The 72,089-nt window shown below is 35.7% G+C and overlaps 1 pseudogene across 1 annotated transcript; it reads right to left on the reverse strand.

Annotated features, from left to right (window-relative positions):
• Positions 1-5,461: 5,461 nt before the first annotated feature.
• LOC308648269 (60 kDa heat shock protein, mitochondrial-like) lies at positions 5,462-39,622 on the reverse strand (annotated as a pseudogene). Its single transcript has 5 exons — positions 39,595-39,622; positions 38,844-38,980; positions 37,765-37,938; positions 7,321-7,649; positions 5,462-6,850 (listed from the first exon to the last, which is right to left on the reverse strand). The product of its transcript is annotated as a 60 kDa heat shock protein, mitochondrial-like (transcript).
• Between the last annotated feature and the right edge of the window lie 32,467 nt (positions 39,623-72,089).

Genomic DNA, 72,089 nt, shown 5'->3' on the forward strand with positions numbered 1-72,089 from the left:
TTTTTATGATTACATGTAATATTTGTAAACAAGGGTTTGGGTTGTTCAGAAGACATTCTGGGATTCTCTTTCTTGAACCCCAGCTCCATGATGAGAATGGATTCTGTATGAAGAAATGTGTTTCACCAGTCTTTTACATTGACACCATCATAAATGTAAGTGATGTCTAACCATGATAAAATGGCATGTCTGCTTTTCTGATTTTCCCATTACTGACACCAAGGCATTTGGAACAGTCCATATTGTATCCACACTGCCATATCCCCTAATGTGTACTTTCACACAGAGCTTCTCAAACTTTATGTTCATAAAAATGTGCATCTCCAAATTCAGCAGATCAAGATGAGATTTGATACACTGTATTTCTCACAAACTCCCATATGATAACTGATACTGCTGGTTGGAGAATAAAATTTAGGATATTAATGTAATTTATTATATTAGAGCCTGAGAAAGCAACATAGTAAGAGCACTGTTCAATTTTCTTTCACCTATTTTTTTTTAACCTAGAACTATTATTTTCTTCCTAGAATCCTATTTGATACCTCTGGGAACTAATGTTCCACAGAACACATTTTATAACACGTTCCACTCAGTCAGTGACTCTCAATACTTTCAGTGGATTAAAGTCATCTGAAGGACTTGTTAAACTAGAGATTTTCTACCCTGCCCTTAAGTTTCTGATCCAGGAGAATGAGGTTAGACCTGAGTAGTCACATTAATAAGATTTCAGGTAATACTAATGCCAGTGTTTGGAGACCACTCCTAGGGAATCATAGCTTTAGTTTCTCTAGGTTCTGCACAAGTGGCAAGTTAGATCAGCAGAAATCTTCACATCTATTCTGTCTTTTTAATATTCTCCACAAAAGCAATTTCTTCAAGGTTATGATATAAGATTATGCTTTTGTTTTTATATGTTAATGTTAAAACAATCCATATGGAGAACCTGGAATACCACTTTATAAATATCTTTTTGAAAAGACTGTCCAATATATAGGTCAGTTTGCTTTCAATAAAAAGAAATGGGAGATATTTTTGGTACTATTTTCATCTACAAAGAACATTTTTCTTTCTCAGTAGAGAAGAAAATTGTATTTATAAGACTATTGTGCTATATATAATCTTTTTTCTCTTCTCTAAGACTCAATCCTTATCCTATGTCCTTTTTAAAAATTAAATTATTTTATAATCCATTTGTTTTATACCACACTTCTCATATTCTTTAAAAAAAAAAACTTTGAACAAAATTTTTATTACACAAAGGTTGTCTCCTAAGTGGATATTTCTCTATTTTGTACACAATTTTTTTTTTTAATTTTCCATAGAAAAGCTGCTTGTGAACTTCTCATCTGGTGATAGAAAGTACTAAAATACTGATTTTAGCAGAATAGTAGTAGAATGATTTGGTGATTTAAATTGAAAGCAGTACATTGGTACATGGCTTTTGCATCCAGTATCAGGAATGTACAAATGTCTTTTTATTAAAAAATACAAAATATATTATCTGTCGGTGCCGCAGTCTGGCTGGGCACAAATCACGAGCCACTCAAGCAGGAACAAATTTATTTCCGAACTCCCCACACGCCACCCATGCGGCCTTCTCCGGGACACACGACACACCACCAGAACTCCCCAGTGGAACTTCACCAACCAACTCGAACTTTTAAGGAATCCCCGTGAGAGCTCCAAAGTAGCAGGCGCCGAGGCAGCAGGGGTGCCCTATTGACACAGCTTAACTTTATTTTTATTTTTATTTTTATTTTATTGTTGGTTGTTCAAAACATTGCATAGTTCTTAATATACCATATTTCACAGATTGATTCAAGTGGGTTATGAACTCCCATTTTTACCCCGTATACAGATTGCTGTGTCACATCAGTTACATTTCCATTGATTTACAAATTGCCTTTCTAGTGACTGATGTATTCTGCTGTCTATCCCATTCTCCACTATCCCCCCTCCCTTCCCCTTCTCTCTCTCCACCCCCTCTACTATAAATCGTTTCTTCCACTTATATAATTTTTCTCCTACCCTCCTTTCCTCTTATATGTAATTGTGTATAACCCTGAGGCTCACCTTCCAATTCCATGCAATTTCCCTTCTCTCTCCCTTTCCCTCCCGCCTATCATCCCTGTTTAATGTTAATCTTCTTCTCAAGCTCTTCGTCTCTACCCTGTCCTTGGTTACTCCCCTTATATCAAAGAAGACATTTGTCATTTGTTTTTTAAGGATTGGCTAGCTTCGCTTAGCATAATCTGCTCTAATGCCATCCATTTCCCTCCAAATTCTATGATTTTGTCATTTCTTATTGCAGAGTAATACTCCATTGTGTATAAATACCACATTTTTTAATCCATTCATCTATTGAAGGGCTTCTAGGTTGGTTCCACAATCTTGCTATGGTGAATTGTGCTGCTATGAACATCGATGTAGCAGTGTCCCTGTAGCATGCTCTTGTTAGGTCTTTAGGGAATAGACCGAGAAGGGGAATAGCTGGGTCAAATGGTGGTTCCATTCCCAGCTTTCCAAGAAATCTCCATACTGCTTTCCAAATTGGCTGCACCATTTTGCAGTCCCACCAACAATGAACAAGTGTACCCATTTCCCCGCATCCTCGCCAGCACTTGTTGTCGTTGGACTTCTTAATGGCTGCCAATCTTACTGGAGTGAGATGGTATCTTAGGGTGGTTTTGATTTGCATTTCTCAGACTGCTAGCGATGTTGAGCATTTTTTCATGTACTTGTTAATTGATTGTATGTCCTCCTCTGAGAAGTGTCTGTTCAGGTCCTTGGCCCATTTGTTGATTGGGTTATTTGTTATCTTATTGTGTAATTTTTTTGAGTTCTTTGTATACTCAGGATATTAGGGCTCTATCTGAAGTGTGTGGAGTAAAGATTTGTTCCCAGGATGTAGGCTCCCTGTTTATCTCTCTTATTGTTTCTTTTGTTGAGAGAAAACTTTTTAGTTTGAGTAAGTCCCATTTGTTGATTCTAGTTGTTAACTCTTGCGCTATGGGTGTCCTATTGAGGAATTTGGAGCCCGACCCCACAGTATGTAGATCATAGCCGACTTTTTCTTCTATCAGACGCCGTGTCTCTGATTTAATATCGAGCTCCTTGATCCATTTTGAGTTAACTTTTGTGCATGGCGAGAGAAAGGGATTCAGTTTCATTTTGATGCAAATGGATTTCCAGTTTTCCGAGCACCATTTGTTGAAGATGCTATCCTTCCTCCATTGCATGCTTTTAGCCCCTTTATCAAATATAAGATAGTTGTAGTTTTGTGGATTGGTTACTGTGTCTTCTATTCTGTACCATTGGTCCACTCGCCTGTTTTGGTACCAGTACCATGCTGTTTTTGTTACTATTGCTCTGTAGTATAGTTTGAAGTCTGGTATCGCTATACCGCCTGATTCACACTTCCTGCTTAGCATTGTTTTTGCTATTCTGGGTCTTTTATTATTCCATATGAATTTCCTGATTGTTTTATCTATTTCTATAAGAAATGCTGTTGGGATTTTGATTGGGATAGCATTGAACTTATAGAGAACTTTTGGTAATATCGCCATTTTGATGATGTTAGTTCTGCCTATCCATGAACAGGGTATATTTTTCCATCTTCTGAGGTCTTCTTCTATATCTCTCTTTAGGGTTCTGTAGTTTTCATTGTATAGGTCTTTCACCTCTTTTGTTAGGTTGATTCACAAGTATTTTATTTTTGGGGGGGATATTGTGAATGGAGTAGTTGTCCTCATTTCCGTTTCAGAGGATTTGTCGCTGATATACAGGAATGCATTTGATTTATGCGTGTTGATTTTATATCCTGCCATTTTGCTGAATTCATTTATTAACTCTAATAGTTTCTTTGTAGACCCTTTTGGGTCTCTTAGGTATAGAATCATATTGTCTGCAAATAGTGATAATTTAAGTTCTTCTTTTCCTATTTTTATGCCTTTAATTTCTTTCGTCTGTCTAATTGCTCTGGCCAGTGTTTCGAGGACTATGTTGAACAGAAGTGGTGAGAGAGGGCATCCCTGTCTTGTACCAGACACAACATATCGGAATCTATGGGACACATTGAAAGCAGTTTTAAGAGGAAAATTCATTGCTTGGAGCACATTCCTTAAAAAAAGAAAAAAACAACAAATAAACGATCTCATATATCATCTCAAAATCCTAGAAAAAGAAGAGCAAAACAACAGCAAAAGAAGTAGAAGGCAAGAAATAATTAAAATCAGAGCTGAAATTAATGAAATCGAAACAAAAGAAACAATTGAAAAAATTGACAAAACCAAAAGTTGGTTCTTTGAAAAAATAAATAAAATCGACAGACCCTTAGCCATGCTAATGAAGAGAAGAAGAGAGAGAACCCAAATTACTAGCATACGGGATGAAAAAGGCAATATCACAACAGACACTTCAGAAATACAGAAGATAATCAGAAATTACTTTGAATCCTTATACTCCAATAAAATAGAAGAGAGTGAAGGCATCGATAAATTTCTTAAGTCATATGATCTGCCCAGATTGAGTCAGGAAGATATAGACAGCCTAAACAGACCAATAACAATAGAGGAAATAGAAGAAACCATCAAAAGACTACCAACTAAGAAAAGCCCAGGACCGGATGGGTATACAGCAGAGTTTTACAAAACCTTTAAAGAGGAACTAACACCAATACTTTTCAAGCTATTTCAGGAAATAGAAAAAGAGGGAGAACTTCCAAAGACATTCTATGAGGCCAACATCACCCTGATACCTAAACCAGACAGAGACACTTAAAGAAAACTACAGACCAATATCTCTAATGAACCTAGATGCAAAAATCCTCAATAAAATTCTGGCGAATCGGATTCAAAATCATATCAAAAAAATTATACACCATGATCAAGTAGGATTCATCCCTGGGATGCAAGGCTGGTTCAATATACGGAAATCAATAAATGTTATTCACCACATCAATAGACTTAAAAATAAGAACCATATGATCATCTCGATAGATGCAGAAAAAGCATTTGACAAAGTACAGTATCCCTTTATGTTCAAAACACTAGAAAAATTAGGGATAACAGGATCATACCTCAACATTGTAAAAGCAATCTATGATAAGCCACAGGCCAACATCATTCTGAATGGAGAAAAATTGAAGGCATTCCCTCTAAGATCTGACACAGCTTAACTTAATTACCATCATCTTAATGGCTCGTGGCTCAACCATTATGCCAGATGCCATTCCGACTTGGCTGTGTCTCTCAACACCAGCATGGACAACAATAGTAGTAAGCCATACATATTGTCAATTGAAACCAGTAACTGATGGTTTTGGTGATTTTATTAAATATCAACCAGCCTTTTCTTCAGTCATTTTATTCAGCTGCCTTCTCTGAAGTTTGTTGGTGAGGAAGTCTGCCTTGGGCTTCCTGTCACAGTGATTAATAATGGTAAAGCACTATTCTGAGAATTAGAACATGCCACCTCCTATACCACCTCCCATTCCACCCATCGTGTCCATCCAGCATCCTTTTCTTCTTTAGGAATTTCTGTGACTGTAACTTCTGCTGTATTTAACAGAGAAGCGATCCAACAACATCCAATAAGGCAGTTTTTACACCACCATTGTTGGGTCAATGATTCCTTTTTCCATCATATTCACAAATCTTCAAACATAACATCATAACTAACTTCTGAGGAATTCTGAACTATTTTTTCTTAACTATTAAAGATCCTTCAACACCTGCATTCTTAGCAATGACCATTGCAGAAATTTTGAGTGTTCTTCTAATAATTTCTATACCAATTTTTTTGATCTTCATTTCCTGGAGTTAGTGAGTCTAAGGCTGGAATGCAATGAAAACAGAACACAACCCCCACCCAGGACAATGCCTTCTTCAATAGCAGATCTTATGGCATTGAGGGCATCTGGAACTCTCTTTTGATTCACTTCAACATCACTTGGCCCACCAACCTTTATCACTGCTACTCCATCTGAAAGTTCTGCCAGTCGTTTATTGAGTTTTTTCTTTTCATATTCACTAGTCATAGTTTCTAACTGCTCCATGATTTCTTGAAAAAGCTTTTCAATTTGACCTTTATCACCTTTTCCTTTCAAAAGTACGGCATCATCTATGGTGATAATGAACTTTCCAACTTTTCCTAAGTCATGAAGCTAAACATCTTCAATATTTAGCATCAAACCCTCTTCATCAAATATTACACCACCAGTAGCAATAGACTTACCTTTAAGTTGGTTCTTCCTGTTATCAAAACCTGGGGTTTTGAAGGCCACAACCTGAAGATCAGCTTTTAGCCTATTCAAACAAAACAAGTGTATTTAGAGCTTCTCCATCAATATCTTCAGCAATTATGACCAAGCCTTTACAGTGAGCACTGGCAATTTCAAGAGCAGATGCAACGGACTGGACACTAGAAATTTTCTTTTCACTCAAAAGAACATAAGCATCCTGGAATTCACAGTTCTAATCTTTTGATGTTTTAAGAAAATATGGAGAAATATAGCCTTGATCAAACTCCATGCCTTCAATAATTTCTAATTATTCTTCATTGAGTGTTTTTCCATCCTTTACTGTGATCACACCTTTCTTCCAACCTTTTTCATAGCATCAGAACTGATGATACTAATTTTGGGGGGTCTTCATTTACATAAATTAGAGAAATGTGAGCAACTTCTTCAGGAGTTGTCACAGGTTTAGACTGCATCTTAAGTTCAGCAATTAGAGCATAAACAGCTAACATCACACCTCTTCTAATTTCCACTGGATTGGCATCTCTACTAATCATCTCAAAGCTTCCATGGCAATAGAGTATGCCAGTACAGTAGGAGAGGTGGTGTCTTGCCAAAGACCCATGCAGACGAGACCAACTGGGTTTAAAAGAGCTGGCTGCAACATTAAGCTAAGAAAGCAGCAAAAAATCACACAACACAGACATGAGATTTTCAAATGGAGGGCAGAAAGGCTCTGCGACATTCAGGGTCAGCTCCCACGTTGGAAAGAGCACTGAAAAGAGAGCAAGTGCACCTGGAATCACTTTATTTTATAGCAGGGACATCATAGGCAGGGATAAAGTTTCAAGGGTGGAGTCTTGGTTTGTGATGGCTTGTGGTCAGCAGATTGATTGACATCTTGGCAAGTCACATCTATCTCAGGTCCTGTGTGGAATCTTAGGCAGAGCTAGAAGGGAAGGCACATCTGCATCACATGATCACTCCCAGACAGGGGGGAGCCCACCATGCTGGACCTATCCCCTCATTTGGCTACTTTGCACAATAGTTCACACACACACAGCCCATGGATGGCTCACAACCATGGTGAGTCTCTTCATTTGTATTGTTGGCAACATCTTGAACAAGTTTAGCTCTAATATTTTTGTATTTATCCTTTAAATCAATTGACTTTGCAATAGTCACACCATTTTTTATTACTTTGAGATGTCCCCAACTCTGTTCAGTAGCAACTGATCTTCCCTTTGGGCCTATTCATAACACCTACAGCATTGGCTAAAAGTTATACACCTTGAAACACTAAGTCTCAGGCATCCACACCACATTGTACATCTTTGGCATAAGCCAGAGTAAGATGAGGAGCCAGTGCCCTGGATACTAGTCTCATCTGGCCAAGGACTGTGGGTAATTGATGAGAGCCATGGACAAGTCAAGATGGCGCCTGGCACTTTGCCAGAAGGAGTGGTTTGAGAAGTAATGCCAGGGAGCCATTAAGATGATGGAGATTCCTTAATGACTGACTGCTGTATCTAAGGATGTTAATTAAGTTAAGCTGTGTATAATTATTAAGATGATGAGGATTCCTTGATGACTGATTGCTGTGACTGGATGATGCTAAATTGAGTTAAGCTGTGTATTCAGTTATGTATAAATGCCTCAACTGTCTTGCAATAAAGCGGCTCCTGCATCTGGCAGGTAATGAAAGCATTTCTGTGTGGCTTTGGCAGGGAGTGCATGCTGCAGGCAGGCCATTGGTGGTAAATGAGGAAGGGCCTCATACTCTTTCTAAAACAATAATTGGGATATAAATAGTACACCACAACTGTCAAACTTACACATGTATTTATTAACTTTATTATTCAAGTAGAACTTCAATCAAAAATCGCATGTAATATGGAATGAGATATGGGACTCCATACCCCATCTTCCAGAACCCTCATATTCTCAGAAAATATTTATATATTGAGTATCCTTTATCTGAAATTTGTGGGAAGAGAAGTGTTTTGGATTTTGGACATTTTTTAGATTTTTGAATAGTTTCATATACATAATAAGATTTGGTAGGAAGAAGATACAATAAATAAAATGCATTTATGTATTCACATAGGCTGAAGGTAATTTTATAATATATACTTCACACACATAGGCTGAAGATAATTTTATATGATATTTTTGTTGTGCTCATGTGTTGACTGCTATCTGTTATATAAGGTCAGGTGAAGCATTTCCCAATTGTGTCAGCACTCATAAGAGTTTCCAATTTGGAACCATTTTAGATTTTGGATTTTCAGATTAGGGATGTTTAAGCAGAGCAAGAAAAAAGAATTGTAGCATAATAGAAAATTATAATGAGTTCTGATTTAAATCAGTTTCTATTTATAGAAAAAAATGTCATTCCATGCTGTTTGAAGTAAAAAAGCATAGATAAGAGTTTCATTTAAAAATTCATTCAGGTAATCAATAAATTCATTTAGATAATCAATAAATTCCAAGGTTGCCTGAATTATGTCTGTCCAAAATTCATGTCAAAGCCCTAACCCCCAATGTGACTGTGTTTAGAGATAGTACTTTAAGGAGCTAGTTAAGGCTAAAAGAAGAATAGGCGTGGAACCCTAACCCAGAAGAGAGAGAATCCTTAAGCAAAGAGAAGGAGACACCAGGAGAATGCACACAGGCTGTAACGAGAAACCACACCAGACACCATCTTTACCAACACCTTGATGTGAAGTTTTCAGCCTCCAGAACTATGGGAAAGTGCTCCTATTTAAGCTTCTTGGGGTCTCTGTGTGTGTGTGTGTGTATCTATCTATCTATCTATCTATCTATCTATCTATCTATCTATCTCCTGGTAAAGCATCCCAAATAGACTAATATATATCAATTCATTTTTGTTTTAGAATAAGTTAATTATGCTCTCTCCCATGATCTTAATCCCAAAAAGTTACTATCATCAAGAAGAGCATGACTACATTATCAGTTCATCTCCCCCAAAGCATCCGGTGCTTGGATTCTTCAGAAATCTTTCCTACTTCTACCAAGAGGTGCAACTTGATCCCCTACCTTTGAATGTTGCCTCTCATTGTGAGCCTGTTAACATAACTATGGGTTAATTTGTAAATTAAATCAAGGTGACTCCATCTCTGCCCAGACACCTGACCCTACTCCCTTCCCTCCCCGCACTGGCAAGAGCCCACTCACCCAAAGGCTGACACCTCCACCCCACCTGCACCCTGACCACAGTGCTCACTGAAGTTAGCCTACTTGCTGAGTATGTACAGGGGCCAACAGTTCCAGGAGCTGGTGGCAATGTGCCTGCTCCTCCTGCCCACTCCTCTTTGCAGTTCTTAAAGTTTTGAAGCTTGCTTTCCACTTGCAGTAGCAAGGGCTAAGCCCCTCTGCCCGCCCAGTGCATAACCCAGGATCTGACTTATAAAAGTTTGGTTGAGAGGAAATCTGCTGTTGTTCTCTCTGCGAAGAGGCAATCTGTCAGATTTCCTGACGATAAATTTGCTTCTGCTTAGCTTCGGTGTGTTTTGAGCGAATTAGTCCTGCGCCACTTTCCTAACACTCATGACATCCTTAGCCAACAAAATCTATGGAAGGGAAATTTTGGGAAGGCAGAGACTATAGCATAAAACTTGCAGCTTCCACTTAGTCCTCTTAGAATACTTTCTCTTGAATTCAAATTTCCAATCTATGAAGCAGCCCAAGCATCCTGACAGAGAAGACCTGGGAGAGAGGAACTGTGTTTTGAGCCAGCAACCACAGCTGAGTCCTCAGCAGACAGCCAGTACCAAGCTGCCACACATCTGCAGAGCCCCTTGGAAGCAAATCCTCCAGTCTTGCAAGCTTTCCTGGAGAAGACCATGTAGAACAGATACTAAATGTCCCCACTGATACCTGATCCAACTGCATATTTATGAGGAAAACAGCAGCTTGCTATTCAGTAATAGATGATCAAAGCATCAACCATAATTACTTAACAAATGAAATATCTGTCCTTCTCCAACAATTTCACACTGTTAAGAATACCATACTCAGAGCAACTCACTACATATAGACACTAGCCCATGACATATGTGATAAAGACAAAGAAGTCTAAAAGGTATTTAAGGAGTTCTAAAAATTACAGAATTTACACCGGTTATGTAATATAATAAAGAAAAGAAAAAATGTAAATTTGAGTGCATAAAAATAGTAATTGAATAAAAATTAAAATGTTTTCAAAAGTAATATTTCCTATCACAATTTTTTTAAATTGGGGATTGAACTCAGAGGCACTCAACTGCTAAGCCACATCCCCAGCCCTTTTTTATATTTTATTTAGAGACTGAGTCTCACTGACTTGCTTATACTGCCTTGCTTAGTTGCTGAGGCTGGGTTTGAGCTCTCGATCCCCCTGCTTCAGTTTCCTGAGCCACTGGGATGATAGGCATGCACCACCTTGCCTGGCCCCCAAATCTTATGGTATACACATAACAGCACCCTATAGGACCTGCTTTAAAATTTTGATGTAACTGAGACCAGTTAATAGTGCAGTATAGGTGTGCACACACACCTGCACATATGCAGATAGCTTTCAGAATCCATGAGAATTGATTCTAGAAATCACTGAATACTCAATTTTCTAATATGAAATGGTATAGTGTTTGCACTTAACTGTGCACATCCTCCTGTATGCTTGAAGTCATCTGTAGATTACTTACAATGCCTAATGCAATCTATTAAGGCTATGTAAATGTTGTTAATAAATTATTTAGAGAATAGTAACAGGGAAAAAGTCTGTACATACTCAGTACATATGTAATTTTTTTCAAATGCTTTTTTATCTGTGGTTGTTTGAAGTCATGGACGTGGAATTTGTCAATATTGAGGTCTCATTACCTAGGTTTCTGGAAGATGGTAAAGTAGGAACACCAGAAATCTGTCGCCCCCACCCTCCCTCCAAGGCAATTGCTTGCACTAGCAGAATTTGTTTAACCATTAAGGAACTTTGAGTCTGCTGAAGGCTTATAACTTCCAGGGGAAGGCTTGAAAAGTAAACCGCACTTAGTGTTAAGTCAATTTCTCTACCCCAGCTCTGTGGTAGGTAGCTGTGCATGAGCTCCTGAAGCAGCTTGCACACATCTTGCAGTAGCCTGGGTGTGCAAAAGGAACCATGTCCTTAAAAAAAAAAAAAAGATTCTCTGTTGTGACCACTGATGGCTGCTTCTGAACACAGATATGCAAGGGGGTGGCAGCCCACCCTGTTCTAAGTACTCCTTTCTCTGCCTGAATGATTCCCAGGAGATGAAAACAGACTGATGCCACATATTGCCTCTCTATTTTCCCTCTTGGGACTCAGACACAAAAAACTAGGACATTAACAAACAAACAAACAAACAAAACTGCATATACTGAGGAATTAGAAAGTCATTGCAAATCAGGAGAAGGCCTGAGCAGACCTTAAGCTCACACCTCAGGCTGAGCCTCAGCACAGAGACAGCTTTCAACAATTAAAGTCAGAAACAAACAAAAAAATAGGAAGCCCCAGGGAAAGAGAATAATCTTATTTCCAGAGTTACCACATTATTACATTCCAATGTCACATTTTCAACTACAACCAAACCAAGATCACAAGGCCAAAAAGCAACAGGGAAGTCAGTTTCCATGCCACAACATCCCCTAAGATCAAGCCTAATTCTGTAAAAGGGCCCAACTCTCTTCAATTCTATGAAGGTTGAGAGAATTGAGGAAGCTACAGAATACAAATGTGAACTGGACAGAGGTTAAGAGCTTCACCCTAGGAAGGAAACTCTGTGACATGAAAATCTAAAGAGAAACAATATGCACCATGTAGAAGCTGCCACAAGATGTGGCTTAGAGAACCGGTAATGGTCATAACACAAAGTACAGATCTTCCGTGTAGGCGAAACAGCCTCATGTTAGAAGAAGCTGCCACCGAGGATGTTCATAGCTAGAGAAGAGATCATTGCCTGGCTTCAAAGGACAGGCTAGCTCTCTTGTTGATGACTATAAATTAATTTCTCCATTCTGAATGGAGAAAAATTGAAGGCATTCCCTTTAAAATCTGGAACAAGACAGGGATGCCCTCTATCACCACTTCTATTCAATATAGTCCTCCAAACACTGGCCAGAGCAATTATACAGACAAAAGAAATTAAAGGCATAAAAATAGGAAAAGAAGAACTTAAATTATCACTATTTGTGGATGACATGATTCTATACCGAGAAGACCCAAAAGGGTCTACAAAGAAACTACTAGAATTAATAAATGAATTCAGCAAAGTGGCAGGATATAAAATCAACACACATAAATCAAAGGCATTCCTGTATATCAGCGACAAAACTTCTGAAATGGAAATGAGGAAAAACACCCCATTCACAATATCCTCAAAAAAAAAAATACTTGGGAATCAACCTAACAAATGAGGTGAAAGACTTATACAATGAAAACTACAAAACCCTAAAGAGAGAAATAGAAGAAGATCTTAGAAGATGGAAAAATATACCCTGTTCATGGATAGGCAGAACTAACATCATCAAAATGGCGATATTACCAAAAGTTCTCTGTAGGTTCAATGCAATGCCAATCAAAATCCCAATGACATTTCTTGTAGAAATAGATAAAGCAATCATGAAATTCATATGGAATAATAAAAGACCCAGAATAGCAAAAGAAACTTTAAGCAGGAAGTGTGAAACAGGGGGTGTAGTGATACGAGATTTCAAATTATACTACAGAGCAATAGTAACAAAAACAGCATGGTACTGGTACCAAAACAGGCGGGTGGATCAATGGTTTAGAATAGAGGACATAGAGACTAATCCACAAAGTTACAACTATCTTATATTTGATAAAGGGGCTAAAAGCATGCAATGGAGGAAGGATAGCATCTTCAACAAATGGTGTTGGGAAAACTGGAAATCCATATGCAACAAAATGAAACTGAATCCCTTTCTCTCGCCATGCACAAAAGTTAACTCAAAATGGATCAAGGACCTTGATATCAAATCAGAGACTCTGCGTCTGATAGAATAAAATGTTGGCTCCGACCTACAGACTGTGGGGTTGGGCTCCAAATTTCTTAATAGGACACCCATAGCACAAGAGTTAATAACAAGAATCAACAAATGGGACTTACTTAAACTAAAAAGTTTTTTCTCAGCAAGAGAAACAATAAGAGAGGTAAATAGGGAGCCTACATCTTGGGAACAAATTTTTACTCCTCACACTTTAGATAGAGCCCTAATATCCAGAGTATACAAAGAACTCAAAAAATTGACTATAAATTAAAACCAATGTTTATTTACTATTCTGAAAATCCTGGGGACCTTAATAATCATACAAATTTATTTTGCCTTTGGACCATAAATGGAACAACTGAGTATGGATGACAGTATATCTGTTTACAACATGATTTACTGGATATTTTAAGTCCACTGTTGAGACTTAGAGCTGGTGGGGGGAGTTTCTTTTCAAACTATTTCTGCTCATTGACATTACCCCTGGTCACCCAAAAGCACTGATAGTGGTACACAACAAGATTGATATCTGTCTACACAACATCCATTCTGCAGTTTGTGTGCCCAGCGATAATTTTGAATTTCAAGTCTTATTGTTTAATACATTTCATAAGGCTATCACTGCTACACATAATTACTCCTGTGATGGATCTGAGCAAAGTATAACTTTCTGGAAAAAAATTCATCATTATAGATGCCACTAAGGATAATCATGAGGGGGCAGGGGAAATAGCTTAGTGATAGAGTGTTTGCCTAGCAAGTGCAAGGCCGTTGGTTCGATCTGTAGCACACAAAAACAAGCAAAATACTCAAAAACAAACAAAAAGGGAAAACTGTACATTAGATAAAAACCATAAAATCTTTGTTGGTGTGGTGGCACGTCCCTGTAATCACAGCAACTCAGGAGGCTGAAGCAGGAGGATTGCAAATTTGAGGCTAGCTTTAACAACTTAGGGAGGCGCTGTCTAAAAATAAAAACTAAACAGGGTCAGAGATATAGACCCTAGGTTCTATCTCCAGTATCAAAAAATCATCATCATTATCATGATTGTCCTGAATCATCCGAGGAGGTTAAAAAAATCAATATTTTAAGGAGTTTGGAAGAAGCTAATTCTAAATGTAATGAATGACTTTTATGGGCTCAAAATTTCAGTGGAGGAAGTACCTACTGTCAGGAGCCGTCCTTGGGTTGCATGTGGCTCACCGTGCATGAATACCTCGTGGATAGAGACATCTGGTGTCTGGAAATGACCAGTGGACGTTTCCTCAATTGCCCAGGAATAATGTGGATCTCTATCCTGCTCTACCTAGGCCCAAAAAGCACCTGAGCTGGGTGTGACTTGCCAAGATGTCAATCAACCTGCTGACTACAAGGCGACCTGTAGCAAGACTCCGCCCCTGAAACTTTATCCTTGCCTTTAATGTACCTCCTTAAATAAACCACCAGAGCCATTTTGTCTTTGTCTAGTTCCAGAACCCATATGGACTAGATCTATCAGGGGCTTCGCTTTCTGTAAACATATTTCTGAGTATTTGTGCTTTGTTATTTACTTGTTATTTTAGATTATAAGCTTTAGGGTGGCTTGGATTATCCTGGGAATGATATATGCTGTTCGTTGACCCCCGTCCCATCCCATAACCTGCAACTGTGGAAATAACAAGAGAACTAGAATTAGAAGGGTAGTCTGAAGATATAAATGTATTGCTACAATTTAATGATAAAAATGTAATAAATGATGAGTTGCTTTTCATGAACAAGAAAAGGGAATTATTTCTTGAAATGATTTCTTCTCCCAGTAATGATGCTATGAACACCTTTATTTCTGAAATGGCAACAAATTTTTTGCAATATTACATAATATTAGTGAAAAAAGTAGTGACAGGGTTTGAGAGGACTGACTCCAATTTTGAAAGAAGTTATACTGTGGGTAAAATATTACAAAATAACATCAAATGCTATAGAAAAATCTTTCATGAATGAAGGGCAGATTCATGTGACAAATTTCATGGTGGTCTTGGTTTAAAAAATTAACCAATCATCCCAGACTTCTTCTTCCTTTTTGTTTGAGGGGGCAATTGGGGTACCAGGGATTAAATTCATGGGTTCTCAATCACTGAGCCACATTCTCAGCCCTATTTTGTATTGTATTTAGAGACAAGGTCTTACTGAGTTGCTTAGTGTTTGCTGAGGCTGGCTTTGAACTTGTGATCCTCCTGCCTCAGCCTCCTAAACTGCTGGGATTACAGGCATGCACAACCTCATCCAGAGTTAACCCAGGCGTCTGCAATGAATAATTAGCAAAAAAGATTGATGCTTGCTGAAGGCTAAATCACTAGTAGGTTTTTAGCAATAAAACATTTTATTTTATTGCTAAAATGTTATTGTAAACTTAATGAATTACACTACAGTATTACTATGAGTTCTATATGTGCTGGAAAAGCAAAAAGTTTTGTGTAAGTTGTTTTATTGTTCTATTTACTTTATTGAGCTGTAATATCTCAGTAGGTATACCTATCTTCCTAGCTTCATGCTTTGCATTAATAAAAGATGCAATTGACAGGGAATTGACAATTTTCAATTCAAATTGACAATTACCCTTTATTAGACTTCCTCACTGGAAATTGTGATAAATAATCCTGTTTTTTTCCTCACAGTTTTCAGTTTAGTTTATATTTGGTTTTATTACAAACCCAATATATCATGCCTCAACATTTACCTTTAGTCAACGGTTAGATATTAGTCAAAGGCATTGGCATTACCTGTATAGAACAAATATTTTGGTTTTGGCTTTCTCCTAGTTTACAAAAAGTAAAATATTCTATTAAAAATAATGCTATCACCTATAATAAAATTCTATGACATATTCTAACAGATAGCTTTGTGTTAGTTTATGTCAAGGGGAAGTTACATGGATTTTGTTAACATGCATTTCTCTTTCTGATTTCTACATAGGCTTTACAATTTGCCTCATGAAAATGTTGCTAGTTGGCATCTGTCAATCGTTCAGAGGTTTTACAATAGGCACTGAGGTACAGCGTGATGAAAAGAATACATTTTTAACCTTAGTCTTTGGGTGCTGGCATAGCGGAAAGGAGACCTTTCATGAAACAGTGAGAGGTGGTTCTTCAGGGAAAACCGTGTGTGGTGATGCCCGCAGAGGGAAGCCATCCATCTGAAACTTGAAAGCAGTTTTACAGTCCCCGTTGCACTACTGATTTCTATCTTAGAGCAGTTATTCAAGAAAAAAGAAAAAGGAAAAAAGAAAGGGAAATAGAGTGATAAGCACAGGGTAGAAAATTGTCAGTATCACAGCAGAAACAGAGGCAGAGAGAAACAGACAGGAATCCTGGGAGGGACTGACAATGACGCTTCAATGTTTATCCAGCTGACTCTAATTAGGCACTTATCTCACTTGTGTAGAATTTAATTTTCTATTTCTTGGGTAATTAACAAAAACAAAAGAACCAACTATTCTTTAAAACCTGCTTAGTGGTCTAGAATACTCAAGGTGTGTTTTACAACTTTTTTTGTTTTGTAGACTATTTCTTGCTTTGTGGACTTCTGTGTTCTCATACTCATTAGGCAAATTTGTGGAAATGAAACTCAGACTATTCCCATTTAAAATGAAAGGAGAAATCACAAAAAATGTGTGTTTTGAGAAATGTAGTTTCCAACTATTAAATCTATAATAATTTATCATACAACTTCATACTGTGCAATCGAAAACTGAATAGGAATGATGTATTTCTAAGTAGTTAAAATATTTCTGTCTTGCTTTCTTGAGAAAATGTACTTTATTTTAATGGAATGTCTACCATAAATTCTAAAACATTACTCAAGTAAAATAGTTTCCAGCAGTTTTGTTCCAAATACATCAAAAATCTTGGTTCCTTTGATAAGTTCTGTGAAGAGGAGAGAAACATAGTGCTTAAAAAGACACCAGACCTGAGGAAAGGCAGAGGTAGAAAGCCCAATTGACATAACTGAAACAATGCTAGTCATACTAGTAGAAAGAAGAAATATGTTTTTGGAAAAGAAAAATAATTGAGATATGTATTTATCTAAGTGAAATGCAAAAGAAAGACCTGGGTGAAAATATTTAAGAAACTATTGGAAACATGCATGTGAAACTTAGAAGATGAAGAAATGCAAGCTTTTCACCCAGAAGAAATGAGTGAAGTTATGGGAGGAGATAAAAAGGGAAGGAAACATAAAAGGAAGAGATAAAGACAAGAATGGAGATAATAAAGAACAGGGAGGGGAAGAGGCTGTTGGTTTATAGGAATATTTCAGAGGAAATGACTTATACAGGGAAATATGCAGGGTATTAGTGAAAAGAGGTTACTAAAGAACAATGCATTTCATGGAGATGTCAGAGACACTGAGATTAAGGGAGAGGTTGGATGATATGAGAATCCCCTTTAATAGGAGAGAACTTGACTGTATTCCAAAGTAACAGAGTCAGTCTCTTTATGTAGACCTGATGAGTCTGTGCAGGTGAACCATTCATAAAGAACAAAGCACACATATTTTAAATAAGTTTTTACATGTATGTACTTCAAATAAAATAGAATGCATTTTATTAAGGAAGTTGGGCCCTAATCCCACATGATGAAGATTAGGCCCTACTTTTTCTTCTATTAGACACAGAGTCTCTGGTTTAATTCCTAGGTCTTTGATCCACTTTGAGTTGAGTTTTGTGCATGGTGAGAGATAGGGGTTTAATTTCATTTTGTTGCATATGGATTCCCAGTTTTCCCAGCACCATTTGTTGAAGATGCTATCTTTTCTCCAATGCAGGTTTTTGGCACCTTTGTCTAATATAAGATAATTGCAATTTGATGGATTAGTCTGTGTGTCCTCTATTCTGCACCATTGGTCTACCAGTCTGTTTTGGTGCCAATACCATGCTGTTTTGGTTACTATTTGCTCTGTAGTATAGTCTAAGGTCTGGTATAGTGATGCCACCTGCTTCACTCTTTCTGCTAAGGATTGCTTTAGCTATTCTGGGTATCTTATTTTTCCAGATGAATTTCATGATTGCTTTTTCTATTTCTTTGAGGAGTGCCATTGGGATTTTTATTTGAATTGCATTAAATCTCTATAGTGCTTTTGGAAGTATGGTCATTTTGATAATATTAATTCTGCCTATCCAAGAGCAAGGTAGATCTAAGGTCTTCTTTGATTTCTTTCTTTAGGGTTCTGTAGTTTTCATTGAATGTATCTTTCACCTCGTTCATTAAGTTGATTCCCAAGTATCTTTTTTTTGAGGTTATTGTAAATAGGGTAGTTTTTCTCATTTCCATTTCTGAGGATTTGTCACTGACATACAGAAATGCCTTTGTTTTATGGGTGTAGATTTTATATCCTCCTACTTTGCTGAATTCATTTACTATTTCCAGAAGTTTTCTGGTGGAGTTTTTTGGGTCTTCTAGGTATAGAATCATATCATCAACAAATAGTGCTAATTTGAGTTCTTCTTTTCCTATGCGTATCCCTTTAATTTCTTTCTTCTGTCTAATTGCTCTGGTCACTGTTCCAAGAAACTATGTTGTATAGAAGTGGTAAAAGAAGGCACCCTTGTCTTGTTCCAGTTTTTAGAGGGGATGTCTTTAATTTTTCTCCATTTAGAATGATGTTGGCCTGAGGCTTAGTTTAAATGGCCTTTATGATGTTGAGATATGTTCCTGTTACCCATAGTTTTTCTAATGTTTTGAACGTGAAGCAGTGCTGTATTTTGTCAAATGCTTTTTCTGTGTCTACTGAGATGATAATATGATTCTTATCTTTGAGTGTATTGATGTGATGAATTACATTTATTGATTTCCCTAAGTTGAACCAACCTTGCATCCCTGGGATAAATCCTACTTGATCATGGTGCACAATCTTTTTGATGTTTTTGATTCAATTTGCCAAAATTTTATTGAGAATTTTTGCATCTGTGTTCATTAGAGATATTGGTCTGAAGTTTTCTTTCTTTGATGTCTTCGCCTGGTTTTGGGATCAGGGTGATATTGACTTCATAGAATGAGTTTGGAAGTGCTGCCTCTTTTTCTATTTCCTGAAATAAATTGTAGAGTATTGGTATTAGTTCTTCTTTAAAGGTCTTGTAGAACTCAGCTATGTATCCATGCAGTCCTGGGCTTTTCGTGGTAAGCTTTTGATGGTGTCTTCTATTTCATCACTTGATATCGGTCTGTTTAAATTGTGTATATCTTCCTGATTCAATCTGGGAAGATCATATGACTTAAGAAATTTTTTGATGCCCTTAATATCTCCTATTTTATTGGAATATAAGTTTTCAAAACAATTTCTAATCATCCTCTGTATTTCTTTAGTGTCTGTTGTGATATTACCTTTTTCATCATGTATGCTGGTAATTTGAGTTTTCTCTCTCTCCCTCTCTTCGTTAGCGTAGCTAAGGGTCTGTCAATTTTATTTATTTTTTCAAAGAACCAACTTTTTGTTTTGTCAATTTTTTTCAATTGTTTCTTTTGTTTTGATTTCATTGATTTTAGCTATAATTTTAATTATTTCTTGCCTTCTATGGCTTTTGCTGTTGATTTATTCTTCTATGAGATGTCGTATGAAGTCATTTATTTGTTGACTTTTTCTTCTTTTAAAGAATGGACTCCATGCAATAAATTTTCCTCTTAGTAATGCTTTCATAGTGTCCCAGAAAGAGATTTAGATATGTTGTGTCTGTGTTCTTATTTACCTCTAAGATTTTTTTAAATCTCCTCCTTGATGTCTTCTTTAATCCATTGTTCATTCAGTAACATATTTTTTAGTCTCCAGGTGATGGAGAAATTTTTGTTTTTTATTTTGTTATTGATTTCCAATTTCATTTCATTATGATCTGATAAAATGCATGGTAGTATCTCTACTTTTTTGTATTTGCTAAGAGTTGCTTTATGACATATTATATGGTCTATTTTAGAGAAATGTGCTGCTGAGAAAAAAAGTGCATCTGCTTCATGCAGCTTGAAATATTCTATATATGTCCATTAAGTCTAAGTTATTGATTGTATTATTGAGTTCTATAGTTTCTTTATTCAACTTTTGTTTGGAAGATCTATCCTGTGGTGAGAGAGGTATGTTAAAGTCACCCAAGATTATTGTGTTGTGGTCAATTTGACTCTTAAACTTGAGAAGAATTTTTGATGAACATAGCTGCATCATTGTTTGGGGAATATATATTTATGATTATTATGTCTTTTTTGGTGTATGGTTCCCTTGAGCAGTATATAATTTCCATCTTTATTCCTTTTTATTAACTTTGGCTTGAAGTCTACTTTATTTGATACAAGGATGGAAACCCCTGCTTGCTTCTGCAGTCCATGTGAGTTCTTCCCTAATAAGACTCCTGTAGTGCAAGAATTAAAACCAAGAATCAATAAATGGGATGGAATCAAACTAAAAAGTTTCTTCTCAGAAAAAGAAACAATCTGTGAGGTTAACAGAGAGCCTACATCCTGGGAGCAAATTTTTACCCCTCACACATCAGATAGAGCACTAATCTCTAGGATATATAAAGAACTCAAAAAGCTAAGCACCAAAAAACCAAATAACCCAATCAAAAAATGGGTCAAGGACCTGAATATACAACCAATCAAAAATGTATGAAAAAATGTTCATCATCTATAGCAATTAGAGAAATGTAAATCAGAACTACTCTAAGATTTCATCTTACTCCAGTTAGAATGGCAACTATTATGAAGACAAACAACAAAAGTGTTGGCAAGGATATGGGGGAAAAGAGGTACACTCATACATTGCTGGTGGGACTGCAAATTGGTGTAGTCAATATGTAAATCAGTGAAGATTCCTTGGAAATCTGAGAATGGAACCACTATTTGACCCACTGTCCCTCTCCTCAGTTTATACCCACAGGACTTAAAAAAGCATAGTACAGGGACACACATTAATGTTTGGAGCAGCACAATTCACAATAGCTAAACTGTGGAGCCAACTTAGATGCCCTTCAGTGGATGAATGGATAAAAAAAATGTGGCATGTATACACAATGGATTTTACTCAGCAATAAAAAAGAACAAAATCATGGCATTTTCAGGTAAATGGATGGCATTGGAGAAGATGATGCTAAGTGAAGCTAGCCAATACCCCCAAAACAAATGTCAAATGTGTTCTCTGATATAAGGAGGCTTACTCATAGTCGAGTAGGGATGGAGAGCATGAGAGGAATAGATGAATTCTAGACAGGGCCAAGGAGTGGGAGGAAAATGGAGGCGGTAGGAGATTAGCAAGGACAGTGGAATGTGATGGACATTATTATCCAAAGTATATGTATGAAGACACAAATTGGTGTCAACATACTTTGTATACAACCAGAGATATGAAAAGTTGTGTTGTATATATGTAATAAGAATTGTAATGCATTCTGCTGTCATTTATTTTTTAAAAATCAATAAAAAAATAGAGTGAATTTTGGTGGTGTTCACTTACCAAATCAGAAAATTGTGAAGTGCCAAATTGTGTGAAATTCAGTATTCAGCATCCAGATATCTAGAAAAAATGATTGTGAGCTTGAGTAATAAAAACTTGATTTAGATCTCAATGAAAATACTATATGGTTATGTAGAAAAGACAACAGAAGACACATTAAAGGATTTTGAGGCAGGTTTTCAAAAAAAGAAATGAATAAAGGCACAAATGCCAATGGAGGTATGAGACAAGAAAGTTATAAACCTTATCAAAGAATGGTAAGTAAGTGGAGAAGCTGTGAAAATTAATTTGAGGGAGACATGTGCTAAGGAATGTAAAAGACTTTCAAAGTATAACTAAAGGTTTTGCATTTTGTAAATATATAAACTAATTCTTATTAGATAGTCACTAGTATAAGAAAGTATATGACTTGAAACATTACTTGAGAGTTTAAGGAGAGACTGGGGTGTTTATTGGTGAACAAGGAAGGAAAATTCAGGTGGGAAGCCCAGCTAGAAATCAGGGATTGATCAGACCACAGCTGGTGAGAAACTTGTAAGAGGCAGCAGCCATGGGAAGAGAAGGAGGACAACTAACTCTCAGTCTTACAGTCAGAAGATTTAAGCAAACCATTGTACTAGAAGGAAAAATACTAGAAGAAAAATTGATATTTAATGGCAATTAAAAAGTGAATTGTCAATTAAGCACTACGTGCTTACATAGAGCATTTCAACCAACAGCTGTTAAGTATGTGCAAAAGACTGAATAAAATATACTGTTTGCCTCAAATGGAATAGAGAAAATCATCTAGGGGATCATGATTCTGGGAATCAAATTATGTGATAGCTTCTCCATTTAAAGACTAGGAATAATAAAACAATTATAGATACATACTAGGGTTTGTTCTTAGGTATTAATACATTTATTTATTCAGTTATCTACTTATCAGAATTCCAAAGTAAAGATAAGATTAGTGAAAAAAAATAGAAATTTTGCTTTGTAATTAATTAGGATTAGTGAAATATTCATAATGTTTTACGTGGCTACATAAAAATTAAAAAATATAACAAACACTAGCTTTTGTTTTTTTCTTTTATACTTCATTTTATTTTTTTTAGCAACATGTTGTTAAATATTAAAACCCATCAACCAACTAAATTGGTGAACTTGAAGAGAATCTACTTTAAATTTTAGAAAATCTATTTTTCAGATTGGATTTATTCCCTTCCTGTTTATCTTACCAACTATACTACCTTTCATGTAGTCCTTTGTGACTCCTGCCTTCAGTTTTCCATCCAATCTGATCCTTAAATCCAGTTGTACCTCTCCCGTATACAGGGCCCATGAGGTCCTTCTTGAAAATTTTAGAGAGAAAAGTTCTCTCAAGCTCATTCATTTTTTTATGAAACTTGGTTTAATGTCTTCTTTTTTAAAAATTGTTTGTTTAGTTGTTAGAAAAAATGCCCTGCTCTTAAAATTTTTATCTCTTTTACTTTGTGTTTGACACATTATGCAACTATTTTGTTTTGTTTATTTATAAGCTGAACCTATATCTCTTGTACTATACTCCCCTGAAAAGTCAAACGCCACTCAATCTTTTTTGTTGTTGTTTTTAGTACTGGAAATCAAACCCAGGGACCCTAAACCACTCAGCCACATCCCTTCCCTCTCCCACCCTTTTTGTAGTTTATTTAGAAACAGGGTCTTCTTGAGTTATTCAGGGCTTTCTCCCTAAGTTACCGAGGATGGCTTTGAATTCAAGATCCTCCTGCCTCAGCCTTCTGAGCCACTGGGAATACCAGTATGTGCCACCAGGTCCAGCTTCACTCAATATTTAATAATTAGATCAGTATTTGTTTTCTGTACTGTCGGAGTATTTTGGTTTTTCATTTCAAGAAAATTACATCCATGAAATGATTGCAGAAATTGTGGTAAAGTTTATTTCTTTTTGAGACAGATTGAGGGATTTCAGTAAGAAAATGATCCTTGTTTCATTTGCAAAGTGAATTCAGGAAACTTTTAAATTCTTTACAGGAAATAGGAACAAAAGCTTATGAGTAAAACAGACTCAATATGTGTGTCTATAAGAGAGAAAAGTATTCTTCTCCTCCCAAGCAAACATTTTGACTGCTAAGTTTCATTGAAAGCTAATTTTTTTGTGTGAAAATAGTAATAATAGAGAGTTATGATCTCAATAGCATGAAACATTGAAGCTGATTTTAATTAAACTTTTTATGAATATGTTATTGATTATATGTTTGATTATCTATAAATGTTTGTAAAATTATAAGAAAACATAATTAACACATATAATTTAATAATATTTTGGGAATTACAATGAAGTGTCTGTAATTTCAAGAATGGATTTGTGTTATTTTCTTTATATTTTCTCTTTCTGAATATTCTCTTTGTGACTTTTCATGAAACTGCTTAGACTAAGTATGCAGATCATTCCATCAAATTGAGAGAGAAAAGAAGGTTTTACTTTCATTTTAGTCTGAGATATGTTTGTTTCATATACTATAATTGTATATCTATTAAAGTTATTTTACCTCCTAGCATTTATTTTTTCCGATCTAATTTAATAAAAACTATCTTTGCCACATTTGTCCACAATTCTATTTTGTTCAGTTAATTTTAAATAACTTTCAATTAAACTGATTTCAAATTTCCATTTATCACATAATAATAACACATTTTTTTTGTCCTGAAAAGTGGAAAGAAATGTACCTACCTATTTGAGTAGCAAATACAGATCTTCAAGGGAATTTTATAGTGCTTAGTTTCTTATTTATGTGTGATTATGCATTTGATAACAGGGAAAAAGGTTTATTTTCCCATAGATCTAGCTCACTTTGCAATAGAAGTTTCCTCTGTTATGCATACATTGATTAATTTTCCCAAATAGTATATAGTAACCTAAACATATCTTCCCCATATATCACTTGGCACATAGCTGACCCTTCCTGAATGAATGTGGATAAATAAAAGAATGGATAGCAATAAAGCAATGAAAACATCCTGAATATAATCTACTAGAAGAAACATAAAAGCAGCAATGGAGAATTGCAAAGCAACTGATAGGAAATATTGTTAGGATTTAAATAAGAATATTAAAATGATGACAGCTTCCTTCAGAAGGGTGTGCAGCATAAATACTCTAGGTACCTAAGAAACTCAAAATCTAAGAATCACAAATTAGTGGCTAATCATCTGGTATAATACCCTTGTTCTTTAGATGATAAAATAACATTTCTGGAATGTTAAGGGAAAGAACTTAAGGTCATAAAAGTGATGTGTGCCAACCCCGAAATCATGATTCATAACTCCTGTCACCTGACTTAATATTAAATATTAAACCAATAAATTAGTTTATTTTTAAAGTTAGAAAGATGTTTTACATTAAGAAAATACATAATATACATTATCAATATAATCCAAAGGCATCCTAGTTAGTAGCTTCCAACCAACAGTGACAAGAAAGATGCTATCTTAGGTCATTCCATCCCTGGTGAAATTCACTGGTTCTAGCCACATGTGTGAATACAGGAAAGACCAAGGGAAGAACTGCCTATCTCAATATTCAAATTGCCAAAACACATAATCATTAGCTAATGAATGGTTGCATTTTCAATCCACTAAATTCAGGTAATTTATTACAGAGTGAAGCATACCTGATTATTAAAAAATAATTGGTTATTTTGGTTCATAATGCATACATGTTTGCTTATCATTATACACATTTGAGTAATAATGTGCAAGAATTTTGTTACCTGTTTTTTTCCCCCTTGGCATCATAGGAAATGACAACTGTATATATTTTTTGCATGGGTAAAAAGTTTGTCTACATTGTTTCATATTATTGGATCTTTTTTTTAAAATTTGGATCTTAGCTTTTTAAAAATTTTTATTTATTTATTTTATTTATATATGACTGCAGAATGTATTACAATTCTTATCACACATATAAAGCACAATTTTTCATATCACTGGTTGTATACAAAGTATATTCACACCAATTTGTGTCTTCATACATGTACTTTGGATAATAATAGCCATCACATTCCACCATCATTTCTAACCCAATGCCCCCTCCCTTCCCCTCCAACCCCTCTGCCCTATCTAGAGTTCACCTATTCCTTCCATGTTCCCTCTCCCTATCCCACTATGAATTAGCCTCCTTATATAAGAAAAAACATTCAGTATTACATTTTTTGGGATTAGCTAATTTCACTTAGCATTATCTTCTCTAACTCCACCCATTTATTTGCAAATGCCATGATTTTATTCTCTTGCTGAGTAAAATTCCATTGTGTATATATGCCACATTTTTTTATCCATTCATCTATTGAAGGGCATCTAGGTTAGCTCAACAGTTAAGCTACTGTGAATTGTGCTGCTCTAAACATTGATGTGGCTGTGTCCCTGTAATATGCTGTTTTTAAGTCCTTTAGGTACAGACCAAGGAGAGGGATAGCTGGGTCAAATGGTGGTTCCATTCCCTATTTTCCAAGAAATCTCTATACTGCTTTCCATATTGGCTGCACTAATTTGCAGTCCCAACAGCAGTGTATGAGTGTACCTTTTCCCCCAAACCCATGCCTTATTGAATCTTTAAGTTGGTTCTAATTTCAGGATACAAGTACTTGGGGGCATGTTGCTGTGAAAAAAATATTTATACATGTTTTAGTTAGCCTTTTCACTGCTATGACTAAAAATCACAACCAGAATTATTGTAGAGGAGGAAAGTTTATTTGAGGGCTCGTGGTTTCGGAGGTCTCTGTCCATAGACTGCAGGCACCATTTCTTGGGACTAGAGGTGAGGTAGAATATGATGGCAAAAGAGCCTGGCAAAAGGAAGCAGCTCACATAATTATCAGAGAACAGAAATAGAGACTCCATTCTCCAGATACAGAATATATACCCCATAGCCACACTCACAATGAACCACTTCCTCCAGCCACACCACACCTGCCTACAGTTACCACTGAGTTAAACCCATCAGGGATTAATTCACTGATTAGGTTAAGTTTAACCCAATCATTTTTCCTCCAAACCTTCTTGCATTGTCTCATATGTGAGATTTTGGGGGACACCACATTTAAACTATAATAATACGAATATCTAATTACTTCTTTATCATAAATTCCTAAAGTTTTGTTTCTAAGTCAAAATGTTAGGGGCTGGGCTGGGATCGTGGCTCAGCGGTAGAGCACTCGCCTAGCACGAGCGGGACCGGGGTTCGATTCTCAGCACCACATAAAAATAAAGGCATTGTGTTGTGTCCATCTACAAAAAAGATTCTCTCTCTCTCTCTCTCTCTCTCTCTCTCTCTCTCTCTCTCTCTCTCTCTCTCTCTGTCTCTCCTTTCTAAGAAAGAAAGAACACTAATATATTTTTAAAAATGTTAGAGGCTGAGTCTATGGCTCAGTGGTAGAGCGCTTGCCTAGCATGTGTGAGGCACTGGGTTCGGTTCTCAGCACCACATACAAATAAATGAATAAAATAAAGGTCCATAAATCTAAAAATGTTTAAAAAAATGTTAAAATTATTTTAAGGACTTAGACCTTGGTCCATGATGCTTACCTTCCAGGAACATCCCAGTATATATTCTGCAAGTGGTTCATAGAAGTTCCATTTTCACTAAGCTTTCATAAGGAATTTTCACTATCTGTATAAAACAAAGGAATAAAGTATATCTCATTAAAATTTTGTACTGAATTCCTATTGCTGTGCTGACAAACTACCATAAGTTTAGTAGTATATAACAATGTCTATTATCTTATAGTTCTGGAAGTCAGAAGTCCAAAATGGCTCTTAGAGGGATGAAGTCCAGATTTCTGCAGAGATGCATTTCTACTGGATGTGCTGGGGAATAATCTGCCCCTGCTTATTCCTGCTGTTAGTAATTGTCAGCATTACTTGGCTTGTAGCTCTGTCACCCTGATTTCTGTTTCTATGGTCAAATTTCCTTTTCTGACTCTTTTGTCTCCACTTTCTATTTTAAAAGCGCTGTTTTGATTTCATTGTGCCCATCTGATAAGTCCAGGATAATTGCCATATTTTAGGATCCTTAATTGCATCTGTTGAATTCTTGTTGCTACATAACTTAACATATTCACAGGTACTGTTGATTAGGAGATGAACATATTTGTGGGGAGGAGGGTCATTAAGTGGTCTACCACAAAACTTCTCTTTGCATCATATACTTCTTGATTATTGGACTTCTATCTGCTTTAAACATTTTATATTAATTATTTATTTAACAACTTCTTATTTCTTATTATAAGAAATTATTTTATGTGGCTGAAGAAAAGGTATGAAATATCATAACATAAAATATTCAATGTTGAAGGATAAGTAAGGGTTTGAGATATAGCTCAGTGAAAGTGCACTGGTCTAGCATACACAAGGCCCTGGGTTGAGCCTCAGCACCAAAGAAGGAAATGAAAGGAATATGTAAAGTTGAAGTAAGCAAAAGTTAAAAATTAGAGCTACTATGACAACTGGCAAACCAAGAGCTATATTTATGCAAAGCCTCACTGTGCCAAGAGCACAGATACACTAATATTGGCACTTGCAACTAGATCCCACACCGTTTTTAATCCTCACCATCATCAGTGCAAGACCACAGTTGAAAATGTCACCTTAGCTGTTCCTAATGGTTCCATGTATCTCAGTCTTCAGGATGAAGATACGGACACCAATGCTCCTTCACTAGGCTGCAGCTCAATTGTTGCTCTCCTATCCAGCTACTACTGTACTCTGGAAAGAATTTGTCTTTCTCTAGAATAACACCTAGCATCCTCAAACTGCAAAACTCCACTGTGCCAAACAGTGACTGTAGTCCTACTTCACTGTGTTGAAGCAATATTGAGAAGAAAATGCTTGCTCCTGCCATGTGTCACCAATTGTCATCTGGGTCCAGACCAGTATCACTTGCACACCAATTCTCATAAAATTCCTTTAAAAAATAGCTTCTAAGGCTTTTTCATGCCACTTGAGAATGACTTAGAAGGTAAAGTCCAATATGAAGGCTTGATCTACGTCATGTCCCATCATTGTTATGTTTCTTGTTTGCATTTTACCCTTCATATACCCCAGAGGAGTTCATCATTTTTATCTCTGAAGTTTTTAGCAGCCAGAATGAAAAGTAAAACAGTAAGTTATGAGGTTGCCAGGAACCAAAACAAAAACACAAATTTATCTCTTAGGAAAAACACCATTACTTTTGGTAATGAGACAAGTGAAATATTTCTTCTGTTGGTTCATAAAGGACAATATTACCATGCAATATAATTGATATGACAAAGGTAAATTTCTTACAACAACTTTGGGTGCTGTATGTACAGATCAGAACAAATACAGCATTTATAAGAGTGAATTTTAAAAGTATCTCAAAAGATGTTTCCCAAAGCATGGTCTGTGGAATATTGGTTTCATATGAAATAATGATAAGTAAATTTGTATGCTTTGGTGTTGCAGTGGAAAGAATAACTTTGAATCCTGCATACTCTTGGAAATTTAAAAAAGCAGATTAGTTTGTCCTATAGAGGAGAATTCTGTGTCATGTAGTTGAGCTCAGCTTGTCTCTGACATTTTATCACCAATATTTTTTTGTGTATTTCTCTATGGCTAATTTTGGGGATATTTATCTTCACATGAACAGAGTTTGAAGAAAATTTGGCTAAGAATTGGGAAGGTAGTACATTTTACAGAAAGTCCTCCATAAATATTCTCACAAAGTTTTGAAATTTCTTGCATGGAAGCAAGCTCAAGGTTATGTTCTGGCAAATTCCTTGAATGCAGTTGTCTGCAAACAGGATTGGCTTTCCCTAGGATAACAGGACACTCAGTACAATACCACCAAATTCAGAGGAGAGGTCTTAACTTCAAACTGGAAAACACATTTTGTATGAGTGTGAAATTCTTAGAAGAATATATTTTTCTCTAAACTTTGGTATTCACTGTTGCTCTAATTTTACAAATTTACTCATATAGAAGAAAGCCAGAGTTTATTCTGATTTGTGTTTATCAGTAACCTGGTTTTAGTTTCTTCACTTTGCCATCAAATGCTCATGGCTCCTAATTTCCCCAAACCCTTTTTGTGTGTTTTGGGGAAATGGAAAACTATTTTGTGCTATAAGTTTGTATTGTCCACAAAGCAGGATGATTTCCTTTCTGCTTGATGTTTCACTGGCGCTCTGGGCTGTTTTCCCTCAGGATTGCCCATCAGGATGCTTCTGCTGCATTTCATCAACTCTGGCACCTTCTTGTCATCAGGGCCAACTCTATGCACCTTCCTGATGAACTTGAGGAGGAAGTGAGCTTCTTCTGCACAACTCCAGGGAAGTCTCCAACTTCTAGAATGAACGGTTTTTCTTGTGACCATTTTGCTCCATTCCACTTCTTTCCCTCTTGGTATCTCTTACCTCATGATGATGAAGATGATGATGATGATGATGTTTAAATTCAGCCTCTTCTACCCTTTTCCTTATCTTTTTGTTGTTGTTGTTTTATTGTTTTTTTTTTCTTTTTGTTCCTAGAAACTGAGAAATCCTATGATTCTACAAAGGATGCAGATGCTTCTAAATGTTTTATCTTGATTCTTTTTGCAAGTTGTTCTCACGGCTTGAATATTTCATTGAATCTATGATGCCATAAATTAGTCCCAATGTAAGATGCATTGATATTTTTTGTAAAACTAAGAAAAATGTTACTAACAAAACATAAAATTTCCCAACACATTCATTTTTAGCTGAATCCCAATTTTAGCCGTGTTGAAACATATATGCAATGTAATGAAATACAATCCTTCATTCCCCTTCAATGTATTATTGCTGAGGTTTCTCTATTTTTTTTTCATAAAAGCCATACATTATTTGTGGCTTTTATTTATGGTAATGAAAATTTATGGGAGACTGTTGTTTCAGATTAAGCTCCTATATAATTGGACACAAAAGACCAGGCCAAACCTGGATAGAGCCACTTATTCTAGGTGCCTGACACATAATCAAACAGAACTTGGAAACAGGGAAAATTTCTTAAAAGTAGAAGATGAACAGAAGCCAATTAAAGAGACCAGCCAAGGAGGCATGATAATAATGTCCCCTTTACTTTTTATATTAGGAAATTGTTGTGGTTTGGGACTGTTCCCCAGAGGTCCATATGTTAGAGACAGTCACCAGCCTGCAGCACTACTGGAAACTTAAGAAGTAGAGCCTACTGATAGGTCTGGTCACTGTAGAGATACCCTTGAATGGGGTATTGGGACTCAATCCCTTCCTTTTCTTATTTTATTTTATTTTATTTTTTTGGTTTAAGGCCATGAAGTAAAACAGTTTTGCTCTACAATATGCTCCTTGCCATTCTGTGCTACCGCAACAAAAGTCCCAAAGTACAGCAACCGTGGGCCAGGGACTGAAACCTTTAAAATTATGAGCCAAAATAAATATTTCTTCTTTTTAAGTCAATTATCTCAGATATTCTGTTACAGTAACCATAAGCTAACATAGAAAATAGCTTTGAAAGAATTAATCTTTTTCTCGTTTCTTATTTCTGCTTTCATTAGCCTTTTTTGTCTATAAAACTAGCCCTTCATGGATGTGCTTTTCCTTTTAATAGATAGGATGCTGCCCAATGATTAATCAATAATAGTCAATTAGATCATTAAATTCAATTTGTTGAAATTTTATGACACTTATTTTCGAAAAACAAAATTTACTGGACTCTACTTGACAGCAGAAGAACATATAAATCTCCCAGGCCTCTATCACTATACACCTGGGGGCAAGCATTCGATAATGGAGCACTCATACATGCTACCTCTCAATCTTCCCATGTACTCGTCTTTTGAACTGGAACTAAGGTTTTGTGTTTGTTGTATTTTATAGTATACAAGTCTAATGGTGCTCTATCTCAGCTCCTTCGGACATTATTCAAATATCACATTCTCAATAAAATTTCAATGATATCTTTTCCCAAATGTCTCTAAACATTTTTTCTGCTTATTTTTCTCCATAGCAATTCTTGACCTCTATATGTTGTCTGTTTCCTCAAAATAGAATATGTTTCATGTATTTTGTTCTCTGTATTCATTGTTGTATCTCTAGCATATGGAGAAGCCCAGCTGTTCTCCCCAAGCTGCAGAGTAGTGGGCTGCACCTCAGGTGGTAAGCAAGAGCCCACCAATTGTGATGGTATGGGCTTGAATCCTGGTAAGTCAGGGTGTGCTGACCTATCAGCCCGTGACTGCCTGGGTCAGGCCTGGTATGGAAACCTGTTCCATACAGCACACAGCCCTGAAACCCTCAGAATCTACAATCTGGTGACTTCAATCTCCTGGGAAGAGCTGGGATTAACCACAAGTGGAGAGAAAACAGAAAGGGGCCAGACCTGAATGGAAATTCAGACTCAAGGGTTAACTAATAGCACTAGTACTTTTCCAAACCCTGATTACCATAATTTGGACCAATAACATTGACCCAAGCTCTATATAAACCCATAGACTAGCATACTCAGGTGGCAACTTGCTCTCGGGTCTCCTCTTGCCACTGCAAGAGTTCTGTTTCTATTCTTCACACTTGAAAACATCCTACTCCCTTCACTGTCGCCTTTCATTGTCCCATGAATTCATTCTTTGGATTTGTGAGACAAGGACCTGAAAAAGAAGTTAGTGGTGAGCTGCTGGGGTCTGCTGTGACACTGGAGGGTACAGTCTGCCATTTAGGGCTGCAACACAATGCTTGACAGCAGTGGAGAAGAATCCAGCTTTGCTGGCTGCGACCCTTGGAGAGGTAGGTATCCCTGCTGTGATAAGCTGCCAACACTGTAAGGGCTTCCTTCCCAGAGGCCTACAGACAGACTGCACAGGCCCCTGCCAGCACAAATGGAAAACCAGCTTCCCTCACACTCTGTTTTCAATGGAAAAATGTCTACCACCTAGGAGTTGCCCAATAGGTTTTCTTCTCTTTCTTTTTTTTTTTTTTTTAGAGTAAGTGGAAAATAGGTTCAATTATCATTTTCATCATTTTACAAGTGTGAGAACTGAGGCTGAGAATTATAGACAATGAATAACAAGACCGAGATTTCAACACAAGTTAGTTTGATTTTTAAGTTCATGTTCTCAGCTGCCCATCAGCCTTGTCAGAAATAGTGATTTAGGTGATCTCTAATATTTCAGTGTGGAATATCAAACAGATCTTGGGGATATTTCTTCCCTCACTTGTGTAAAATTTAAGATACAGATCAATATTCCTGGTGATAAAGGAACTTTTCCCAGAAAATAACCAAAACAGGTAACTGCGGATTCACTCTCTACCCTATTTCTCAAACCAAGTAAAGAATGCCTCTCAACACTTAAACCATCCATTTCATCAGAAGGGTTTGGAGAAATTAAGTATTTGTGTTACCAGAAAAAAAATGATTATTTTAAATTATAGTTGGGGATAACTGGTGCTTAAATGGCCTCAAGTAATTGAAAGATTAAGTCCAGATAGCCATTATTTCAGGCTCCATGATAGAAGGAAATAAGGATAATTTGGTACCTGCCTGTTACTTTCATATAAGCATCAAGCGATCCATTAATGATAAAATCATCTGCATACTCTGAACTTTTACACATGAATGCCTTTGCCATACTAAGTAATCTTTCTTAACTTCTTATTTAAAAATCATTGTCTGCACTAATTAGAGAAGCTATCATTTAAAAAACTGAGTAATACAGATATTTCCTTAAGGGAAAAGAAAGGCAAAAATAAACATAATCAAAGAAGAGAAAGTAAAAATAAATAAGGGGACCTAGTTTGACATATTGCTGGCTTTTCAATTTAACTTCTAAATTGCTTTCAAAATTTGACTTTTGTGCTGGGAATTTACCTTTGGGAGTTGTAAAAATGATTGTGTTTAGTACTCTGGATAGCACCATTTTAGCAATCTATGTGGGAAATCAAATTGATGTTAGGACTCCAAAGTATAGAAGAACATACATTATTTTCAAAGTATATTTTAAGGATACTTCAAAAGAGTTTTCACTCTCTTAGCTTTGAAAACTTCAATGAAAGAATAATTAAATCTTTAAATAAAGAATGACATACTTTATACTACAACTAAAATAGAATTCCAGAAAAGAGACAAGATTTAATATACTGAAAAATAAGGTGATTTATTTGTCAAACTTGCAGATAATTTTCTAATTTTCCATTCTTAATGAAATGAGTAAATTAAAGAAGGAAGAAGGTAAGCCTCTATCATCTAGCATATCAATTGGTAGGGTTGGCTGGACAGTGAACTCTCTTGGGGCTTATGTTTTCTTAGATCTTGTCATTTTATGGGTGTCATTTTATGGAGCCATTTTATGGCTCAACTAAAAAATTATTCATCTCCATGTGACATTGACTATGATTAATTGCTGGCTTGGTTAGCACCTGATCTTGAAAAAAAACAGTTGGTCTCACTCACATGCCTAGCACCTTGGTGAGAATGACTGTCCCCCTCTCCCTTCCCATGTAGCCACATATATTCCGCAACTGAATACTCAGATTTCTTACATAGAATGTTTTGGGTTTGAACTATGTAGCATTGTAGGCTAGCCGCTTAACTGTAATTTGGATCTTAAATTTATCTCCCAAAGGTCCATATGATAAAGCCTTGGTCATCAGCCTGTGATGAAACCTATAGGAAATAGGGCTTAGTGCAAGTTAAGTCACTGGACTCTCCACGTCTTTCTCTTTTGCTTCACATCTACCCTGAGATGTGCAGCTTTGCTCTACCACAGGCTTCCTATCATGATTTTCTGCCTTGCCACAGGCCCTGAAACAATAGTACAATCCACCCATGGACTGAAATCTATGAAACTTTGAGTCAAAATAAACTTTTCTTTCTTTAAGTTACCTAACTGAGGTATTTTGTCAAGCAATGGAAAGCTGACTAATGTATTACCTACCTTTTTCAAACACTGAGTCTCCTCAGTTGTAAAGTTGATAAGAGTATCCACCAAATTGTTGTAAGTAGCAGTTTGTCACAACTCCTTGCACACAGGTGATCATACCTATGAGTTTTTATTGCTAGGATAAATTTAAAACATAGGGTGATTTTGTTACATATAAAGAAGAGAGAACGTTACCATGGATAGAATGAATGCATTGAGCCAAGCCATTATAATGGAAGTATGGAAACAAAAGTAAGCCTCATTTGAAGAAAAGGTATACGGTTTACTGTACTGCTGGATTTGGATATGGTTTGTGTCCTCTAATGGTTCATGTGCTGAAATTTAATCCCCATTATGAGCTATTAAGAGGGTAAAAACAATATATGGTGTGCATTAGAGGTGGAGTGTTTGAAAAAGTATTACAATTAAATAAAGTTATCAGGGTAGAGCCTCCATGGTTGAAATTCTGAGGCTTTATGAGAAGATGAAGAGAGAGTAGAAGGGAGGAAAGGAGGGAGAGAGAGAGAAGAAGGGTCGTCAGGCCATCAGTCATATACATATACCACCCATATGCATGGTCCCTCTTCTTGCTCTGTGCTGCCCTGCAGCACCTCAGGAATCTGGCAGCAAGAAGGCCAGTAACAGATGTGTTCTGTGAATCTTGAATCTTCAGAATCTCCAGAGCCATGAGCCAAAATAAATTTCTTTTCTTTGTAATGTAACCTAGCCTTAGATATTTTGTTATAGTAATGAAAAAATGGACTAACACAAGTTTTAAAAAAACTATTTGTGAGTTGAGTGAGGATTTAATATAGTAGAACACCTTGAAATTATAGATAGAATATGTATTTTTAGTAATAAAGGCAAATGTTACCTAAAATTAAAAACATATTGTACAACTACATAATCTGAATTCTTATACTTACTAAGGGATGTTTTTCTCTAAATATTGACATCAAAATTGAACTCTTTTAATAATCTAATTTTTCCAAAAGTGTAACCATGTACTATAACAATTGATATTTTATTTATGTGTCAACAAATAAATTCACACATCACTGACTTATGTTTTAAAACAATTACCAGGCCATTAACTTTGGTATTAGTTTTCCAAAATTCCATTTTTTGAGGAGTGGCCTTTATTGAACACAGAGATTGGTTCGTTATCTTGATTTAAAATGGAAATGGTTATTGAAACACTTGGTTTCATGAGTCAATGTGTTGTTCAATATAAACCAAAGGAAATTACTAATATTGACTTTATTTGGAATTTCATATTCCTGAAAGATGGTTGCAATTTAATCAAAATTATTTTTGAACTTTGGGAAATAAATACAGTAGCTTAGCACTGAACTAACAGTTCAAGTCAAATCTTATTATGAATTCTGTGGTATTACTAATTCTTTTCAGCCAATAAAATAAAACACATTTTGTAATTTTGTTCCTTTCAATGGCTATAAAAATACAGTAGTGCCTTATCTGCTTTTGTGGCTTGAAATAATGCAATTTATTTACCTGTTAACTTATGTATTTATTCAAATCTTCATCGGACACCCACTACTTAAGCATTACTCATACTACATTCAGTGTTAATGTAACATTTGGCACAAATTCAGTGTACTAACAATTAACTGTTATTATTAAGTTAAATACTATTTGGTTCAGGCAAATACCCAACATGCAGTAGTTTCATTAAAATAAAATTAATAAATTTGTAATTATTATTATCTTTACTTTGTTATTAAATAATTATAGACTCATAGGAAGTTGCAAAAGAATGAACAAGCAAGTCACAAGTACAACTTCACCTGGTTTTCACAAAGTATAATTTCAGCATAAGGAAATTGACTGTGGTACAACCCATGAATTTTATGAAGATTCCATCATTTCTGGAGGTGGGAATTAATCAGATACATCAGATTAATTAATACATCAGATGTGGATCTTCCCACATGCAGATGTTAGAGTCTCTGTGAAGGCTCAAAAAATAGCATTGTTCTTTCCAGCTTGATTTTAGAACCAATGGAAAAATACAATAAAAAAGTAGCAAACACATCCCAAACACCTTGTTTATTACTTAGGAAAACAAGGTTGGAGAATACAGCTCAGTGTCAACATCAAATGGCTTGCTTAATCAGGAAAAGAAGTAGAATTACCCACCTAGTCATAATAGCAGGCTTCCCTGTTGGATGCGCTCTTTGAAGGGGCAGAGCAGAATCCTTGCCTCCAGGGTCAGCTAGTCTATGGGAGGCCTTGTGTGAAATGAAAATGGATGGTTGCTTGTTTAAAAAGTTGGAAAAATGGCTAGGTGCTGGGGCATATGCCTATAATCCCAGTGGCTCCAGAGGCTGAGGCAGGAGAATAACAAATTCAAATCTAGCCTCCACAATTTAGCGAGGCCCTAAGCAACTCAGTGAGCCTGTCTCTAAATAAAATCCAAAAACAAGGGGTGGGGATGTGGCTCAGTAGTTGAGTGTTGCTGGGTAAAAAGAAAAAGAAAAAAAAAAATGGAAAAATACCATTACAGGTCCTGAGACATATTTTTTCCTTTTTTTGCATGATCTTTTTTTTTCTCAGTTATAGTAATTTTTGTCATTTAATGCCATTCTAGTTAAAAAGTAAAATTTTAAATTATTAACCTAAATTTGACAATTATTTTTATATTATAAATGCAATTATTAGTGAAAAGAGAATTTAATTCAGTCATAAAAACTATCGAAATTGCACAACTCCTACATACATATATAATCTGTTTGTACTACAACTGTGTAAATGATGCCTAAAGCTAATTTAGTGGTTTTATTTTGCTTTTTCATAGGTTCACACTCTACCACGCTCTGCGTTTGGCTTACTGATGAATAAGGAATCATTAAGAGAAACACAATCTTAGGGTTACTTTATTTTCTCCCTTGCTTCTGTATCATCATTTTAGTGCAGTGGTTGCCTAATACAGACAGGTAATATGAACAATAAAGGATATAAAAGGCTTCTTCAGTTTTGCCTTTTTTTTTTTTTTGAATGTCTTCTTTCTGCATTCAAAGGAAGCTCTGGTTGTCAAGGAAAACTGGCCCCTGGAGGTGGTCAGCATCTCTCCTTTTCAGTGCAAGATGTTAACAGGCGTACCTTGATCTCACTTTGAATCACGCTGGACTCTTGTGCATGGAGGGTCCACAGGAGCCTTGTGCTCATGGGGTACTGTGAATAGTATAGGCTGACAGGACAGCAACAATAACGGGAATGCAAACTGTGTTTATCTCCTCCGCTCACATGCTCCATTTTCCCACCAGACTGCATGTTCTGAACACAATTTCAAAGAAAATTATTAAGAAATTCCAAGACAACCACAGCAGTGCATTACATCAAGGTGGCCTCTTCTCAGTGATAGGTTTTGTGTGGCACATTCACAAAACCAGTTCTACTTGCTTCTAAGACAAGGGCAGAGTTCCTATTAGTACTTCATTTGTCCAAACTTTATCAATCAGTGACACCCTCCATGGAGGAAAAAATAGAAAAGTTGGAAAGAGGCCATGTGTTAACCCAACTGAGTTTTCTTCAGAACATATATGTCCATCTATGTCCAGAAGAGAAATGAAATATTTTCCTCATTCCTTTTCTGACTTGAGCATCATCTGGTAGTAGACCCTAGAGTCTGAGTTTGTACAAATCTTTTAGGTGATAAAACTATTAGACTAGCCTTAGTTAAATGTGTTACAAAATTATTATTATTACAATAGCTTTTTAACAATTGCAAAAACATGCCTTAGGAAGACATCCATAATCCTACTTTGGGAAATGGTGTATCATAGAGTCATTACACACATATACCTGGGAAAGGTACTACCTTTCTCCTCTCTATTGTAATTAACATACCCATGCTTCTTTTATAAAAATGTTCCTTTCAACATATTATTTCTTTTTTCTGGGGTGTTTGAATATTCTGTTTTTCATCCAGATGCTGGTTACAAAGTTCTGTTCCTTTTGTGAAGACTGAGCAATTGATTTATAACTTGTACTTACAAATTTACTTATAAGTTCTTTATATTATAGTTCAACAAAAATCTGAAAAAAAGAACAAAAGATGTAGAGAAAAGATTTCATGTGTTGGGATGCGTGGGATGAATTCTTCAAGGAAGGAATGCAGAGCTTGAGGAGAATAGAGGGGCTTGTTGTCCCAAGGGTGCCCTTCAGAGTCCAAAGCCTACCATCTCACTAACACCAGCACACACAGCTTCCTCTGCTCCACCATGAGCTTTGTCTTTTGCTCTTAGCCATGTGATGACTCCTACAGAACTGATAGCTAACTGCTGTTCAGAGGTTTTTGGTAAAAGGGATATTTCCACTGAAAATAGCACAAACACAAAAATGTTGACCCATTTCCCCCCCCCCCCCTCTGCCCTTCAGCTGTGTTTTTAAAGATGTTTGATCCCTCTGAGAGAGTATGATATAGTCTTCAGGCTTTGAGTTATAAGTTAACTGTCTCTGAGCATTTCAGCCTACTGACCTCGAGCTTAAAAAGTTGGTGAAGCAATCTGAAAAGTTACAAAATTGAGAAAGGAGCAAAAAAGAAACATTTGGGGCAGAAATAAAATTACTGACATCATTACTTGCTATATTCAATTTAGATAGTATATATTTTTTAGCACATTTGACAAAGCTTTTTGATGATAAAAACAAAGTCTTGTTAGATTGTCAGGATGAGGGGAATAATCTACGAAAGAGTGACAGATGACACTGTACATGGATGTAATACTTAAACAATGGGTATTTGAAGCTATTTAAAAACCTGTTTTGACCTAAATTATTTCCTTTTGTAATCTTCTTCTAAAAGCTCCTATCTCTCATGATGAAAGACTAAAGCCCATGACAATGTTTAAATTCTACCTTCAAAGTGTATGGTCCTCGTCATTAAATATACTTATGTTTATATAAAGATGGTGGAATTAACTTTCATACTTTTGATTGATTCTTCTGATTGTGTCATGCTGTATTAGTTTATTGAACATTATTTTCACTAATATGATATGCTTACAGTAACATTTTTTTTCATGATAAGGTTTTATTGTCCTTTATGGACTCAGCTAACCTTGTCTGAGTACACATAATCAGATTTCAATGTGCAAGTTTTGATCTTATTTCTAGGACTTACTATTGCTTCCCAATGTAGACATTTTATGATTTTATTAGAAATTTCATTACTTGCTGTGTTTAAATAAATTCATTTGATTTATTCCCAACCTTCCCCAAAACTGTTCACATTTCATTTGTAGAACCTTTTTTCAGTATAAAGAGTAAGTATAATGTATTCATGCTATCAAATTAATTATATGAAAAATCATTTTGTAAATATCTGAGCAGCAAGAATCATTGAATCAGGAATCATAAATAAGGCCTAACATTAGCATCACCTTATAGTTACAGCATTTATTATTCTTTACTTTATATATTGTGCCTCACCACTAGACTTCATATGTGTTTAGAAAGTAATATTCCATAACATGCACATATCTCCTATTGGGCTTGCACATAACCAGATTTTTGTTTGTTTGTTTTTGTTTTGGGCACTGAGGTTTGAACTCAGGGGTACTTAACTACTTAGCCAAATATCCAGCCCCTTTTTATATTTTATTTAGAGACAGGGTCTTACTGAGTTGCTCAGGGCCTTGCTAAGTTGCTGAGCCTGGCTTTGAACTTGTGATCCTCCTGCTAATAGTCTCCTGAGCTGCTGGAAGAACAGACATACACCTTTGTGTCCAGCTGCCAGGTGTTTAAAAATTAAAATTTTATACTTATTTTGCTACATTAGTTATTGGTTACCAAACTAAAGTGTTGAGAACATTGGATATGTGATTTTGTCAGCAAGAAAATAATTTACAAAGATCATTGATGAATGGAAATAAAATAGCAGCCTGGGATGCCAGGGTGGAAGGCCAGAGGTGTGAATAGTATTCACTCAGTGATTGTGAAAATTCAGGTCACATGTGGTTAAGGTCACTAAAAAGTGAAGAGACAGCTGAAGATTTGAGTGGATTATTCTGAGCAGTTAACTACCTAGGCAGTTTAATCCAGATTAGACCAGATAGACAAAAGCAAACCTATGGTAGGTAATATTATCAGTGTTGAAAAATATTTGATATTCTATTTCTGTTTTGGAGAATTGAATTTTGATCCCTAATAATTCAAATAGGATAGAATATAATAGTGAAGCAAAAGTTAGACCTAGTATATCTTGTTAGTACTTTACTGTACAATACAGAATCAGTTCTGTTATCCCATATATTATAATGCTAAATATCATCTAATATGGCAGCCTGACTGTAAATAAACAATTTAAAATACAATATACAGAAATGAAAGTGCCTTAATAGAATGAACTGGAGTTATACCAGCATTAGGTAAATTAAATTAGTTTGATAACATAATAAAAAATGAATTAAATATATGGCAACACTTTATTATGGTCATTTTAAAAGTTAAGTCAAAATTCAAATGGATTAAGTATTATTACTGTTAATTATAGTTTATTAATATTGACTGCATAGGAATCAACAAAAACTCAAAATCTTTTTTATTTTGGTACTGGGGATTGAATTCAGGGGCACTTAACCACTGAGCCACATCCCTATCCCTTTTTTGTATTTTATTTAGAGACAGGTCTCACTGAGTTGCTTAGTGCCTGGCTAAATTGCTAAGGTTGTCTTCGAACTTGCCATCCTGCTGCCTCAGCCTGCTGGCATTACAGGCACATGCCATGGTGCCCTGCCTAAAAACTCAAAACCTCGTGGCAATCTTTAGATAAGCTGTATATGGTATTTCGCAAATTAATGTTCTTGAAATATCTGAACCTTAGGATTTAATGTTAAGGTTAATTCTGCTTCATTAGACATTACTTGGTAAATATAAGGCTCTTGTATCTAGTTAACCATTTTCACATGATTCCTGTTTAATGTTCTTTATTTGAAAATAGGCCAGAATGAATTTTTAATTGAAATCACATATCTAATTAATACTTTGTAAAAGTTCAGCCAAAATAGAAAATAACCTTCATTTTTATGTATACAGAAGACTTTCTTTTTATCATATCTAAGTTTTGTTTTAGCCCTATGTAATTTGGTCCACATTTGTAATGTTATTAACCTACTTGATGCCAAAAGGTCACACATATTAGTGATAATTGGCTTTTATAAATATTGCTCATTATGCAAAGACTTTATTTACAAGTATCATTAGGCCAAAGTGGCTGTATGAAATGAACTCAGGTAATAGGTTTCTCTGCATTCATTATGAGGCAAAATATTTGACAATAGATAAATTAGCAGTTGATCTTGGAGATTAGAGTATGATTTAGAATATGAAAAAAGAAAATGGGATGGTCCCTGATTCTATCTCCAAAAACAGGATTGGTTTGTTAGAATGACAATAGGTCATGAGGCTGAATTCATGAGGCTCAAAATGTACTCTGTTGTACTTTGGAAGTAAGGTCCCCCAAAAGTTCACATGTAAGAAAATGCAAGAAGTTTTGGAGGAGAAACATTAGATTATAGCATTAACCTAATCAGTGAATTAATCCCTGGTGGGATTAATTGGATGGTGATTGGGGTGGAGTGTGGTTGGAGGAAGTGGCTCATTGGAGGCGTGGCTATGGAGTACATATTTTGTTTCTGGAGAGTGGAGTCTCTCTTTGCTCTCTGCTTTCTGATCACCTTGTGAGCTCCTTTCCTCCCCCACACTCTTCCACCAGGATGTTCTGCCTCACCTCCAGCCCCAAGGAATGGAGCCTGCCTTCTCTGGACTAAGACCTCTGAAACCAATCGTGAGCTATCAATAAGCTTTTCCTCCTCTACAATTGTGTTGGTCAGGTCTTTAAGTAACAGCATTGAAAAAGCTGACTAAAACATGCTCCTAATTTATATAAATAGCAGAAACTATATTACGCTCTAGGAGCAGGACAACAGGGAATGAGTTCTTCCTGGAGGACTGGGGAGTTTGGGAAAGTACTTTGTCCCGTTTAGTTCATGACTATAGAGGGGAAAGAACCAAAGCAACTCATAAGCTCTGTTTTCTTTCCTGTGCAAAATGACAATAGTATGACTTGCCTTACAAGAAAGTTCATTTCTCAGTTTAAATTCATGTTTTGTATCTTAGCATACTTTCTGTAGCAGCCTTCTTCCTTACTTCTATGTCACTTCTAGAAATTCCTGTTCCAGGGCTCAAGCTTCAGGAGAGGTCAAAATAGAAAGAAACATAATGTAGGTTAATTTTGGACTTTTGTGGAGATTCTCTAAATGTATTCGAACACTTCTTTAGTTTATGCTCATTTCATGTTGTCAAATAGTGTTCCCAAAGAAGCTCTCCCAGTGACCAGGACAGAAAGGACTTCTAGATGGAGATAATACCAGTGTTGGTGATGAGAATCAACCAGGATCCAGGTAAGTTTGAAAAACCAGGCTCTACCTCAGAGCAAAGCCTGTCCAAGGAAGGGGGATTGATCCTTGTCCTTGGAAAGACCCACAGCACTCCTAGGCACATACTCACTCTGCTGAGTTGTTTATCTACAAATAACAGGAGAGATCTGCAGAGCCAAGTGTCCCTGACTCAGTCAGGCTAGGTGAAGACCCATAGCAACCCCCTAGCAACCACCAATCAGCATGAGACAGGGAAATACCTGGGATGCCAGATGACCCTCCCAGTAGTTTATGGTGGTTGATAACATGTTGGGAAACCATGTAGGTTCAGCACATACTCCCCTCGTGGCTTAAACCAATCAGGTCAAATGAATCCCGCTCTTGTACTAACAAATCACCCTTACCTAACCTGTTCCCACCAGTAAATGTGCTAATCATGTTTTAGAGTTGTTTTATGATTTTCCCACAATATATGATGATTTGATAAGAGATGCTATGATGTATGTGAAGTCCCTGCCTTTCCCAAAGAGTGTATAAAACTGCTGCAAACCCTGGGCTCGGGGCCTCTCAGCATCACCAGTTGCTGTGTTCACGTGGAGAACCAAGCTAGCTCCCAATAAACACATATTTGCTGCTTACATCAATCTTGGTCTCTGGTGGTCTTTTGGGGATTCTGAATTCGAGCATAACAAGTTCCCCTGATATTGAAGATTGAACACCCAGACACAGAGGAAAGAGTAGAAAGCAAGTTTTATTTAAGAAAGAGATGGAACAGAGATAGTAGACTCCTCTGGAGAGGAGCTTGGACCCAGAGCTGGTGCTGAGGAGTGGGAGTGTCCTGCCCCTTTTATAGATCGGATATTTCCTTTGTTCTTATGCTCCCTTCTGTTCCTACTTTGCCTTTGTGAACAAGATGGGCCTAAAGGTGGGGAAGGAGCTTTCCTGGGGTACTGGCTGGAAAGGAGTGACCCAGGAGGCATTCATTAATAACTCTTCCCCCACCCAAGGGATGTAACTTTGGCAATTGGTTGGAGAAGAGGGTAGGACTCTGAAGGTATTAGCATTTTGTTTTCCTTCCTTTCATACCAGCCCCATCTTCCCAATCCTACTTGATCATTCATTACCTACACTGACTGTCCTTTTACTTCCTCTCCACAGCCACCCATGTGCTGTCCAGTCTTCCTCTGATGACCCTATCTCATGTTGGCTCTTATCTCACGACTGTATTTCTCTTACACTGAGTGAGGTTGCATGGTTCAAACTCTTCTTATATGCTCAGCTCTCCTATGAACTCTGTCAAGGACAATTTAGTTCATCAGAGATTTCCAAAAATTCTAAACCTGAACAATGAACAGCTTTATGTCTCAATCTTTCTTGGGTCTATTGATTTTTGGTGCATAATGAATTTGCCTACTTGATATCTACTGCCCACCTCTGCACATTAAGGAGAATGTACTGACAAAAACAAAAGTAATGGGGCATATAACCTTGGATTCTATTCCTGGGGAAGCAGGAATATAATCTGCATAATATAGTAAGTCACGGAAATATTTTTTGAGAACCTAATATGCAGTAAACTCTATTCCAAACACTGGGAAAAAATAGTGAACAAAACACACATTGTCTTTACCAAGGGGATCTCCCTATTTTACGGGAGAGATGGATGAAATATTTAAATAAAATAATGACAAATAATTGTAAGCGTTATGGAGAAAAAAAGAATTTGAACAATTAAAATAGCAATATGGTTATATAGGAAAGATGTTTCAATGACTGAGATAAGTTAAGAAGTCTTTTTGGAGCAGGAATCATAACAAGGATGAAATATATAGATCACATGAAAAGCGAAGATAGGATGGGCAAAGAATTTTTCAATTTACAGTATGCACACAGGCCTTGAAAAAGAAAATAACTTCAGGTGTTTTAATATCTAAAGTAAAATGAGGTTCGAATTTAGTATGGGAAGGTAGAATAGAGGAGAAAGAAACAAAGCAACTCATAAGCACTTGTTGTTTTTTTTTTTGTTTTTTTTTTTGTTTTTTTTTTTTTTTAGTAGGCCAGGGCAATAGACAACAGTAATCAATGTTAAATCTATGCCAGTAGAAATGGAAATATACATTTCTATTGGAGGTTGAAAAGGCCAGAATTAATCATGAATTGATATGAGAAGAGAATAAAAAAATAACCCTGAAATATGTGCTTTGGAAAATTGAGTAAATATTTGTGCCATTGCTTAAACAAAGAAGAGCAAACAATGGGAACAAAATTTGGAAAACAAAATCAAAATTTCCACTTTGGAAATATTAAGTATAAAACATTCATGAAAAGTTCAAATGAATATCCAGTTGGAATTTACATAATGAATTTGGAAATCACAGTTTAATCTCATTTGAAATAAATCCGAAAGACCTCTTTCTTATGGTGTTCAACCACTAATGTCTCTGCTTAATATTGTTTGAACAATCCAATTTTAGCCTGTTTTTCTTGGCTTCCTAGGGGATTTTCCTGGTCTCTACATAAGTTAATGGTCACACAGTAACTAATCACATGTTATCTTCAAACACAACAAAACAGGATGTAATTATCCTTTTACGGTGTGTTTGGAGCACATTTCAAAGTTCACTCAACTATTCTGCTCTTTACTTTCTGTTGAGTTTGCTTGGATTTCCTCTGCACATATGTGCAGCTTTGTGGTCAGCCAGGCAAGTACAGAAAGATTACCATGTCTTTCTATGGCTCTCATATGCAGGATTTCCCTGTTGATTTTTTCTGGCTTTTCCCATTTGCTTCTTGGAGGGAAGCAAATGGGAAAAACATTGTTAGATTTTTCAGCTTCTGTGCTAGATCAAGTATATTGTCTCCACAGGCAAAGCGGCTGGTTTTCAGAGCCAGTTTTACTTTTTTTTTTTTTTTAATTGTGATGCTGTGGATTGAAGCTAGGACCTCACACAAAGCAAACCACACGTTCTGAGTTCTGAGCTGTATCTCTAGCCACTCCACTCTTGGAGAGACTTTATTTTTTTTTTAAATATAAAAAAACTAAGACAGAATATTGTGTTTAGTGTGTTCTTCTATATTTTATCAATGTCTGAGATATTTACTGGGACCATCAAAGAGAGGCTTGATATTGAAGTAGGTTTGAAAAGGAATTTCTGACCAAATATGATATTATGGAAAGAATAGAGACAAAGAGAAAACTCATTATGCTAAAGCAATCTTCAGGTACAAATTGACAGACTTTTGAATTACAATGGTAGCAATGGGAATAAAGGGTATATGTGATATCGTTTGAAAAAGAAGTGTTGAGTGGGTATAATTTTGTTTTTTGGGGTTTTTTTTTTGGGGGGGGGCGTGAAAAAGGTTAAACCATAAACTAAAAAAGGATTCAAGAAAAATTTTGTTTCAGAGACAATCTTTTGAGCATGTTAATGTTGAAATACCAGGAAGGACTCTCAGATGGTAAAGTCTATTAGGCAGTTGAAAACTGGGACACAGGTATTCTGGAAAAGATAAGATCTAGAGGTATAATGTGAAGTGCATTTCATGAGCAAGATAATTTAATTTAAAAGAGGGAATAAATTTTCTATATTTATATTTAATATATATGTAACACATATATACTATATGTATATATTATTTAGTTTTTAAAGTTATATATATTTTTAGTCTCTCCCTCGCCATATTGAGAGAAATGGGGGCGGAGAGAAACTTTATGGTAAGGGCACCAACTTTACAATGCCTTACAAAAGGTCAAGGGGCTGAGGAAATTTCCTGCTTAAGGCTGGAGAGAAGAAAGTGCTTTCACCAGAAGTCAGAAAAATAGTGGTCAATAAACAAAGGAGATGAATTAATTATAGTCTCCTGGAAATAAAATGTTCACAGGGCTTCAAAAGAGAACACATAACTGAGCTCACTTCCACCATACTCTGGGAAACAGGATATCTGAGCAGTTTTGTCACTAGATTGTCACTGGAGCTCTTGTTTATAACTCATATGACCTATATTTACAGTAGACCAGAAAATGGATGTTTTATTCACTAAAAACTTTATCTTATGAGTATTTTAAGTATTTATAACTGGGAAGATATCAAAACCTTATCCACTTCATTTTTCAGAAAACTAAGAAAATGCTGGAATGATATGATAATCGTGTCAATAATCAGCCCACTAAACTAGATCGTAAGTTTCTTGATTTTTTAAACATTAAATAGATCCTGAATACTGACTTTAGGACAGATCAAAACCTAATGCTTTGATGTTGTGTGTTGTTTGTTTCTTATAATATTTCTACAAATTAAAAATTGCATAAGAGGCAGTAGAGCTTCTGTATCAGAGTGATGGCAAATCATTCACAAAGACACTCAACTCTCCACAACACTACAGATAAAATTTGGAGATCATTACCATCACTAATCTTCTCTCCCTATAGCTAAACAGGGGACCAAGTTGCCATTCACAAATTTAACAAGAAGATGATAGAATTATTTGTTATTTTCTGATACGAAGGCTAAAATTAACTACATAATATTTTTGTGTTGCAGAGTGCTAACGGGTTCATTCAAATCAGCAGTTACTTCATTTCTTTCCCCAAAAAAGCCTCATTAAAACAATACACTATGGAGTTAAAACTTTGCAAGTGGTGGTGGGGATTGCATATGGAGGCTTGAGATGCAGAGAGAACTCATAATACAAAACAGTTGAATCTATATCTTGTTTGACTTTCAGATTTAAGGAGGATAATTGGAGATAGATAAATTGAATAAAGATAATAGATAGCTAAAAATACCAAACAAATATTCAAATTGGTTCCATCACTGTATTGAATAAGTGTATAACTTCATGAATACAATTTAAAGACTGAAATATAAAGGGTCTACAAAATTATATTAGGTATTAGCTATATCAATTCCAAATGAATTATATTGCTCAGTTGACATAGGAACCACCTCTATTCCTTCAAATTATCATTTTCTTAGTTTTAAAAATTCTTCAGGATTAGTTATAACAGAGAGGCCAAAGTTTATAATTGTAATTTTACTTTTTACGATGCACCGTCCACATAATGTTACCAATTTTCAATTCGTATTGTTTACTATAGATTAATGTTATATAAATATTGTAATTTAAAAAATACAAAGCAATCTCAATATACAAAACTGCTTAAGTGATTTCAAGTATGGTCTTAGAAAAATGCTAAAAATATTTGTTATTTTGATATAATAATGATGTTAACGAAGTTATAAAGCATTTTGTTACTTTGAGGAAGTACACATTTTGGTCTTCAGATTTTCAATTCAGAGTTTTCAACAAATTGAAATTTAAATGCCCCAAGCAAGAATCAACATTTAGACTCTTTGGAAATCCTTGGCTCCTTTTATCTCTTCTCCCTTCCTGTAACCAAGCTTACTTTGAAGAACATGATCAGTTTAAAACAAACATCCCTGGGCATTGAAGGGCTACTGTGCATATTACTTTTTAAAAAATATATATTTATTTTAATTAGTTATACATGACAGTAGCATGCATTTATGCACTTTGACATATCATATGTAGATGGGATACAATTTCCCATTTTTCTGAGTGTACATGTTGTAGAATCATATTGGTCATGTAGTCACATATGTACATACAGTAACAATGTCTGTTTTGTTCTACTACCCTTTCTATCCCCATATCCCCTCCCCTCCCTTCACTTCCCTCTACCTAATCTCAGGTAGTGCTATTCTTCTAGAGTGCCCCCTGCCTTATTGTGAATTAGCATCCTCATATTAGAGGAAACATTCAGCCTTTGGTTTTTTTTTTGTGAATGGCTTATTTCACTTAGTGTGATATTCTCTAACTCCTCTATTTACTGCCAAATGCCTTAATTTCACTCTTCTTTAAAGCTGAGTAATATTCCATTGAATATAAATATATAGCACATTTTCTTTATCCATTCATCTACTGAAGAACACCTAGGTTGGTTTCATAGTTTAGCTATTATGAATTGAGCTGCTGTAAACATTGCCATGGCTGCATTGATGTAGTATGGTGATTTAAGTCCTTTGGGTATAAACTGAGGAGTGGGATAGCTGGGTCAAATGGTGGTTCCATTCCAAGTTTTCTGAGGAATCTCCATACTGCTTTCATATGGCTTTCCAATTTTCAGTCCCACCAGCAATGTATGAGTGTGTCTTTTTCCCCATATCCTTGCCAACATTTATTGTTGGCTGCATTCTTGATGATTGCCATTATAACCAGAGTGAGATGAAATCTTAGTGTAGTTTTGATTTGCATTTCTCTAATTGCTAGAGATATTGAACACTTTTTCATATATTTATCGATCAATTGTATTTCTTCTGTGAAGTATCTGTTCAGTTCTGTAGCCCATTTATTGATTGGGTTATTTATTTGTTTTTTTGGTGTTATGTTTTTTGATTTCTTTTTATGTTCAAGAGATTAATGCTTTATCACTGATACATATCGTAAAGATTTTCACCCAATCTGTAGGCTCTCTCCTCACATTATTGATTCTTTTGCTAAGAAGATTTTTTTTTCATTTCAATCTATCCCATTATTGATTTTTTTAATTTTATTTTTTAATTCATTGAATAGGTATCAATTTATTTCAACAACTATGCTGAGAAAAATATATATTCATCAGTATTACTTTGTATAATTTCTTTCATTTTTTCTCATGTATATTTCTTTAAACTCTAATACTTATTGAACATTTGTGGAGAGTAGTGACTTGGATCATGGTCTCTGATTGCCTAGTGGCTGTGTTTGTTTCAGGAACTTCCTGTGCAAAGAGGTGCAGGTCTAGATTGCCCAGTGCACTGGCCTGAGGAAACTCTCTGCAAAGGCATGGAGTTATATCAGTCTGGACCTTGAGCTCAGGCACCAGCTCCCAGGGATAGAGAATTCTGAGGATAACAAGATAATTCTAATGTCTCACTAGTGCTGTATCCATCAGATTGCCTCTTGTGCAGAAACTTTCCCACAAATAACCTTTGTTGATAAAACCTATATAATAAATATGCTTAGCTAGCTCTGGGTCACTGTTCCTCCATCAGAGGACATTGTCCCACCTAGTTTCAGCTTTCTCCTATATATGTGTTTGTTTCTCTTCTCAATCCCCCATCACCCCTCTCCAATTTCTGAATTAATAGCTGTGCAGGTTGTGGCAAACAATGTCAGGTTTTCTTTCTTAAATTAAATATAAATAAGTAAATCTTTTTCTTTTTTTTTTTTGCTTCTACCCACAACAGAATTACATAAAACATTACTCCCAAATAGTATTTGGGAAGAAAAATCCAGATAAATTAGAGTTGACTTTAATAACATCACTTTCCTCTATTAACCTATGTAATTAGTAGGCAAAAACAATGTGTGTGTTTGTGTGTGTGTGTGTGTGTGTATGTATATATATATATAGAGAGAGAGAGAGAGAGAAAGAGTGTGAGAGAGGGAGAGTTTCTCCTTCCAAGCATTACCAGTCCATCAACCCTGATTCAGTTGTGTTGTTTTATGTTTTTAATGCTGATGACAGAGTGATGTGTATGTTAGCACATTTTTACAGCTTATATTAATTAGAGAATTTCTTGAATGACATTATAGCAAACAACTCAGTACCCAATGTGTAGATAAGTATTGTGTGACTAATGCTTGCTTGTATTATCAATATTTCATGAAATTAATCTGCATATTGCTTTCTACATTGCCCACTGATACATCTTATTTTGGTCAAGAAGATTCTTTTTCATTTGTTTACCAAGTTATTGCAAGATAACTGAAGCTGAAGAGGAAACAATACAGATGAAAATTGTATTATATACACACAAATTAACATTTAAAAGTGAGGAATTTTTAGAAAGATAGCTCAGAAATCAATGCATTCTGTACTAAATTCTGATAGACATCTTTTGTCCACGGGATGCACGTTCACATTTAGAGCACTCTATTTCATCAGGCATATGATACTAGCATTGCAATGTTCCTACTGGAAAAGGCAGCAGCAGTACTGGATGCTAAGCATTTAAATATATGAATTTGTTTATTCATGAAAATAAACATTACCCAAAAATATTATCCTGTATTCATTTTATAGGTGACGAATTTGATATAAAACAAGTATTAGAAAAAAAATTCAGAGAATACTACTACATATGGCAAAGTTGGAGTTGGATTCATTTCTGAAATCAGTGGCTCTTCCCTCTCCTATCCTATTATGTAAACAGAGTTTATTTAAGAAAACATTTTCTTTAAAGCACTAGGATAGAGTACAGCACTGATAATAAGAAAAATAAATCATATCTACATAATCAATTACATCATTTTCCTTGAATCTTACAACAATCCTGTGTTTAAATAAAGAAACAAGACATCAAAGTTGTGACACATTTATTTTTATGCCACTGGTAAAAAGTGGAGTCAGGACTCAAAATCAGAGGGATTATCCAGATCTATGCTTTCTCATCTATATCAGAGCTACTCTGAGGTCATCCCTCAGGTAGGACTGGTATTACTGCCTCCATACCATATATGTGACAGTTGACATGTAAAGAGGATCAATGAAAGAGGGGTTTGGCCAGGCCAGAATTAGAATTTATTTCTTTGAACTCAAACTATCAAAAGCATAAAAATCTCATTTCAAATAAAATGATGATTCTTTTCTTGAATTATTCTATTTTCTGTGAAGTTCATATATAATTTATGTACCATTTCCATGTGTTCAGATTGATACAATAAATCTAAGATTATTATCCATCTTTCATGAGTAGAAAATAAGATAGTATATATTTCTTAGCTTGTGTGTTTGTGTATTCAAAGTCCTAAATCTCAGCGACTTGCAATAAGAAGTATTTTCTTTTCACATTATAGGTTCATGAGTGTTGCTTATTTAAGGATTCAGTATGAAGAAGCAGCCCTTATTTCGAACATACAATTCTCATTTCAGAAGGGAAAGAGCAAGTCAGCCGTAAAACATAATGATTTTTAAAGCTTCTGTTTGAACATAGCAAATTCCATATCTGCGCACATGCCATTGGTCAAAGCAAATCATATGGTGGAGCCCAATACCAGTGGGGTGGGGATTTATACTTTTTTCACAGTAGGCAACACAACTGTTGGGACTTATTGGAGGGAGGTAAATCATTTAAACAATAATAGATGCACATGGTGTTTAACTCAAATTAATAAGTGATAGAAGTGGACTTTCAATCTTAGGTCTTAAGACTTCACAATCACCTTGCCTTTCAAAAATTGTTTATAGGATAAAATAAAATTATAAAATGTGTGCATTATTTATTCTGGCCTTATACTTCTTAAGAGATGGAATTTTGATCCATTAGCACAAAAGTCATGCTCATGTTTAATTATTATCCCCAATGTTGATTTTTTTAACAATCATTTGCTTTATTTTTTTCTGTTTTGGCATAAATCATTATTTGTACATTTCATATGACATTAAGGAAGATGTTTAGAAAACAATAACTGGTTAATATGACAGCTCTTTTCACAGTTTGCTAATTTAACAAAGGTTCTATTTTTGTCAAAATAGACAACTATGCCTGAGAAAAAATTAAATCAAACTCTGTTTTCTGCATTGTCACGTCAAAAGCCATATGCTAGATTTCCTAATGGAAATGCAAAATATAAAGCTTGAAATGATTAACCACCCATTTCAAAAAGCCAATCTCTTGCTTAATCACTAAGTGACCAAGTATAGAAGTCATGAGTTTAGAAATTGGATATAATGAGTCAGTATAATGATTTTCTTCAGTGTGTCAAGGTCACATTGTGGACATTGTAAAATAAGACTCCACCTTTCAGGTTCTTCCTGTTCATCTCTCTGCAACTGCAGAGAGATATAGCTAGGAGTAATTAATAATATCCCTCTGCTCTCCCTCCTCTGTCAGTCCTGGCACATGACAACTTATTTGCATTTTGAGAATGGTCTAGATGTTGCTAGGCTAGTTCACAAGTTAGAGACAAGGATATTAGAAAGGAAACATTCAGCATAGTGAATTTCCTATTGTGTGGAAAGACTCAGAAACCTTGATTTCATTATTCTTTGTGGACAAAGATGTAATACAGTGTAGGTCAATGGTTAAGAACAGGTATATCAATTTAGTCTTCTTTGGGTTTGAATCTCAGTTCTGATATTTCGTAGCTATGTGACTTTCACACTCTACTCTTTGTGTCCCAGATTCTGCATTTATAAACTGGGGATCATAGTAGGTTTGTATTGATTATTAAATTAGCTTATATTTTTATATTTATAATTATATATGTATATATATAAAACTGTGTTATAATTTAGTACTCTTTAAATAACAATTATTAAGTAATAGCTAACTATAAATTAGAGGGAATTCATATCAGAAGATGACTTATTAACCCACTAATTAATTGCCCTAATTAATTCAAATCACTGTGCAATTTCATGACTTAAAATTATAATATCATTATTTCTCACAATGCTCGTTGAACTTGAGTATAATTCACCTAAGAGATTCTGGCTCAGGGTCTCTTGTGAAACTGCAGTCCAGTGTCAATTTCTGCTACAGTCATCTGAAGGCCATAGCGGAGCTGGCAGATCTGTGTTCAAAGTGGTTTATACCCATGGCTGGGAATTTGGTGCTGTCAGCTGAGTACCCCTTTCTCTCCATCTCGGTCTCTGTATGGTGCTGCTAGAGTCCAGATATTAAAGGAAGTGGTACACAAGACTGGGTGGATGTTGCAATACCTTTTATAATCTCACCTTGGAGCCAGGTATGGTGGCACACTCCTGAAATCCCAGCAGCTGGGAAGGCTGATGCAGGAGAATCATGAATTCAAGTCAGCCTCAGCAAAAGCAAGGCGCTAAGGAACTCAATGAGACCCTATCTCTAAATAAAATACAAAATAGGACTGGGGATGTGGCTCCGTGGTCCAGTGCCCCTGAGTTCAATCCCTGGTACCAAAACAACAACAACAAAAACCTTTTGGAAGCTGTGTGCTGTCACTTTCATTGTATTATATTGGACCAGCTCTGTGTCAATTTAAGAAGAAATTAAACAAAGAAGATATACTAGGAACAGTATTACTAGGAAACTAGGAATTAGTATTAATAGTAATACTAGAACTGAGGATCATAGAGGGCTTTTAGGAGGCTGGCTAATACCATAATCAGCTGTACAAAACAGTAAGGCATTAAATGAAGAAGAAAATTAATGTGTAATGAGAATTATAATTGCATTTGGAAAAGAACCAGGATACTTGTGTGAGAGTGATCACTGTATTGTCTTTTTGAGAGCATTTTTAAAGGTGAACTTTAAAAAAACAATTAGAATTCTGCTTGTTCATTGTACATTTAGAATAAAGAAAATTAGATGGATGAATTGAATATTTGGTTGAATCAGGCATAATACCTTAATACATTCAACTTTGCAGTTGGAGCTCTTGTGACCTACAATGAAATCAGTGAGCCAAAACACCGCCAGGCACTCTGAGACTGTTCCGAGATGGGATTTGTCAATATTTGCTTCTATCATTCCTCTAAAATCTCTTTTTAACAATGAGTAAGTCTTACACGTGAATAGAGTGTCTTGGGAGATACTCTGTCCAGTTAAGCCCACGGGAATACGTTTATTTGACCAATTGCCTGTTAATCCTATAGTCCAATGCTTGGACACCAACCTCAACAAAAATGATGGGAGGCATCTCAATGTTCCCTCCAGAGCTGTTTATACAATAAAGATGATATCTGATCCCCACCTAACTTGTTTCTTGTCTTGCTTCTTATGAGGATTGGTTCCAACCTCAGGCAGGAGGGTGTTAATTACTGGGTTGCTAAAATTCCCTGAAGTGTTCTACTGCCTCTTTATTTCCTGGGGAACTTATCAGTGTTGAAATGGTGGAGAAGAATGAACTATGAAGGAAATACAATTATGTTCTAACAATGTTTTATCATCAAAATGCTTTATTCATGTGTTCTTTGGCCTCATAAATTTTTTTTTTTTTTAAAGAAATTCTAGCACACTTAATATTGCCACCAGGGAGTGAATTCTTTTTTTTTTTTTTTTTTAAAGAGAGAGAGAATTTTTAATATTTAAACTTGGCTTCGTAATCCTTCAATTCCTGTTACAGAACATTACTTATTAGTGGATTTTTAAATTATTTATACTTTACCTATATCTGGAAAAAGATATAGTGTTGTTATTTAAATCTTATGCCAAACAATAAATGCCAAATGGCTCACAAATAACCATTCTTTCTCTTCTGTGTTACCATATAACCCTCTAGTAGTTTCAACATCTTTAACTATGCTTTATTGTGTTACAAATGCAAAGAGATTGGCATTCAGAGAAATTGAGTCCCAATTTCATTCAAACATAACTCAAAATATCCATGACTGCATCTGTATACCTTTTTGAGGCTCAAATAAGATAATATCTGTAAAATGAATTCAAAATTACTATTAAAAACTATGTATATGATTAAATCATTAATATTATAGAGGATATCTGTTATAATTTTAAGATACTGCCTCAAGTTTTAGTGGTTTATGAAGTTACCAAATATTCCATTCTAAAAGATATTAATAGTTGAAGTTACCAAATATTCCATTCTAAAAGATATTAATAGTTGTTACTCAAACAGTACGTTAAGCATATAGGTAGCATAGAAGAAAGAATTTTAATTCTTTCTTGTTTTTTGAATTTTTTAATATTATTTTTTAGTTCTCGGCGGACACAACATCTTTGTTGGTATGTGGTGCTGAGGATCGAACCCGGGCCACACGCATGCCAGGCGAGCGCGCTACCGCTTGAGCCACATCCCCAGCCCAGAATTTTAATTCTTATTTACAAACACAATACCTCTCATCAGACTCTTGAGAAAATAGCATATACTTGTTTTTGATTAAAAATGTTTTGTAAGATATAAGATACTATAACCTACTCTTGTGACTTGCTGATACTAAATAAAACATTTGCTTATGTAAGAAATTCAAAAATTTTAAATGAAAGAAATAATTACATCAAATGGAACCACAGGAATGAAAATACTAAATATGTTCACTACTGATAGCTATACTTATTTGTCATGATATTCTATGCAAGTTAATTGCAGATTCTTGACTCTTTACATCTAGCACTTCTCTTTAATTAGTATTAAGGTATTTTACTCACTTTCTCATAGAATTCTTTCTCTAAATATCTTCTGCCGTACTCTATTTTCATTCTGAAGTAACATACTTAAGGATCAGAGAAAAATATAATATTATGCTCGAATTTGGGACCCCCAAAAGACCACCAGAGACCCAAGATCGATGTAAGCAGCAAAGAGGTGTTTATTGCAAGCTAGCTTGGTCCTCCACGTGCACACACAGCAACTGGTGGTGCTGAGAGGCCCCAAGCCCAGGGTTTGCAGCATTTTTATACATTCTTTGGAGAAGGCAGGGACCTTACTTACATCATAGCATCTCTTTAGCAAATCATCACACACCGCGGGAAAATCAAATAACAACTCTAAAACATGATTAGCACATTCATTGGGGGGAACAAGTTGGGTAGGGGTGATTGGTCAGTACAAAAGGGGTATTCATTTGAACTGATTGGTTTAAGCCAAGAGGGGTGTACGTGCTGAACTACATGATTTCCCAACATGTTATCAACCACCATAAACTACTGGGAGGGTCATCTGGCATCCCAGGTATTTCCCTGTCTCATGCTGATTGGTGGGTGCTAGAGGGCTGCTATGGATCCCCACCTAGCCTGACTGAGTCAGGGACACCTGGTGCAGGGGATCCTGTTATTTGTAGATAAACAACTTAGCAGGGTGGGAATGTGCCTAGGAGTGCTCTGTGGGTTTTTCCAAGGACAAAGGTCATGTCCCTTCCTTGGACAGGCTTTGCTCTGAGGTAGAGGCTGGTTTTTCAATAGTTCAAAGATTTGAATCGGTCTGCTTAATTTTTAAGTCAGTATTTGAAATCTAGACATTGTACATAAAAAAAATCCATATTAGTGGACTCTACCAACAAGTTAAAAGGGAGATGTTATGTTTTGGAAGCTCATGTGTGAGACAGTGCGAGAAGGTTCAGAGGAGAAATGTTTGGGTTTTAAGAGTCTTAACCAAATCAGTGAATTAATCCCCTGATAGGAATTAACTTGAGTGGTAACTGAAGTGGTAGGGTGTGGCTGGAGGAGATAGAAATTAGGGCATGGCTTTGTTGTGTATATTTTTTTCTGGAGATAGGAGTCTCTCTCTGCTTATCGCTTGTGATGTGAGCTGCTTCCCTCTGCCACCCTGCCCACTATGATATTCAGCCTCAGCTGGAGTCTTGAGGATTGAAGCTAGCCTTCTATAGACTAAGACCTCTGAATCCCTGAGGCCTCAAATAAACCTTTCCTCCTGTATAATTGTGCTGGTCTGTTCCTTTAAACACAGCAGTGAAAAAGCTGACTAAAACAGGCAATCTCTTTTCTGCATGACAAAAATTCACTAATGTTGATTTTCCTGCTTTAAATCAGTTCTTTCAAACTCACTATAATAGGCAGCTTCCTCCCCCTCTCCCCATTTCCTATCATCTCCTCCTGTGTGTCTCACCTGAGCATTCTCTACCTGAATCCTGGGACATTTGCATTTTGGAATCGATAACATTTTAAATTCATTGACTCCTTGAAAGTATCTTTCTTTATGACTGTTTACTATCCTTGGAATACCTCTTATTTTGAAGTAGTCTTTTTATTTCAAATGTTAATTGATAAAATTATAACAGAATTCCCTTTGTTCTAAACATTTAAATTTCTTGTTATTGATATATTATGGGTTTCATGACAACACACACACACACACACACACACTCATGGAAAATGAAACAGAAACATCTATTGGCTTTTCATAACTTAGGAGTTTTATGTACTGAGAAATTTCTGGGGTGTATATTTGTTTGGGAAAAGCAAACTGAGATCATGACTATGCAGTGCTTACTATTGTGTATAAAATGATTCAAACTTTCACTGTCTTGAGTTTCCTTTTTTTGGTGGGGGGGTATGGGGAATTGAATTCAGAAGTACTATACCACTGAGCCACATCCCCAGCCCCCCCCCCTTTTTTTTGTATTTTATTTAGAGACAGGGATTTACTGAGTTGCTTAGTGCCTCCTTTTTGCTGAGGCTGGCTTTGAACTTTCCATCCTCCTGCCTGAGCATCCTGAGCCGCTGGGGTTAGAGGTATGTGACATTGTGCCTGGCCGGTTTCCCTTTTCCCTTTTCAAAGTGGCTGTTCTATCTGTGTCTTCTGCTTACCAAAGCTAATTTGCAAAAGAGCTGGCTTTAAAAAAAAAAAAAAAAGGAAAAAATGAAAAAAAGAAAGAAGAAAGAAAAAAAGTGATGCAAGATATCACTGATGAATTAAAGTCAGTTTTGAAGCCACATATCCATTTTCTCACAAAATGGGCTACTTTTTCACGTAGTAGGGCTCTGGTATCTGGGAAGCCTAATAGGTCTTGCTACCCATTAGGAAGACCAGCACTCTAGGTATGCATATGAGAGACGCCACTTAATGTGAATATTACACCCCCACATACCTTTTTCTATTGGGTTTGGTTAAAAGACACAGGTGGGCTTATTTTAAAATTAACTAGAAATTGGTTTGGAATTCCTAAATTTTAGTTTGGAATAGATGACTCTTCCATGTGATGAGCACTTCTGGAATAGAAGTCTCTTTGTGGTGACCATGTGAACATACCAATTCTATCTTAAATTTGTATAGCCTTTTCAAAGCATCATTCTTTATCTGTGCTTCCATCTTCTGCCTCAGCACAATACTTACTACCATGAGATCATAAAGAAGCATTTTGTTTTTCTCAAAAATAGAAGCATGGAATACAAATCTTTTTATAGTTTGAGATGATATATGCTCAGGCAAATGTCAAAAGGGAAAAGAGCTGACTGTACATGATACAGGCAAAGGTTTTATTTTACATATATGAAAGGTAAACACCATAACTAACTATTTCTACTGGCTACTGTTACTTTGTAGGGAGGGGAAAAAAGAAGCTCATTTCCCTGCTAGAAGTAGAACACCATTATGAAAAAATTCTATAAAAAATCATTTTGGAATTAGTGATACTGTGACAAATATATGTTACTATATTTAATGTTTTCTGAGACTATTTCTACTTTCAGATCCTTACTCTGATACCAAATTAGGACCTAGGACAAGCCATTTCAATTAAATGGTTTTGTTAAGTATTATGCATGATAAGGTAGGGGTAGATAAGGTTGTACTTCACTTATTGTTAATAATAATAACAGCAACAACAGCACGTTATGGGCTGGTACCTGTTTTTCTAAATTTTCAAGAAAGACATTATCAAATATTAATAATAATCACTTTCAAAAGAAAATGAAATCAGTTGTTGAAAGGACATTTGTTCCCCTGTATTTATTTAAACACTATTCACAATAGCCAAAAAATTAAAAGAACTTAAGAATACATCAACTGATGAACAGATAAAGAAAATATGATCTATATATACATGGAATACTATTCAGCCATAAAAATAATGAAATCCTGTCATTTGAGATAACATGAACAGAGCTGAAGATCATTATAGTAAGTGAAATAAGTTAGGCACAGAAAGACAAGTACCACATGATCTCTCTCATATAAGGGAATCTAAAAAAGTGGACTTGATAGAAGGTGAGAGTAAAATCATGGTGCAGTGGTACACACCTATAAGCCTCACAATTTAGTGAGAACCTGTCTCAAAATTAAAAAAAAAAAAAGAAAAATGAAAAAGGAGTTGGAATGTAGCTCAGTGATAAAGCATCCCAGGTTCAATCCCCAGTACCTAAAGAAAAAAAGATTGAGAGTAGAATGGTGGTTACTAGAGACTGGGAAGAGTGGAGAGGGATGGGGAAAGGTTGATGGGTACTAAGTTACAGTTAATAGGAGCAAGAACTTCTGTGGATTGACTATAATAATGTACTGCATATTACAGAAAGCTAGAAGAAGGGATTTTGAATGTTTTCAACATAAAACAATGTTAAACATTTGAGGAGGTACATATGTTTATCTTGATTTTAAACTTTACCCAATGTATAGGCATATCAAAGCATCACATGGTATCTCATTAACATGCACAATATTTATGACTTTATGTATCCGTTTAAATTTCATTTAAAAAATTTAAACAACTGCCATTGATTAAATATTCCTCTATCCCCCAAATTCATCCTAATGGGATGGTATTAGATGGTGGTGGTTAGGGGTCATGGAAGCACAGCTTGGGTAAATAGGTTTACTCCTTATAAGTGGCCACAGAGACTGGAGTTCCCTTTTCACCATGTAAGTGCACAGTAAAAGGTGCCACCACCACCTATGAACTAGAAAGTGGGCCCTCACCAGAGCCCAGATTTTCCTTGATCTTGGACTTCCCTGTATCCATAACTGTGACAAATAAATTTCCATCCCTTTACAAGCTACCCAGTCTGTGGTATGCTATTTCATTACAGCAACCTGGCCAGACTAAGACATGTAATTTATCTAACCTATAAAATGAAATATTTGCCCACCAAATCTGACCTATTTAGTAAGGTATTGTCAGAGTGTCATATATTTTTGTAGAACTCTACTTGGAACTATTCTGTTCCTAGTGCATACATGGTACATGTTCATCTGTCCTTTTTTCATCCTCTCTAATATACTCTCAAATTTCTAGATAAAGATTTGATTTAGAGATATATATGATATATTTGGTTTAGAGATATATATGATTTGATTTAATCCAGCCTAGCCAGTCCACAGGTATTTTGTCTCTAGTACACTGTCAATATCCTAATGCTCTTTCAGACTGCCTGTCAACAGAGTATTACTTGTGTTTTATAACATTGCTTATTAAAAAAGACCTCCATAGTTCCATTACCTCAGCTGCCTAGATGATTTCTCCCTGATTAATTCATTTTTCCAAGAGCAGTGACAGTCTTCCCTTTTATCTCCAAAATAGATAAATATTCAAGGTTGTGTATCAGGAGCTTTACAATATGTTTTATATTAATACATATTTATTCTTTTTTGTTGTTTGTTTGTTTTTGGTATTAGTATTAAACCCAGGGACACTCAACAATTAAGCCACATCTCCAGCCCTATTTTGTATTTTATTTAGAGACAGGGTCTTACTGAGTTGCTTAGTGCCTCACCATTGCTGAGGCTGGCTTCGAACTTGTGTTCCTTCTGCTTCATCTTCCCAAGCTGCTGGGATTACAGGTGTGCACCATTGCACCTGGTCATATATATTCCTTCTAATGATACATCATAACATTAAATTAAACCACAATCAAATATAAACAAATCAAATTTTAATTTTTTTACATTAAATTTTTATTTTTTATGAAAAAATTACTCCATATAAAACTAATAAATTATCTTTATTACCTTAAAATCTTTGTTGAGATACTCACACACCCAAACACACACACACACACACAAACCATTTTGTTTTCCTCTTTCATTCATACTTTAAATTTTTTAGGGGCTGAGATGTAGCTCAGTGATAGAATGGTTGCCTAGTATGTGTGATCCCCTGGCACTACAAAACCAAACAATATAAATAAATAATATAATTTTCAGGACTATTCATGGACTATTCATATATGCTCAGAGGCTTTTCTTGGTAATGATGTTGGAACTTTGGTTGTAGATCTAACCTCTTCCTCAACCTGTATGACAGATCTTAACCTTTGGGCACCACCAACTCCATTGCTCTTTGTTGCGGCTCTTGCCTACTCACTAGTGAATTTGGGAGATCCACAACATTTTGCATATACCACTAAATTTGTCAGACAAGTTCTTTGGTCTCCTTCCTTCATTCATTAAACCTCTAGAGACAATGTAGACTCTGAATTGGGATGAGTTCATAGCTATAAACAACCTTCAGTTTGATCATATAATGGAGTAAAAGAAATGTTATCCTATGGAATTTCTATCATATAATATCAATAAACTGGTGAGATGTAGTGAATAGAAAGTTAAAAGGAGTTAGGAAATAGATGATTATTCAAGTCAGAGGAACAGAAATGGGAAACAGCCAAGAAGATGGAGATGTACTATACTTCAGTTGTGTTTCATTACAATTTTTGGTAGGAGACAGGTTTTTGATGTGTTAGTATCATGGTTTGGATCAGTGTCCTCTAAAGACCCCTGTGGTAAAGTGTGGTTCTCCGACTGTGGTGCTATTGTGTAGGTGGTGGAGACTTTAGAGATGGAGCCTAGTGGGCAGTGTTCTGATTTTTGGAGGCATGCTCTTGAACAGGATTTTGGGACCTCTGTCACTTCATGTCTCACAGTATTTGCTTTCTACCCTGAGGTGAGGGTTCCTCCATCATTGCTCTTACTATGATGTGCTTTCTTGCCACAAGCCCAAAACCAAAGGGCAAACTGAGGATGGACTAAAACCTCCCCAAATCTCTTGTCTTTTTAGTTGATTATCTTGGGTATTTTGTTACAGTAATAGAAATCTTTACAACACAGGATCTTTACAGCAAGCTCTGTTTAACTTTGACAAAGCCATGCACTCATCTAGTGTCTGACAACGTGATCTGCAAGGAAACCTGGAACCACAGTAGGTGGGAAATTAGATTTTCCTTCCAGACATTCTATGCTTATGCTGCTGCCCTGTGTACCTAGTTTGTTTGCCTTCTTATCTCATATACATGGCCATGAAGTGCTCTCTCTCTCGGTTGTCTGTTCATTTTTTTTTTTTTTTAAAGAGAGAGTGAGAGAGGAGAGAGAGAGAGAGAGAGAGAGAGAATTTTTTTAATATTTATTTTTTAGTTCTCGGCGGACACAACATCTTTGTTGGTATGTGGTGCTGAGGATCGAACCCGGGCCGCACGCATGCCAGGCGAGCGCGCTACCGCTTGAGCCACATCCCCAGCCCCGTCTGTTCATTTTTAATGCATTCTACAGGAGAGGAACCAATCAGCATTTAGAATAAAAACATGGGATTTTTAATGAAAGTCTTTATATTTCCAAATATAATAATACTGGCTCAGCTTATACTTTAAGGGCTTGAGTTTATGAAAACAGTATCAATGACAAGCACTGTTTTTTTCAAAATTCACCTGGTCCACTTTAAAACTAAAAATTTGACATTGGGTCAATTTCATCTAAGTAATTCTTTTTCTAGATTGAGTTCTCTCCCCAAAAGTCCAAACTAATTTATACAAAGAGATTTCTGTTGAGCTTTTGCCAGGTATCCCTAAATATGTCTAGATTGAGTTGTAAATAAATCTTTGGCCATGAGAGGCATCTGCTACATAAATTTATAGTGTATAAACATTACATTTATTAATAAAGTTTTTATGACCACAATGTTTACTCAACTTTGGAGTGATATTTATAAATTTATTTCTTATAAGTGGCCAAAAACTTAAAAAATTATTTACTTGATATACTCTCTCCAAATTGGTGTAACTAGAACAAAAGTTATGAACCGTTTTCTAATACATGCTATGTATTCTTTTCTCATAAAAAAATTATTGACAATATCAAAATTAAAAGCATTAAAATATGAACTGAATATGTATGTTAAGCATAATAGACATATTTGATATCTTTATGATGTCAACTATAACTAAATGTGGGGAAATTAGTAGAAAATTAGATAGACAAATTTAAAAAAAAATATAATAATGAAATTACAAAGACCATATAAGGGAGACTGCTAATATAGACACGAGACTGTAAAGACTGATCTAAAATTTAGAGCATCTTTCTGTCTGAAAAGCAAAGAGCCTAGGGAGAAGTGCTATGGTAGAAGTGCTGGGATGAAGATGGGTCTGTGTGTCTATAGGAGAGTGAGTTAGGCTGGAGAGGTGTGAAAAGCAGTGGAGGAGGTAGGCAAGAAGTAAATCAGGTGTGGGACAATTTCAGACCAGTGTAAGCATTTGAAATGTTATTCCAAAGTCTAGTGGAAAACAACTGAAAGTTTTAGGTGGGGAGATTGTGGGATAAAAATATTATTTTTTAATAATATTATTTTGATTTTTGTATGATAACTGGATGATGTAATGGATTAAGGAAATTGGAAAATGGAGAAGCCAATTAGAAGACATTTATCCTGGCCCAGATAGAAGTTGACAGTGATTCTGAGTTAGTGGACAAATGGGTATTGATAAAAGGCACATATAAGAATGCTATTTTGGAGGTACAATTTAAAGGATCTAGTGTTGGCAAGGTATTAAAGCTCTCTTTTGTGTCTGTGACTCTAAAGATTAGAAAATAGGAAAAGTCAATATAGAACTTGATTAATATATTATCTTACTTAAAGCTGAGAATATGTAAGCCCTCTCTGTAGGTTCATTTTTCCATTAGAATATGATTAATCAATTTTGCATTTATTCAAAAGCATTTATTAGCACAACATATGTGCTAGGCATTTTACTAAGGATCAAAGGTATAAAAATGAGTAAGATATGGTCCTTGTCTGATAAACCATTAATTATTCTGCAAGAAGTAGACAAACAATTAAGACTGAATAAATTTTATTCATGAATATTTATGAAACAGCCTAAACAAATTATTAGCAAAATAAACCCATTGATGTACAAAAATGATAGCACATTGTGACCTAGTTTGTTTTGTCCTAGGATGAACAGGTCAGCTAACATTAGAAAATATGTAACATACTAAAAGAGAAAACATGCATAATAATTTCAATGGGAGTTTAAAGAGAGTTTGATAAACTGCAAAGCCCTTTCATGTAAAAAAAAAATCTCTTAATCAAGACAGGAAAAATTTATTTCATTTGTTAATAAATATCTATCAAAACCTACAGCATGTAGGATGTTTAGTGGAGGGATTTTAGAAACATTTCCTTTAAGATTATGAAATGTAAAAGGGTGCCCATTGTCCTATTTTTATTTAGAATTATACTGGAAACCCTAATCAGTACAGGAAGACAAAAATTAATCAAAATCTTCAAAAATAAATAAGAGAAGGAAAATCAAATCAGGATTTAATGTGATTTTGTATCAGGTTGGACCAAGCATTCTGAAATAATAAAAATCTCCAAATCCCAGTGGCTAACACAAGAAATGTTTATTTTTCCATTATATAGTACTGGATTCAGTATCTCAAGGACTATCAAAGGTCTGATGTTTTACCTTACTTACAAGCTTTAAATCAGCATGGTATACCAGAGATGAAGGGCTATTCTCATGGCAGCAAGCAGCATGTACACCATGTGTACTTTGTTCCCATTGCTCTGATTCCCACAAGACAATTCAATTAGGACCAAATGATATTTCAGACTCAGTGGAATGCATTATAGGAAAGGAGACCTGAGTTTGGAGCACCTGAACTTTTATATTAGAAAATAAGCATATAAATTTGGAGATAAGGACGGTAAAATCATAGCAGTGATTATATAGGCTATTTGATGAATGTACTGCATTTGCCATAACTTCAAATTAATATCCCATAAAGTTTGGGGGAAACCATATTAGCTGATTTTAAATATTGATGTAGAAAAGCAGATGTCTAAGAAAAATCAAGATAAATTTTGTATTATAATAAGGAGTGATATTTGCCATATTTTATCAGATGTCATCCCATATTTATATTTATTAAGATCTGAAATAAAAATCAAGGATTATAAGCATAAATAGAATAAAATAGGAACCACAAAAATAGAAGAAATGGTACAATTCAGGAGGGATATTCTATTTATTAAATGGCGGTGTGAAATTAGCTAAAGCATATAGCCAAATAATTTTTCCAAATAATAATTAAAATGAATAAAAGTTTTTGAAATTTAGTAAAGATTTAAATGTAAAAAGAAATTCAAATAGATAGAAAAAATATTGAGGAATAACTTCATGACTGCAGTATGAATAAAATCTCCAAAAAATTATAAAAGAGGGTTTAGATAGAACACATTAAATATTTAAATTCTGTTCTCCATAGGGCATTATGAAGACACTAAAAACCTAATCCACAGAGCATGAAAAAAATACCTGCAATACATAAAATTGATAAATGTTTGGCACAAAGATTCACAAAAAACTAATAATTAAATATAATTTAAACAAACTCAGAAAAATTGGCAAAAGACATGAAGAGGCATACTTCAGAAGAGGAGACAACTTCTTAGTGAACATCTGAAAAGATACTTAGCTTTATTTAAAAATCAGGTCAATGAAAATTAATCCCACAGGTTCTAGTTTTTCAGAAGTTTAAAAGTCTAAAAATACCAAGTGTTGTTAATGATATAAAGTAATAGAAACTCCTTTGGTATATGTGTGAATATAAATTGGGACAACATCATCCGAAAACAGTTAGGATGAAGCTTAACTTAGATGCACACTAACACTTACTGCCATTAACTCTAGAGAAAAATCTCAAACAGGAGAATCTTCTATCCAGAATATTCTACACCAAAAACATTATGTAGGAATGAGTGAAACTTTCATATTAACAATATTAAGAACAAGCAAGTAATTAAAGAATTCATTGGCAAGAGATGAAATAAATTAAGTATACTCTACTACCATCCTGGAACGTACTGCAGGAAAAATAAATCAACCATGGTAGAGAAACGTATACTATATGCAGTAGTACAAAGGAAATGCAGCTGGAAATTTAAAAAAAGAAAAAAATTAAGTGAAGAAAACGTTGAACAAAATATCCAGGGTGAATTGTGGGGCAGAGATTAATATGAAATATGTAGGAACAGTAAGATCGAAGTTTCAATGGATGGATAATTGTCCCATCTACAAACTGAAACTGGGTGGTAGACTATGGGGTATTCACTTATTATTTTTTGTTTCATTTCATGACATATATTAATGTATATATGTGTGACATATTCTCCCTCACGAATATGCAACATGAAAAGAAGGAATTATGATATTCCCACTTAGGATTTGATGGTTTTTAGGAACATTAACACAACCGAGAAAAATAGTTGAGAGATGTCTTTAGGGTAAGTAGGTTTTTGTCAGGGTAAAAAAGTAGCACAAAACCTTCTGAGAAGAAAGAAATATATTTAACAAAGACAAGTAGTTTAAAACTTCATGGGATGTGCAGTAATGCAAATTACTGAGTGGTGACTCTGGTGTAAGTTAGGGATTAATAATAGTGTTCTGAACAATTCACCAGAGTTATATTTGAATCCAAACTTTTCCTATTAAAGAATTTGTATTTCACTGCACTAAAACAGAAACATTGACTTAAAATGTGTAGACTTTTAGATTCAAGCATAGAAGCAGATCTAGAAAAATATTGTAATGGCTATTTTCATATGTAAAATTTGAGGTACCAAATGCCCGGAGATTTGGCCAAACATAATTCTACATGTTTATGTGATGGTCCTTTTGAGTGAAATTAACATTCCAATTGACAGATGAGTAAAGCGGATTGTCTTACCTAATATGGGTGGGTGACATGCAATAGATTGAAAGCCTGAACAGAATAGAAAGACTGATACTTCCCTGAATTAGAGAGAATTTCTCCTCTTTTAGTGCATTTGAGCTGGAACATCAGGATTTTTTTTTTTTTCTGCTTTCATTTTCAAACCACAGCATTTTCTATTCCTGAGTCTCAACTCAAGCTTGACAGCCTTCAAACTAGATCTGCAGTGTTTGTTAGTCCCCTTAGTTCTTAGGCCCTTTGATTTATATTTGAACTGTACCATCTGATCTCCTGCATCTCCATCTTGCCCACTTACTCTGTGGAGCTTGGGACTTCTCACCCTTCATAACAACATGAATCAATTTCTTGCAATAAATTTCTATCGTATCGACAGCCTGCTTGTTCTTTCTCTGGAGATACCCGAGTAATACAATTATTAAAGTCATATGTTTGATGATAGTGGAGAATTCATCAATTGTAAAGAATTATTGAATCAGAAATGGTTGAAGTAGGAAGAATAGGAAATTTAACAAAGATACAGAGGTTTATTGTTGTTACTGGAAAGGATAGTTCAGGGGCAAGAGACTTACAGGGTCTTTCGAGGATTTTGAAAAATTAAAAAGGAATTGATGTACAGGGTCTGTCAAGCATTAAGGAATCCCTGGTGATTCCCCCTTGCTTGAAGATGGGAAATGAAAAAAAAACTGCAGTTTAGGAATATGGGAGAATCAGAATAGGTTTTTCATGACCTGTAGCTCATACTCGGACATGTAAATCTATTAAATTAGATAAAAGTGATTCTATTGAAGGGCATCTGGGTTGGTTCCACAGTCTAGCTATTGTGAATTGCGCTGCTATAAACATCGATGTGGCAGTATCCCTGTAGTACGATCTTTTAAGGTCTTCGGGGAATAGTCCGAGAAGGGCAATAGCTGGGTCCAATGGTGGTTCCATTCCCAGCTTTCCCAGGAATCTCCATACTGCTTTCCAAATTGGCCGCACCAATTTGCAGTCCCACCAGCAATGTACAAGTGTACCCTTTTCCCCACATCCTCGCCAGCACTTGTTGTTTGACTTCATAGTGGCTGCCAATCTTACTGGAGTGAGATGGTATCTTAGGGTGGTTTTGATTTGCATTTCTCTGACTGCTAGAGATGGTGAGCATTTTTTCATGTACTTGTTGGTTGATTGTATGTCCTCCTCTGAGAAGTGTCTGTTCAGTCCTTGGCCCATTTGTTGATTGGGTTATTTGTTATCTTATTGTCTAATTTTTTGAGTTCTTTGTATACTCTGGATATTAGGGCTCTATCTGAAGTGTGAGGAGTGAAAATTTGTTCCCATGATGTAGGCTCCCTATTTACCTCTCTTATTGTTTCTCTTGCTGAGAAAAAAATTTTTAGTTTAAGTAAGTCCCATTTGTTGATTCTTGTTATTAACTCTTGTGCTATGGGTGTACTATTAAGGAATTTGGAGCCCAACCCCACAATATGTAGATTAGAGCCAACTTTTTCTTCTATCAGACGCAGAGTCTCTGATTTGATATCAAGCTCCTTGATCCATTTTGAGTTAACTTTTGTGCATGGCGAGAGAAAGGGATTCAGTTTCATTTTGTTGCATATGGATTTCCAGTTTTCCCAGCACCATTTGTTGAAGATGCTATCCTTCTTCCATTGCATGCTTTTAGCCCCTTCATCAAATATAAGATAGTTGTAACTTTGTGGATTAGTCTCTGTGTCCTCTATTCTATACCATTGGTCCACCCGCCTGTTTTGGTACCAGTACCATACACCATGGAGTATTACGCAGCACTAAAAAATGACAAAATCATGGAATTTGCACGGAAATGGATGGCACTAGAGCAGATTATGCTTAGTGAAGCTAGCCAATCCCTAAAAAACAAATACCAAATGTCTTCTTTGATATAATGAGAGCAACTATGAACAGAGCAGGGAGGAAGAGCAGGAAGAAAAGATTAACATTAAACAGAGACATGAGATGGGAGGGAAAGGGAGAGAAAAGGGAAATTGCATGGAAATGGAGGGAGACCCTCATTGCTATACAAAATTACATATAAGAGGTTGTGAGGGGAATGGGAAAATAAACAAGGAGAGAAATGAATTACAGTAGATGGGGTAGAGAGAGAAGATGGGAGGGAAGGGGAGGGGGGATAGTAGAGGATAGGAAAGGTATCAGAATACAACAGTTACTAATAGGGCATTATGTAAAATTGTGGATGTGTAACCACATTCTGCAATCTGCATTTGGGGTAAAAATTGGGAGTTCATAATCCACTTGAATCTAATATATGAAATATGATATGTCACGAGCTTTTTAATGTTGAGAACAACCAATAAAAAAATCATATTAAAAAAAAGTGATTCTAGATTATAGGTACCAACAGATGCCTGATAGAAGTACTTTAAAATACACCATAGAAAAGGATAATTGTCAGAAGCTGCCACATAGGAACCAAGCACCCCTTAGCCCTGGGCAATGAGAATGTGAAGATGTGGCAAGTCAGCCATGGGCTGTGTGTGTGTGTGTGTGTGTGTGTGTTTGTGTGTGTGTGTGTGTGTGTGTGTGTTTGTGAACTAGGAGCATTGAGTACACAAAGTGGACTGAACTGATGTTGTCCCTCTATTTGGGTGGGCCTCACTCTGGTCTTTTTGCTTGCTCTGCCTATGATCCCAACAGAGCTCATGAGAAGGGCAGGGCCTTCCTACATGTCAGTCAATCTGCTGACAACAGACATCACCAAGCTAGACTCAACCCCCTGAAACCTGACCCTTGCCTCATTTGAACAGAATGGAAAACAAACCATTCTGACTTGTTGGGATTTGGAACTTTGACATATTGATCATGAGGTTCCTAGAAAGAAAAGATGAAAGCTGAAATACATACGTGATATATTAACATACATACAAATATACACAGCACACCATTATTTATAAGCTTAAAATAACATTTTTATCTCATAATTCCTGAAAATCAGAAAATTGGTAGTAGCATATTTGGATGGTCCTGGTTTCTAGGTATCTCATGAATTTTCAGTGAATATGTCAGTCAGAAATGCATTTACCTGAAAACTTGACTGAGAATGGAGAATATACTTCCAAAATTACTCTCTCTACTTGGCTGTGGACATAAGGCCTCAGTTTCTTCCCACCTGGAACTCTCTATAGGCTGTCTGAGATTCTTTGGTGAAATGAAAGGTGACATCCCCCAGAAGTAGTGGGCCAAGAGAAAAAAAAGAAATTAAAAAGTGTTTTAGGACCTACTCTCAGATTTTATACAGTATCATTCCTGCCACATTCCTTTACAGAAGTCAAGTTACTAAATATGGCCTACCAAAAAAAGAGGAAATTTAGACTCCACCCATGAAGTGGGTACAAAGAGTTATTTGGTAGACATAAACCTAACATGGATTCTTTACCATAGAGATTCAAGGATTTTTGTACATGTGTTATGTTCAGAGATTTGAAGCCCTTCAAGCTAGTGGGGGGTTAGTGCACTTTGAGTGAGGACCCTGGAACAGTGACAATAGAGTATGCAGTGATTTCTGTCTCAAAACTTTTCCAGGATGAATATGCACTGGAGAAAGGGAAAGCCTGTGACTTCCTGGAGAACAGCAGACTGTTTCTAAATACTGTAAATATATGGAAACCTGAAATGGCACCATGGCCTTAATTCAAAGTGTTGGCAAGGCAGGTCTCGTGACACTACATGTTCTATACTCATTTGACTTTATGATAGGAGACCAGTGGGACAGTGGCTATCTGTACCACAAATTTTTTCATAGTGGAGATTTAAATGTTCAAACAAATGACAAGAGCAGCTATCAATCAATAATAATATTTAACTCTGCCAAATACTCTCTAATTATTTCTCCAGATGTGAATATCAACCTGTTTCACCCCTCTTTGTGCTTAGGAAAGCTCAACTTTGGAAATTACATCAATAATCCTGTGGATCCCAGTTGGGTTTAGCTAATGGCAAACAGCAGTAAATGATCAGAGCATGGCAGAAGGATGAAGTTTAGGTGTCTATTCCTACATCTCACTCTTCTCCTTCTTAAGCCATAGCTGTGGTACTCATAGATGTCCCATTGGGAAACTAAAGTGACTATTCCCAATAGATAATTAATTATGTTGGGGAATGATGAATTTGAAATGTGTTTATATCAACAGACACTTGGATATATGGATTTGAATTTCAGGTGTGACATAAAAGCTGTCATAAAAGAAATAAGTGTCATTCGCTTAATGATGGCAGTTAGAATCATGCAGAGTGATGGAGAACACTCATAGGAAGCATACACAGTGAGCAGAGAAGGCTGATGACTAAAATTTGGAGAAAATTAATGGGCTATTTAAGGACTTGTTGCAGGAAGAAGGATTTGTGAAAGAGATTAAAAAGACCTGGCTAGAGTGAAGTCAGAAGAGTCACTATCAATAGATCCCAAAAGAACATTACTAAAAATAGGGAAAATGTTGAGGTTACAACAGAACAACAGATCAAGAAAGATAATTCAAAGATATCAGATGCATTTAGAAGTAAGTAACAACTAGTGAGATCAGTAAAAAGAATGTCAGTGAATTAGTGGCGGCAGAACACAAAGTTCAGTGCTTTGATGTCAGGATTAAACAACTGCAGACAAATCAA

This window comes from Spermophilus citellus (genome assembly GCF_964194105.1).
Source record: "Spermophilus citellus genome assembly, chromosome: 4".
Lineage (NCBI taxonomy): Eukaryota > Metazoa > Chordata > Mammalia > Rodentia > Sciuridae > Spermophilus > Spermophilus citellus.